Source organism: Eleutherodactylus coqui, chromosome 1 (assembly GCF_035609145.1).
Source record: "Eleutherodactylus coqui strain aEleCoq1 chromosome 1, aEleCoq1.hap1, whole genome shotgun sequence".
NCBI lineage: Eukaryota > Metazoa > Chordata > Amphibia > Anura > Eleutherodactylidae > Eleutherodactylus > Eleutherodactylus coqui.
The window spans coordinates 489855893-489927981 of record NC_089837.1 but is presented as its reverse complement, the minus strand read 5'-3'; the positions used below and the strand labels follow the sequence as shown (position 1 = coordinate 489927981).

The 72089-nt window shown below is 43.9% G+C and overlaps 1 protein-coding gene across 1 annotated transcript; it reads right to left on the bottom strand.

Annotated features, from left to right (window-relative positions):
• Positions 1 to 13588: 13588 nt before the first annotated feature.
• Positions 13589 to 54569, bottom strand: MMP20 (matrix metallopeptidase 20). Its single transcript, XM_066589011.1, has 13 exons — positions 54474 to 54569; positions 54188 to 54311; positions 53653 to 53766; positions 50846 to 50907; positions 42995 to 43239; positions 39086 to 39234; positions 35923 to 36048; positions 35681 to 35842; positions 35306 to 35432; positions 23190 to 23323; positions 18413 to 18569; positions 16817 to 16920; positions 13589 to 13689 (listed from the first exon to the last, which is right to left on the bottom strand). Exons 1-13 carry the CDS (start codon positions 54567 to 54569, stop codon positions 13589 to 13591), a joined length of 1701 nt encoding a protein of 566 aa, XP_066445108.1.
• Positions 54570 to 72089: the final 17520 nt, after the last annotated feature.

The window sequence follows — 72089 nt, the reverse complement described above, 5'->3', positions numbered from 1 at the left end:
AGCAGGGCGATCATCCTGATAAGAACGACCCCGCGCGGTAACCTCAGGGCTGACTATCCCGGACAGGACACCGGGATGATGAAGAGAAGACAGGACACACAGAACAGGACTGACTTACCAAGGAGAGGAAGACGATGCACAGACTGGGCAGAAATGGATAGAGATACACAAAGGCTAAAGCATAAAGCAATGGACAAGCAAAAATAAATGGATACAGGAGGGGGTAGAGGATGAAACAGATAAGAGAGATCTGAACCAGGTGACCTAGAAATGCAGAGTGTGAGAGACAAAACACACAACAATTCTGAGGCAAGGGTGGGGCATGCTCAACTATCTTAAATAGGAGGAGGTTGCCACTTAAGCAGCAGCTGAGCTAAAAGAGTAGTGTTAACTAGTGCATAGCTGGAAGAAGATAGAAACAAAGTGTATTCATACAGAAGCAGCAGAGCAATGCCCTTCTTTGCCCAGAATAGAAAAGAGTGGCAGACACAGGTAGTACTCTTATGGGCAGTCATGCGCACTCAAACCCCTCCAATGGTTTCACCTATATATAATAGACCACACGGGCACACGATAGCATAGACTACGAACGTAGATCTACATGTGTAGTGATCTCTTAATTTAAACTTTCTCCCTGTTCGTTAGTGGAAGAAGGTGTCACCACGTATGAGGTTGTTGCAGCTTGCACAATTCCCACATGGAGAATTACCAGACTTCATGGGGGCCAGAAGTGTTTGTCTCGATGTAGTTGGTGCTTTGCTATATGCATGCACCAACTTATTCTTCAAATTGGGAGATCTCCTAAAGGACATTAGGGGTGGTAATTGTAATTCATCAACCTGTGGACAACCCTTCGACAGTATGTACGAATAGTTTCTGATAATTTTGGAAACAGAGCCACTGTCTGGACAAAATGCAAAAATAAAAGGAATTCGCAACATTTTTTGTGGATGACTTTTCGGGGTCAGTAGCCCCATACAAGTAACCGCCCTCATCTTTGTAGCAGACCTTTTCACTATGTCATAAGGGTATCCCCTGTCTACAAAGTACTTACACATTTCATCCATCCTCATATTTAACCTATCCTCATTGGTTATACAACGGACTTGTAGAAGTTGGCTCCATAAAAGTGACTCTATCATTCTCTCTGGATGACAGCAATCAATTCTAAGGAGATTATTTTTGTCCGTTGGTTTGCAAAAAATATCAGTGCTCAAGTTCTGTCCATTGGTATTAATTAGTACATCCAGAAACTGGATAATATTATTTGACCCATTGAGTGTGAACTTGAGTACTGTATAAATGTTGTTGAGTTCACAGTGGAAGTCAATCAGTTCCTGTGGGGTACCTTTCCATAGCAAAAATATATCATCAATATACCTCCACCATCTTAAGACATGAATCCAGGATGGGGAGGTATACACAAATCTCTTCTCAACATGAGCCATGTATAAATTTGCAAATGTGGGAGCCACATTGGACCCCATGATGGTCCCACACAGTTGCTGAAAGAACCTCCCACCATGAATAAAAAAGTTGTTACATAGGACAAATTCTTATAGACTCAATGTAAACTGTATCTTATCATTAGCCCAATCGGAGATGAGAAGTTCTTCTTGTGTCACTTTCAATCCCCTGGAGTGGGATACCACATGAAGGGTCACCAGCTACGTCCTTTCTGGGATACTTAATGCATTCATTTCATTAATAAAATCGCTGGTGTACTTAAAGGGGTTGTCCCGAGAAAGCAAGTGGGGTTAAGCACTTCTGTATGGCCATATTAATGCACTTTGTAATATACATCGTGCATTAAATATGAGCCATACAGAAGTTATTCACTCACTTGTCTCCGTCCTCGTGCTGTCTCTGCGTCCCCGTCGCCATGGTGCCGTCTAATTTCTTCCTCAGCAGTCTGTTTTAGACGCGCTTGCGCAGACTGTCCTCTCCCCGCTGTGAACGAGCCGCTCCAGCGTGCCCGCGCGATACAGCTCGTCTGCGCATGCGCAGACGAGCTATCACTGCACGGGAGCGGCGTTTCATTCAGTACAAGTGCACGCCTCCACCGATGACATCAGTCACCTGCTCACGTGACCGGCGTCTCAGGAGCGCGTATGGAAGCCTCCTGGAAGCGCGGTGCACCGTGGAACACACCCTGAGACATCATAGGCGCTATCTTGGAAGAAGAACTTTATAAGTTATTCTTTCTTCAAAACGGTAAGTAGGAAAGCGGTTTATAACCGCTTTAAAGGGCTGCTTTATGCCGGGGGGTGACAGGGGGAATGGGCTAATACTAAATTTTGAGGTTTTGGCTCGGGACAACCCCTTTAATGTAGGAATCCACTCCTTGTGCAAAACCTCGTAGTGTTTGGTCTAAAAAGTGTGAGGGATTACTCAATAGAGACTCTCTACCAGAAATGATAGACATCCTGGGGGGGTTAGTGAGGCTCTTATGGATTGGGTGCCGTTTGTGACAAGTAAGTACATCCGTGTTACTCAAATGCGCAGTGTATGCTTGAGGATGCCGCTGCTCGGTCTGTATTCAGGACAAGGTGTGGATTGCTAGGTAATATGTATCGGACCCGGGATTGGCTGATGGAGTATGTGTGTTCTTTTTAGGTTGTGTTTTTAATGTTAGTGTGTGCTACTATGTGTTAGCTTGAGAAAGATCCTTATGTATAGGATCGAAATGTTGCTTTTGCGGATGTTATATGAAGAATAAAAGAAAGTCCCTGTTATAGGAATAACTCATATTCCAGAAGATTTCACTGGTTTGCTCCAGATTGGTTATAATGAGAAGCTTCATGCATGAATATATGTATTTGAACTCACTGATGTTATTCGTGAGCTCCCAATACTCTTCTGATTTATTCAAAGGAAGTATAACAATATGGTTATACTTAATATGACGCACCAATTACATGCACGCCTTCCCCCTCAACATCATAACAACTCATGATTGGCCTAGTATGTAATGACACTAATGATTAACATATGTTTATGCCCCAGGTGTATACCTAAGTAGCACAGACTTTATTAATATTCCAATCTGCTCCACAAGAACTTCTTATCTATAAAAAGTTCCTCCCCTTGATAGCTAGCTCTGGGAAGATGCGGAGGAGTTAGCTTCATCTTGTATTTGTACATTGCAGGGTATAATGTTGAACTCGTTAACCATTTAACTGCTAGCTATTTCCTATGAAGGTGGATATATATATATATATATATATATATATATATATATATATATATGTATATATATATATCTTTCTTTGCCTAGGCTGATTTAAGAGACAAATTTATATTATTATTACTACTACAGTCCCTATGGATTAAATTAACCCTGTGGATGCTGCTTTCTACTACATTTGGACATTGTGGAGGATAAGGATCCAACTCCTCTGTCTGGGCGTGCATCTCTACTGCTGTAAGCAGGTACATATCCTGGTGGGTGCTGCTGATATCTTCTATTAGGTACATATAAATAAAACTTAAAAAACATACAAGCAAGAAAACAAAGGATTCGTTAAATAATTGTAAACATAAATTTGCATATGCAAATTATGTTAGCTTAATTTCTTAAACCCATCACAAAAAGAAGAGATATAGAATTATCACCGCAAGCAGAATAGTTAGGCTGTTGGTGACATTAGATGCATGAACAAAAACTAAGATGTCTTATGCAAACATAATTAGATCAAAGAAATGTATTAAAAATTAAAGGGGTATTAAATGTATTAAAAATGGAGATGAGCGAGCATACTCGCTAAGGGCAATTGCACGATCAAGCGTTGCCCTTAGCGAGTACCTGTCCGCTCTGGAGCAAAGATTCGGCTGCCGGCGGCAGGGAAGAGCAGGGAGGAACGGAGGGGAGATCTCTCTCTCCCTCTCTCCCCCCCGCCACCCCTGCTCATGGCCGCAACTCACCTCTCACCCGCGCCGGCAGCCGAATCTTTTCTTCCGAGCGGGGAGATACTCGCTAAGGACAATGCTTGATCGAGTAATTGTCCTTAGCGAGTATGCTCGCTCATCTCTAATTAAAAACCAATATTACAAGTTATCCCCTATCTATTCGTGATCACTGCTCCATTCATTTCAAAGGGGTTGATGGAAATAGGTGAGCGGGTGTTGTTTGGGTATCTTAGCAGTCCAATAGGCAGTGAATGGAGCGCTGGTGCAAGAAATTGTTTGCATGCAACATATACAGAATTATACTGGTACAGTTGTTCGTTATTTGTTGTAGACAGTCATTACACCATATTCACAAGCTTTTGCAAAGCTTCCCTAATTTTTAAAAACAGCATAAATATAAAACATTTACATGCTGTAATTCCTAGATTACGTCTTTACTAGGGATGAGCGAGTATACTCGCTAAGGCACTACTCGCTCGAGTAATGTGCCTTAGCCGAGTATCTCCCTGCTCGTCCTGAAAGATTCGGGTGCCGGCGCGGGGCGGGGAGCTGCGGGGGAGAGCCGGGAGGAATGGAGGGGAGATCTCTCTCTCCCTCTCTCCCGCCCGCTCTGCCCCGCTCCCCGCCGCAACTCATCTGTCAGCTGCGGCGGCCCCCGAATCTTTATGGACGAGCGGGGAGATACTCAGCTAAGGCACATTACTCGAGCGAGTAGTGCCTTAGCGAGTATACTCGCTCATCTCTAGTCTTTACACAATTTCCGGAGTCGCATTTGTAATGTTTTCTACAAAATTGTACATTGCTTTGCTCTTTTCACAACAACCAAGCCAGGATCCAAGTTTCGCAAGGCTGACCAAATCTTATTTCCCTAAATCATATTTGCAAGCCTTTGGCCCTGAGAAGAAGTAAATGAACCCTAAAAAGAATAGAAATGACACAGACCCCATAACACTAAAGGACATATATTTTCGACCTCTGGTGGTGGAGTTTGTATGGAGCGGGCCTGTGAGCTGAGATGCTCCATACATAGCTGACTGTCTTTGACAGCTGACACTGACCCATAACAGTTACAATCAGAAATAATAAAATCAGTTACAGTGGCATTTAAATGGCTGGACAAATGGAGTGAACTGACATTGTGTCCCTAATGGCCCCCTGCAATGGGATCGCTGGGTGCCGTTCAGGTGTCATGGCAGCTTGGGGTCTTGTATTTCTGCATAATAACATGTGCCTGTGGCACGTCTTAATAGTATGTTTGCAGAAATAAAATGTACTGCAATATTGAAGTATTGCAATACATTGTACAAATAATCAGATGATTTCCAGTAAAAATAAGATGAATAAAGTTTTTTAATTGATACAAAAACTATTACAACTATCATAATTTTATATATATTGAAGATTAGATAGATAGATAAAAAGATGTAAAAACCATTAATTGGTACATAAAAATAAAACGTAAAAAAACATACAAGCAAGAAAACAAAGGAGTTGTATTTAAAAAATATATTTGCATATGCAAATTATGTTAGCTTAATTTCTTAAGCTCATTACAAAAAGAAAAGCAATGGAATTATCACCGCAAGCAGAATAGTTGGGCTGCTGGTGTCATTAGATGCATGAATGAAAACCAAGATGTCTTATGCAAACATAATTAGATAACCAACATTGCCCTATCTATAGGGTAGGGGAATACTTTGTGATCCGTGGGGGTTTTATTGCTGTGAGAGGTGAGTATTTATTTTTTTTTACGCATGCTAGGAATGATTTTCAGAGAAGGGCTTATATTTAAAGCCCTTCCCCGAAAATCACTGCGGGGTTGCCAGCAGCAGCGGCGGCCCCCATTGAAAGCAATGAGAGAACATGGCGATCCTCTGTCACAGCTGTGACATCTGTGGCAGGGAATTCTTTACTTCCGGCGAGGAGTTCCCTTGTCACTGATCACAGTGACAGTGCTGTCAGTGTTCAGTGACAAGGGGACTCCCCGCAGGGAATATTTACACACACCGGAGACCTATGATGCACACATGTCCTATGTTTTGCAGGCACGTGCGTTTGCAGATGGGCTTTGACTAAGTAGGTCGGGAACCCATATAAGGAGGTGAACGGAAGGGGTGGTAGGGTTAAGGCTGTATTCATTGTTTATCCTGTGGAAGTACCTGTGTTGGTGAGGCTAGGATACATTCTTCTATTGACCTGATCAGAAAGTATGTTCCTTAATAAGTTTCTTTGGGAAGTAGAGGATATTGTTGATGGTAAGCTAGATTCCCCTGGAAGGGTCAGGGATCAAGCAGTAGGATTTCATAGATGCATGGTAAAAGAATATTGGTACCAGGACGACCATGTTTTTCATATAATATTTCACGATCCATAAGGATAGCAGCCAACTTCTTGTTTACCATGATCCATGATAATTTTGTTTTCACATAATCAATACTAACCGCAGTTTTCCTCCAGGAGCGTGTAATTGCTATACGTGCGGCTAGAAAGCAATAGGAGAGCCATTTATGTGTATGTCCAAAAGAAATTACCCAGAGAAGCGTAAATGGCCTTTCAAGTCTCCTCACTCACCGTCTAGGTGCACTCCCTAAGGAGAAAAGATAGCGTTTCTGACCCCTGTATATGTCTAGGGATATTAGGAATTCGTTTACCCAATAGAGCTTCCCAGGGTGAATTGCACAATGACAGGTTTGTAATGGAGAATATCTGGGTGTATACCTGAATCCAGAACCTGCAGAGTCTAGGGCAATTTCACCAGATATGTATAAAGGTACCCTCACCTACATCTCCTGAAACTTAGTCCATATGTCCCAGGAAACATGCTAGAAATTCTAGGAACCAAGTACCAACGCATTAGGACTTTATGACCCACCTCCATAATTGCTTCATTCATAGAAAGTTTTGCAGTTGATATGGCGATTTTATGCCATTCCGAAATAGGCAATTTCTCACCCAGCTCCCCTTCCCATCTCCGCATATAGGGGAGTTTATTCGTAGGTGTTGTTAAGTTGGAGTACAATTTGACAATAATTCCAGGACCTCTAGCATTGGTATGGCAAAGACTTTCAAAAATAGTAAACTCTGCCAACTTTTGTCTGTTATCGGTAAGAGCTAATATGTAAGGCTTAAAGGGGTTCTGACATGAATAATGTTTTTATGCTTTAGCAGCCATTGTTCCCTGGTCTGCCTAATGGACCCAGGGAACCCACGGTTTAATGGCTGCTAAAGCATAAAAAGATAATACTTACCTGTTCTTCTGTTGTTGTTGACATCGGGGGGTCATCTCCCGGCAGGCGCTGTTCCTCCTCTTCTGTCTGCACGAGCCGCGCCACTCCGGGATCGCGCGCATGCGTAGTGGAGAGGTGCCCTCTGACAGGAGTCAGGACGGGCTGCGTCTCCACTGCGCATGCGCAGCACTCCGGAGTTCAGCAGGACGGACGGGCCGCCCACAGCAAGCACTGTGCGGTCCGTCCGTTCACCTCAGAAGTGCCTGACGGACGGACCAGAGCAGGAAGCGGTCTTTTTGACCGCTCCTGCTCTGCTTTAAAGGCACAGAAGAAGATGCCGGCTGGAGGGGACATCGGGCCAGGCCAGGCAAGGTGAGTACAAATTTTTTTTTTTGATGTCAGAACCCCTTTAATTTGTTGAAGAAGAACAATCTCGGAACTTGGCATAGAGTGGACCGCTCAGAAGAACTCAAATTGTTTGAAACCCAGTCTATCCACGAAATCAGCTATTCTGGTGAGATATCTGGCTATCCACCATCCAAAGCCGGATTTCTTCATACCAGGGGGAAAGACAGGGTTACCAAATATACTGGATATAGGAAGGTGTCTAGTTATCAGATTGTATCTTTAAGCAAGTCTGTCCCAAAGCGCCAGAGATGAAGACAGGGTAGGGCACATGATTGCTTTTTTATAATTCGTTCTATGCCAAGAGACATTTTCCAGAGACTGGGGGGTAACTGCCTGTGTGTCTATTGCTACCAATAGGGGTTTATCATGATGGGAGAAAATGGAGGTTAATTGTGCTAGTTGTGCTGCCTAATATTTTAGGATGTTGGGGACCCCCAGGCCTTCCACACTTCAAGGTGCATATAGGGTAGACTGTTGGATGCGTCTAGATTTGTTAGACCAGATGAAGGTCAACAGAAAAACATTATTATTATATTGTTTGAAAGGTGTACTTTTTGTAAACACAGGTGCGCTCCTTAAGGAAAGATGATAGATTCCCTTAATGACCCACATCATAGGCCTCTCTCTAGCAAGCCAGAAACCTACTGCACACTGATAAGGCATAAAACCCCCTGAAACAGCTGTCTGTGAATGGTTTTCTGGCTTTTCAATTAAAAGTCATTGTTATAAAGACTTCTATAAAGGGTCTGCCATTGACTTGCAGGAATGCTGCCTTCCAATAGGTGGCACTACATAGGTATTGTAACATCTTCCTTATCAACAGCATGACTTCACAGAAGTAGAGTCCGGATGCTGAACTGGCTGCCTGCAGTTCCGACCTTTCACCAATAGATAATATTTGGCGCATTATGATCCCTATGACTGTTGAGTAGCTAGAATCCTACATCAAACAAGAATGGGACAACAACATTCCTCTGCCAAAACTCCAGCAATTGGTCTCCTCACTTCGCAAACATTTACAGACTGTTGTATTAAGAAGAGGGGATGCTACACAATGATAGACACGGCCCCTCCCAACTTTTGTGAGATGTGTTGCTGCCATCAATTTCTAAATGAGTAAATTTTTTTGATCTGAAATTGAAAAATGTGTCCCTTCCTCTTTCTGATATGTGTTCTATGTTTATATGAGATTTCCAAGTCTTTCTTAACATTTATTTACATTTTACACAACATTCCAACTTTTGTGGAATTGGATAATAGGGTTATATTATCTTTATCTCCCTCTGTGAAGTTGCCAGGCTCTCGCGATATAATCCCAGAGAGCCCGGCCGGTTGCCATGGCAACAGGGCGCCAGATACCAGCGTCCTGTAATGCTATTGGCTGTGATCGCAGTAATAAGCGATAAGGCATTGCAGGGCAGTAGTCCTGCAATGGCTTATCACAGCGATCAGCAGTGCTGTGCTGTAAGTTCCCCAGAGGGACACAAATACTGTAAAAAAAAAAACAATAAAAATGTACAAAAAAGAAAAATGTCAAAAAAAAAATAAAAAAACAACTTTCTTGTGCTTTTTCTCATATTAGCATAAAAAGGTAAAAAAAATTAAAATTCCACATATTTGGTATCATCGCATCCGTAACAACGTGTACAATAAGTTGCACATGCTTTTTATTCTGCACAGAAAAAAGCGTTAAAACAACGTTAAAAAACTGAGGCAAAATACTAATTTTTTGCATTTTGCCTCCATAAAAACATAAGAAAAGAGTTTTAAAAAGCCGTATGTACCCCAAAATGGTACCAATATTGGTACCGAAATAGGCAAAAACTAAGCCTCCACAGTGCTCCGTCCATAGAAAAATAAAAAAGTTACAGGACTTTGAATGCAGTGATTTAGAAAAAAAAAGATTTCCAAAAAAAGGGTTTTTATTGCAGAAAAGTGAAAAAAACTAAAAAAAATATAACAATTTTGGTATCGTTGTAACCGTACTGACCCGCAGAAAAAATGGATTGTGTCATTTAAGCTGCATGATTAACGCTGTAAAAAATCTATGGCAGAATTGATACGTTTTCTCTCCCTGTGATCATAAAAAAAATCATAAAAGTTTTTACAATATAGTCTATGTACCCAAAAATAACACCAGCAAAAACTACAGTTCGCCACGCAAGAAACAAGCCGTTATATGGCTGCGACGATGAAAAAGTAAAAAAGTTATGGCGTTTGAAAAAATGGAGATGAAAATCCAGCAAAAATCGTTGCGTCCTTAAGGCCAAAACAGGCTGTGTCATTAAGGGGTTAATGTGTTCTTTTGTCTCTCTCACCTTTTGTACATGCTCATTTAAATTCTGATCTCCTAAAAGGACATCAAAAACGGAACCAATGGAAACCTCAACACTCTGTACCCATTGACTGTAATGTATAAAAAATGAAGTGTCCTCTCCCTTTGATTTCCATTTCTTTAAGGCTTTGCTATTATTTTTGTTTAAAATAGAAATCAAACAAAACAGATGCAAATGGAGCATAAATGCATTAAATCAATAGGACTTAAAGGGGGCTGTCCATCTGTAAACTATTGATGGACAAGTCACCAATAGTAAATCAGTGGGGGTCTGTCATTGAGTACCCCCTCAGATCAGCTGCTCACTGGACAGGTGCGCTCATATGCTGAGCTGATTTCTGCAGGAAGCAGACAGCTCAGTTCCCACTACAGTGGCCAGGCTTGGTATTACATGTACAGCTCCCATTCACTTAAGTGGAAACATTGCTTGTAATACCAAGCCTGGCCGCAACAGTGAGAATTGAGCTGCCTGCTTCCTGCAGAAATCAGCTCAGCACATGAGCGCATTGGCCCAGCAAACAACAGACCCATGCTAATCCGTTATTGATGGCCTATTCTACACATAAGTCATCAATAGTTTACAGCTAGACAACCCCTTTAAAATTGAAAGTTTTTTTTTTTTCCATTTTGCAGCTCCTTTGATGTAAATGCAAAATGAAAATCAAAAAATGTTGATGTGAATGAGCCCTAACTTATTTTCAGAAAGTTGTTGACAGCTCCCCTCCAACAGCAATGTTTAACCCCTTAGATGCTGCAGCCACCCAAGGGATATAAACAAAAGGATGGTGCTGCCTTTCAGTCATAATCTGTGAGTCCATCAATTTGATTGCAAGAAAGTCACAGTAAAATACAGTTGCAAGAAAAAGTAAATGAACTTTTTGGAATTGTGATGACAAGGAATGGGGATTACGTTTCAGGTGGCTGGCTTCTTGAACCTGTGACACATCTATCTGCAGATTTCATACATAATCTTTCCTTTATTTTTAAGGTGGTTTTCCAAGATACATTTTTTTTAACCCCTTCCCTCCCCATGACGTAAGGGTACGTCATGGGAGTGTGGTACTTCCCACAAAATGACGTACCCTTACGTCATAGGGATAGCGCAAGATCATAGCAGATCTTGTGCTATCCCGCAGCGGGAGGCGGCTGTCACTAGTAGCCGGCCTCCCGCTGCGACAGCGGGGGGCATCGGAGATGCGACCACCTACCGTTAACCCCTTCGCTGCCGCGATCTAAGTAGATCGCGGCAGGGAAAGGGTTCACAGAGGGAGCGTGCTCCCTCTGTGACTCCAGCCGGCTCTCGCGATGTTATCGTGACAGCCCGGCTGGTTGCTATGGCAACAGGACTCCAGATACCGGCGTCCTGTATTGCCATAGCCTGTGATCGCTATAGTAAGCGATAAGGCATGGCAGGAGAGAAGTCCTGCCATGCCTTATCATAGCGATCTGCAGTCCTGCAGTGTAAGTCCCTCAGAGGGACACAGATGGTGTAAAAAGAAGAGAAAAATAAAGTACAAAAAATAAAAATGTAAAAAAAAGTTAAAAAAAACTTTTTTTTTATGCTTTTTCTTATATTAGCATAAAATTTTTTTAAAATCCCACATATTTGGTATTGACGTGTCCGTAATGATGCATACAAAAAATTGAACGCGCTTTTTATCCTGCACGGCAAAAAGCTATAAAAAAACGTTAAAAAACTGAGGCAAAAAGCTAATTTTTAACATTTTGCCTCCCAAAAAACACAATAAAAGTGATTAAAAAAAAAGGTATGTACCCCAAAATGAAACCAATAAAAACCACAGCTTATCTTGCAAAAAATAAGCCCTCCTAGAGCTCTGTCCATGGCAAAATAAAAAAGTTACAGGACTTTAAATGCAGTGAATTTACAAAAAACTAGGAGTAAGCAGTTTTTCTTAAGCTTTTCAATCAACAAAGGTTATGGTTTAACCATACTTCAGCAATACGGAAGATATAGCAGGGTTGACGATGATGATGATGTGCTTGAAGACTACGTCGAAAGCAGTAAATTAGAAATAACATACACTTTCTTCCATGCTACCGTGTTTCCCCGATAGTAAGACACCCCCGATTGTAAGACGTATCGGGGGTTTCAGGGGGGTCGGCCAATGTAAGCCGTACCCCGAAAGTAAGACATATGTCTTACTTTCGGGGAAACACGGGGGTATTGCCGCCTCCCTCTCATCTACCGTAGCTGCACGCCGCCTCCTGCCCACTTCCGCGCCGCCCCCCCTCCATACGTCACCGCGTCTGCCGCCTTTGGCCTCATGTCCACGGGGAAAATCAGATCCGCTGCAGATTCTCCATGGAGAATCTGCAGCGGGTCCCTCCTGCCCCGCGGACATGAGCGCTGAAAATAGGAATAAATCAGAATTAACTTACCTCTCACACGCTCTGGATACTTCCTTCGCTGCGGCGTCATCTTCTCTCGTCGCGGCGGATGTGCATGATGACGTCAATGACGTGCCCCGCGCATGCGCCGGGCCGAAGCAAAATGATCCGACCGCGACTGAGAGAAGATGGCGCCGCGGCGAAGAGAAGAACCGGAGCGTGTGAGTACAATCTGATTTTTGTGTCCCGCGGATCCGGACGGCTTCCATAGGCTTCAATAGAAGCCCGCGGGAGCCGTCCCCGCGGGAGACCCGCATGAAAATGGAGCATGGTCCAGATTTTTTCATGCTCCATTTTCCAATATAAGACATACCCCGAAAGTAAGACATAGTGGGGCTTTTGGGGATAAAAAGAAAGTAAGACACTGTCTTACTTTCGGGGAAACACGGTATCTCTCTATGTTCCTATAGGTTACTCAGCAGTGATTTCCCACTGTCCTGGCAACCTAATTGGCTTACTGGAAGTGTGAAATGCAGATGTTGGGTTGGAAATTTAGAAGGCCTCTGAACTACTCCTGGCTTTGAGTTCACCGGGTTAGTTTAACTCACTGTTTAGTGGAACAATGACCTCCAAACTCCTTTCTTCTCACTGCTGGTAGAACTCGGGAGCGAAAAGGACCTTGCTTCCTTGAGGGCTTGCTCAATCACCGTACGCTCTGCTACACTTCTGACACATAATCTCCTCCTCCTCCGACTCGCTGGAGACTCTCCTCACGACTGACTCCTAACTCCTCCTTCACTTCCTCCTCTTCCCGCACTTTCTGCTCTCCTCCCCCTATACTCACTATCTTGTTTCCTGCTCTGGGCTCTCCCACCAATCAGTGGAAGCATGGCATATAGCTAATAGGAAGCCAGCTGAGGCCAGGCCCCAAGCTTCTCCTGGGAGCACATAGACAGGTGTGACTGGACCAATGAGTGTAACTATTCTGGAAGACCCTCTGGACCAATACAAAGGTGTATTCCATGAGCATGTGTCACTTATGAACAGAATAGGTGGATTGGTGAAGATTCAACTGCTTCAACATATCACCAATTAAAACCTTTCAGAGGCCCCAAAGACAAGATGAGCCATGCAAGAAATGGTTTGCTTATAATACTAAAGTTATAGTGGTACAGTTCCTCTTTATTTGCCATAGACGTTCATCACAACATAGTCAAAAACATTGAAAAATTTTTAGATAATTTTTTAACACATCACAGTTCTGTATTTACATGCTGCAGTTGCTATGTTACGTCATAACACAATCTCACAGCCGCATTTGTCATATTTTCTATAGAATTCCACTTTGTTTTTTATTTCCTCAACAACCAATCCAGGACCCTGATTTCACAACGCTGACCACATCTTCTTTCACTGGGTCGTATTTGTAAGCTTCTGGCCCAGAAAAAAAGTAAATGTACCCTACAAGCAATAAAAATGATACAGATATTAATAAATTCCTCAGTGTACCACATGCTAAAACATCAGTCAACGTAGATGTGTAGTAAAGCAACAGTTGCAGCACTGGAGCTAAGGCCGCTAGGGATGCAGCCAGGGTGCCGGTCAGGGGCAGCACAGGTGACAGGACACAGGTTGGGTACCAGGATGCCATCACCCAGCACTGCTCTGAATAAGGGAGCACTAGGGCTGCATTCAGAGGAGCAGCAGGAAGGAAAGCGTTTGTCCTGGACTGAATAACTGCAGCATTTGTGAGTGAAGGAGCCATTGCTGACCCGCGAGACCTTCACCTCACACACATGTCCACCTGGTTCAGAGAAACTCCAGTGACATAACCCTCCATTTTTTGGTAAATGTATATATATTAACATTTATGTCACTATCTCCCACTCATACACCCCAAGGCTCTATCCTAGGACCCCTACTCTTGTCCATCCAAACCTTTGACCTAGGACAGCTCATAGAATCTCACAGCTTTCAGCACCACCTTTATGTTGATGACACCACATCTATCTCTCTGGCCCAGATGTTATCGCTCTACTATCCACAATCCCAAAGTGTCTATCGCCAATTTCCTTTTTCTTCTCTTCCTGCTTTCTAAAACTCATCACCTATCCCATCTTACTTAACACCCCCACCAGAGTTATCATTCACAATTAATGGCCCTCCATACTTTCACCAGTCCCACAAGTTCTCTATCTCAGCGTAACATTTAACACTGCCCTTTCTTTCAAATCGCACATATAAGTCCTCACCATCTCCTGCCACCTCCAACTCAAAAACATCTCTTGAATACAACCTTTCCTCAAACCAGAGTTTAAAAAAATACTAGTGCTTGCTCTAATCTCCTCCCAATTAGACTATTGCAACATTCTCCTCTCTGGCCCCCCTATCCAACATTCTTGCACCCCTTAAATCCATCCTCAGCTCTGCTGCCTGGCTAATCCACCTCTAACCTTGTTACTGCACTGCCTCTCCCTTCTGCCAATCCCTTCACTGGCTGCCCATTTTCCAGAGAATCCAGTTCAAGGTATTATCAATGATATACTAGACTGTCCACAACCTATCCCCTCCATACATCTCTGTCCTCAACCTGTCCTCTCCATACATCTCTGTCCAAAACCTGTCCCCTCCATACATCTCTGTCCACAACCTGTCCCCTCCATACATCTCTGTCCACAACCTGTCCCCTCCATACATCTCTGTCCACAACCTGTCCCCTCCATACATCTCTGTCCACAACCTGTCCCCTCCATACATCTCTTTCCAAAACCTGTCCCCTCCATACATCTCTGTCCACAACCTGTCCCTCCATACATTTCTGTCCACAACCTGTCCCTCCATGCATCTCTGTCCACAAGCTGTTTCCTCCATACATCTCTGTCCACAACCTGTCCCCTCCATACATCTCTGTCCACAACCTGTCCCCTCCATACATCTCTGTCCACAACCTGTCCCCTCCATACATCTCTGTCCACAACCTGTCCCCTCCATACATCTCTTTCCAAAACCTGTCCCCTCCATACATCTCTGTCCACAACCTGTCCCTCCATACATTTCTGTCCACAACCTGTCCCTCCATGCATCTCTGTCCACAAGCTGTTTCCTCCATACATCTCTGTCCACAACCTGTCCCCTCCATACATCTCTGTCCACAACCTGTCCCCTCCATACATCTCTGTCCACAACCTGTCCCCTCCATACATCTCTGTCCACAACCTGTCCCCTCCATACATCTCTGTCCACAACCTGTCCCCTCCATACATCTCTGTCCACAACCTGTCCCCTCCATACATCTCTGTCCACAACCTGTCCCTCCATACAACTCTGTCCACAAGCTATCGCTTCCATACATCTCTGTCCACAAACTGTCCCTTCCATACATCTCTATCCACAACATGTCTCCTCCTTACATCTGTCACCTAATATCTTGGTGTCTACCCACACATAATCTCCGGTCCTCACAAGACCTCCTCCTTTACTCTCCTCTTATCTGCTTCTTACAAAACCTTCTCCAAGATTTTTCATTTGCATCACCGATATTCTGGAACTTGGTTCCTCAATGCATCCGCCATCTGGGAAAGCTTCAAAAGGAACCTGATAATCTATCTTCAGAAAAACCTACAACCTCCAGTAATATTCCCTAAGAAACTGGCAAAATGAATGGAGCGGCCATATGCAAATACTTTGTTTAGTTGAATATGAAGTTGATCCCTCATAACCTCAAAGCTTCATTAACCCAGGGATGGTCTTAAATTGGATGGTAGCCTGGTCTTTTTATAAGGCTTCTTTCCCATGAGCGTATATCAGCTGGCTGTTTTCACGGCCGGCCGATATGCACTGTGATCTGATGCATTGGATTCCATTGCATTAGATCACATGGGTGATTTGCGAGACATAAAGACTCCCGGACGGCCAATATAGCGCCGTGATTTTTTACGTTGGGCCCAAAAGATAGTTTTGGAAGTATGTTTGGGCCGGAATACGTCCAGCCACGGCACGTGCTCCTATGGGAGCCCATGGCAGCGGCCGTAGGTGGGAGGGAGATTAGCAGCGTGGTTGCTAAACTCCCTCCCTCTGTTTTCCCCCCCACCCGTGCAGGCTCACCTGTCTTCCTCCCCTCTCGTTCTGTGCGATAGGAGGGGGCGGGATGGGGTGGAGCTAAGTGCCGTTCCGCCCTACCTCCTCCCATTGATGGCTATAGACAAGGGCGGAGCTAAGTGCTCACCGTCCCCCTGCCCCTTGCCTATAGCCATCAATGGGAGGAGGCGGGGCAGACTGGTGCTTAGCTCCGCCCCCATCATGCCCCCTCCCATTGCGCAGACTGAGCTAGGAGGAAGACAGGTAAGCCTGCGATGGGGAGGGAGGGGAAATGGGAGATGGCCTGGTGAGGTCGGCGCATTTGTGCTGGCCTTACCAGGCCATATGAACGGGCGCACAAACATTTGATTTGTCACCCGTTCACCAGGTTTTTCGCCCCCAACGCAGCGTATATTGGCCGGCCCTGAAAGCGATGGGTCGATATGCACTCGTGTGAAAGAAGCCTATGACTAATATATTCCACTCCAGGTGCTGTTCACAGGACACTTACCATTTACTTCAACTGCTGCATCTACAATACCTTCGACCCCAGAAAACTCATCATCAATGCTTTTTGGGTATCCACTGTCCATGATTCGGTTTGCTTCATCATAGCTGTGGAGAGAATATATAGATAGCTTATTATGAATAGATTGTACCATTGCAACTATTACAATAAACTATTGGACAAAGGGTATAACCACGAGACTCATACCAAAGCCCCATACCACTGAGATCACCTTCAACACATGAAAGGCTTATGAGGATTCTGGTGGAAATTGCTTGAACCGCAGGCAGAGCTTAGATGGGGCTAGTCTATGTGCACCTGCCATCAGACAATTATCCTTTGTACTCTATAATGAAAAATTGGGTTGCCAAATTTAAAACTTCAACACCACCAACCTCTATTGCTGACTGTTCTAGAAGCCATAGATGCCATCCATGACATGTTTCTTTTTGCAAAGACGATAGCCGAAGCTCTGAACATACCCAGAGAAAGAGTTGGGTCTATAATTCATGATCATTTGGACATGAGGAAAGTGTCTACCAAGTGGGTCTTAAAATATTTGTCAGCAGATCAAAAGTGTGCTCAAGTGCAAGCTTCCCAATGACGGCTGCAGCATTTTTCTGTCTTGACTGGTGACGATGTATGAGACATGGATTATTATGTATGATCCTACATCAAAATAGCAGTCAAAAGGATGGAGACACAGTGGTTCCCCACATCCAAAGAAGTTCAGAGTGCAGAAATAGTCATGCAAGGTGATGGCATCTATCTTCAGGGATAAAGATGGGATACTGCTTGTAGACTACCTTCCAAAGAAGTCCACTTTCATGGCTGTGTGTTACACAACACTTTTGGATAAATTGATGGAGACATTGGGCCTCGTGTGACGTAGAGTGTTAAGACAACACAATGCAGTCCTATGCTCTCACTCATGATCTGAAGGTTGCGGGCTCAAACCCCACATGGTTCAGGTAGCTGGCTCAAGGTTGACTCAGCCTTCCATCCTTCTGAGCGCATGAGGCTTTATTATCCTAATATACCCTTATTTTCTACCCCCGTATTATCTCTAATTAGGGGTATTCCTGGCTGCTACTCTCCAAACCTATGGATTGTTTGCGGGATTGAAAGACCATACCATTAGAGCCTGCCGGACTTGAGGTGCTAGCGGGAGGTTCTGTTATCCTTTAGAAGAACCCCCTCTTGGCACCAGCTAAGTCCTACTTTGAAGTATTATATTTGATTGCTATTTATACCACCACGTTAAATCAAGGCGCTGTCCTCATCACACTGTAACCTCTTTATAGGAGGAAGAAGTTGCAACACTGCAGGCAGAGGTACATTGATATTTGGGGGGAATACGTAGAATAACTGTGAAATTCTATTGTTCTATGACAATTTTTTGTGGTTAAAGCCAAAAAGTTATCAACATCCCTCATGATTTCATGGCTTAGAAAATGTATCAATTAAAATAAAAACCACTTGGTGCTACAATGTAGGAAAAAAAGCAAATACAGATCATGAAACCTTTACAACATGAAGGAAAGGAACATAACCAGTATTTCTATGGACTGTATTTTTTATTTGTGGTGGAAAGACAACCTGTAGAAATCTTCCCCGACAAAGAACAGTGTCTTCCTAGGACCTTTCAGGTGGACAGCAGCATCAATCTTCTGCACAGTACTTGGAAATCCAAAGTCATAAATAAGACGGGGAGGTCCTAGACTCAGGAGACCTCTTGTTGCCCAATAATGGGGACCTGTAAAAAAGAACATCTTTACTTGGTAACTCAGAAGAGAAGATTGAAGGAAATTAAATCCTTATTCTGTTATCTCTTTTACAAACAACTAATGGTGAATAATGGATTATAATTAACAGGGTATTCCTTTTAAGTTCATGGGGTTGGTGGCCAGGAGTGCAGATGTGCAGAGAAACCTATTCAAAGTGCCCCAGCATCCCTTGAGGATGTGGCCATTTTTTCTTCATTTCATATTTCTCCTCCCCACTTTCAAAAACTCATAACTTTTTTTTCCCATTGATGTAGCTGTTTGAGGGTCTTGTTCCCTGCGGGACAAGCTGTATTTTTCAATGGTACCATTTAATGTACTGAAAAACTCTTAAAAATGTCCAAGTGGCTTAAAGAGGAAAAAAAATAATAATTTCACAATTTTTATTGGGGGAGGGTGGTCTTGTTTTTACAGTATACATTCTATGGTGAAAAAGACATAACTTTATTCTGTGGCTCAAAATAATGATACTAAATTTATACAATTTTTGTTGTTGTTGCAATATTTAAAAAAAAACAAAAAAAAAACAATTAAATAATTAAATAATCACCCATGAAGAGGACTTTGAACCACAGGCAGAGATTTAAAAAAGCATTACCCGATCTCATTAATAGATAACGCATATAAGAGAGCACGAGACGAGGAACTAAAAGAATAAGAAGCACAAAAAGGAACATAAAGAAAGAATATGATAAAGAAAAGGAGAAGAATATTAACAATACTAGTAATACTAATAAAGAAGACATGAAAGAAAAAAAAAACTAAACGATTTCACTGATGAAAAAAGTGCCTTCCTGACCAAAATAGTTCCAGTCATCTAAAAATAAAAAGGATCATAAAAAAGAACTGGGAAATATTAAAAAGACCCCTTTTTTTAAAAAAAACCCATTAAACCACAACCTAAAATAATTTTTAAGAGAAACAAAATGCTACTAAACATCTTGGCCCCATCTAATCCTAATAAAAAAAAAGAATCATTTCATTAAAGGGGTTGTCCCGCGCCGAAACGGGTTTTGTTTTTTTTCAATAGCCCCCCCGTTCGGCGCGAGACAAACCCAATGCAGGGGTTTAAAAAAAAAAAAACGGATAGTACTTACCCGAATCCCCGCGCTCCGGTGACTTCTAACTTACCTTGCGAAGATGGCCGCCGGGATCTTCACCCACGGTGGACCGCAGGTCTTCTCCCATGGTGCACCGTGGGCTCTGTGCGTGCCATTGCCGATTCCAGCCTCCTGATTGGCTGGAATCGGCACACGTGACAGGGCGGAGCTACGAGGAGCAGCTCTCCTGCACGAGCGGCCCCATTCAGAAGGGAGAAGACCGGACTGCGCAAGCGCGTCTAATCGGGAGATTAGACGCTGAAATTAGATGGCACCATGGAGACGAGGACGCTAGCAACGGAACAGGTAAGTGAATAACTTCTGTATGGCTCATAATTAATGCACGATGTACATTACAAAGTGCATTAATATGGCCATACAGAAGTGTATACCCCCACTTGCTTTCGCGGGACAACCCCTTTAAGCATCATCCACTAAGTGGTAACACCGGAGTTGGTTTACAGGCAGCGGGGTCGATTAAATGTAATAAAAAAAGATGTAAGTGTTGTCCCACGTTGATGCATAAAGGGCATGCCATCATAAATGGGGAAGAAACTATATCAATTTATCAGAGAATGACGTGTGACACCCAAAATGGGATATATATGTTGGAGTGTCCTTGTGGTACTAAATATGTGGGTCGCACTAGAAACAAACTACGCACCCGCATCAACCAGTATAGGATGAGCATCAAGAATCATTTCACAAAACACAGTGAATCAAGACATTTTGGTGAAACGCATAATTGTGATTTTAAGAAATTAAGTGTCACACCACTTGAATGCCTGACAACTAAATCCATATTAGACCTAAGACGGACAGAAATGTATTGGATCTCCTGTCTAAGAACAGTAGTACCCCATGGTTTTGATGAGGTCTTAGAAAAAATTTAGTTCCATGCATTTCTATTTTATAGAGGGTCAGTAATCAAGTATATTAGATATATTATAATTGTTATGTAATTACTGAGTAGCGTTTACAACATTTAGGACCATTTTATAAACATAAATATTTTTTAAATAGTATATATATTTATTTTTAAGTGTAAAAAATAGTTTATATGAATTTTTACCCCAACCCACTAATGTAAATTTTTTTAAAAGACTGACTGTATTTTCTATATATGATTGTATATATTATTTCTGATACATCACGCGAGTCTTAGGCCTCATGTCCACGGGAAAAATCAGGCTCACCGCGGATTCTCCATGCAGAATCCCACAGCGGGTCTCTCCTTTCCCGCAGACATAAGGCCTAAAAAGAAGAATTACTTACCTGTCCTGACACTGCGGATCTGCCCTACGTCCCGGACGGATCTTCTTTCTTCGGCCTGGCGAATGTGCTCGGCACGCCAGCAGTGTCGCATGCGCCGTGCACTCTATTTTTTTTTTAACTCCTGCTCCCCCTCGCCGGAGAGCAGAAATTCAGCTGCGGGTGTGCCGCGGATCCCGGCGGCTTCCATAGGCTTCGATAGAAGCCTGCGGGAGCCGTCCGCGCTGGAGACTTGCACTAAAATGGAGCATGCTGCGGGTGTTTTCCCGCACACGCAATCTGCGCCTCAAAGGAAAATGACATCAGCAGGTATTTAACTACCTGCGGGTGTCCAATGCATCCCTATAGGGCGCGGATCACGCATGCGGGAGAAACACTGCGGATTTTAAATGTTATTTTACAGTGGACATGAGGCCTAAGGAACAGTATTGCAAATGTTATGCTTTTTTATGAGTAAGTGTTTCATTCTAACAATTAACTTATTTGGCTGCGGCAGAGAAATGGTAATGTCTTTCACCCTGGGGGATGAATAAAGTTTGTTTTAATAATGGAACGCACGTTGTGCTCAATTTAACCGGTCATGTGACTAATCCACGTAGACAGAGGGGTAGCCTCTCCTTGCGAATGACCTGTGGTTTCTATGGAGACCGTTTGGGGACACATATGACTTTTTGATAGTTTTTATTGCCTTTTATCTTGGAGATGGGGTGACCAAAGAAATCCAATTCTAGTATTATGTATTTCTCTTTCTCTCAACGTTCACTGTGCAAAATAAATTTTGCATTATTTTAATAGATCAGACTTTTATGGATGCGACAACATCAAATATGTTTTTAAGATGGCTAAAGGTTTTTTCTAAAATGTTATTATTTTTTATTGTTTGTAATAACTGAAGAAAAACTTTATTTCACTTGTTTTTAATTTTTCCTTAGTATACCCCTAGTCGCAATTGTTTCATCATCACGTATTTCTTCAAGCATTCTAATAAGACATGCCACAGACAAAAATACTTGGCGGCCCTGGGGGTCTTTACAAAGCCCGAGGCTGACGTGACACTTAAATGGCCGCCCACGATCTTGTTCAGGACATTTAAATGCCGCTGTCAGAATTGAGAGTGGCACTTAAATGGTTATCTCAGATCATGGCTGCTGCAGTTGGCTGTTCACATGTTGATGGTTTCCACCTCACCAGGAGTACAAAGGGGTACATAAAGGCAGCGTAGCAAGAGCTTAAAAAAAATCAATAAAAATCTATTACTATAATTTTTATACAAAAACAATGGATGATACAATTAAAACATAATTTTTATTATGCTAATTAAAATAAGGGTACCACTGTAATTCAGTAAGTCAGGAGCACACATAAATACTTGGCCCAAAACACTAGCCAAATACCGCTGGGTGATGTCAAAAATTGCAGAAGGCTAAATAGTCTAATTACCAAAAAACAACATAAGTATGACTTGGCCAAACCAGAGAATAAAGTGTGGGAGTAAATGAACAATCTCACCGAGTCAAGATGCTTCTGGGTATGTTTTATTTCTCAAATATTCCAATCTCGTGATGGCTCCAATCATGGAATTTGTTGGTATATGAAGAAACAAGGGCAGAGGGGACTCAAACTCATCCTAACAACGAGGGTGATGAATGAGTGGAACAGGTTGCCACGGGAGGTGGTAAATTCTCCTTCAGTGGAAGTCTTCAAACAGAAGCTGGACAGACATCTGTCTGGGATGATTTAGTAAAACCAGCACTGAGCAGGGGGTTGGACCCGTTGATCCTGGAGGAACCTTCCAACCCTTCTGGGATTCATCCTGTTATTCTCTACTGTCTAGCACACCCTATCACCAAAGAGTGGGACTACTGCCCTGATAAGGACAACCCTGAGTTAAAGTCCTTATATAGGAGACCCTAGGATGTCCCTATAGTGGTAAAAGTCAGTTAATAAATATCTCAACTTGTTTCATCAGTATAGCAAACAAGAGGCTCATCAGGGGACTATTTAGATGGCAACAAATATTGTCAAAAGATCTGAGAAAATCACGAGCTGCTAGCATGGTGTGCGTATACCAACCATTCATGAGTTACATCTGCACTGGCAGCTAGATCAGGGTACAAGTGCATGGCACATACTGTCAGGAACTGCAGTCACTTACAGCCTCAACCCCCAACTGAACTTGTTGTATAATTTGTATATTTTAAATACAGTTTTCTGTCTTACCTTTAAAAAAATATGCCGTTCGTCTTTCAGCAATTTCATAAGCAGCATCCACATTTGACATAAGCTGCGGGAAGGAAGTTGCAATGGAGTGTGCTCTAAGACTGGAAAGTTGAGTCTGTCTTATCCAGAAAGATCTATAAAAAATACACAGACATTGCTTTATATAACATACCCATTGTGGCCCTAATCTTCTGTCCATATGCACAACGGGGCCCTAACCGAAAGGAGCAGCGGGAGGTTTTCAGAACAGACATTTTGCTTGAAGGCGTTTTAGGCCGCATTCTACACTTGTAGACCCCTTGAGCGGCCAAAATGATAGAGAATCCCCACAAATAACCCTATTTTAAAAACTAGACGCCTTAACAAATTCATCTAGGGGTGTATTGCGTATTTTGACCCCGCCGTTTTTGAATGAATCGAAGCAAAGCAGAAGGAAAAAATTACGATTTTTGTTTTTTTGTACAGCATACATAGTAATAAAGACTTTCACCCCAAAATGGATACCCCTCTTCATCCCGTGTTCAGAAACATACCCATTATAGCCCTAATCTTCTGCCTGGATGCACAACGGGCCCAAACTGAATAGAGCATCAAACTTTAACTGTCTTTTAACTTTTATGTGATCGCCATTATCCATTGTATAATGGCGAACACGTGCCCGAAGACGCTCACTGCGGCCCCCCGTGATATCTCTAAGCTCTCGTCTACCTTTAGTAGCCAGGAGCAAGGAGATTTTAAATTTCCTCTTGCCCTCCCCAGCTTTTGCACTTGCATCCGCCATTTTGACGAAGGGCGCATGCGCCAAAGCTGGGGAGAGGTCCACAGATAAGGATCCCATCAGGGTACATCGCCTGTGGCCTTGGTTAAGTAATTTCACCTCCCCTCACGGATCGGATGCCTGATGGGAGGTGAAAATTGAGCTTATTTTTACTTTTAAGTGATCGCCGTTATCCAATAGATAACGGCGATCACGTGACTGGTAAATGCGTACCATGCCCCCCCCCCCCATGAAATCTCCAGGCTCTTGGCTACATTTAGTAGCCAGATGCAAGAAGATTTTAAATTACCCGGCAATTTGCGGCTTTTGCGTCTGCGTCCGCCATTTTGGCGGCAGACACGTGCACAGAAACCAGGGTAAAGTCTGCGGATTAATCTGGGGACTTTAGGTACCTAATTTCATCTCCTCTCATGGATATGGTCCATGAGGGGAGATGAAACAAACTTTTTTTCTTTAAAAAAAAAAACTTTTAAAACTTTTTAAAACTTTTACATTGGATAGCAGCGATCATGTGACTGGGAACGCACACAGCGGCTACCGGTGAAAGCTCCCTGCTCTCGGCTACTCATACTAGCTGGGAGCAGGGAGTTTTTATATTTCCCGGGCCTCCCGGCTCTCGGCGCATGGCCGTGACGTAATGCATCTGGTGCGCATGCGCCGGTGGCAGGGCTGGGCAGAATGAAAAAGACGCCGGACAGCACAGAGGACGGGGGGTGAATATTCTCCGCTCCCCTTATGGATCTGATCTGAAACGGATACGGAGCTGAAACTTTAACTTTTTTTAGCTTTTCACTGACTTTACCACGATTGCCAGTATCCGGTGGATACCAGCGATCATGTGAACGGGAGTGGGGTACCGTGGACCGGGATGACAGCTCCATGCTGTCGGCTACCTCCGGTAACCAGCAGCATGGAGCTGTCGTGTCCAGGGCCTGTAGGGCTGTCATTACCAGAGGATGCATGTTTTTACGTCCTCTGTGAATTAAGCCCAACAGGCCAAGACGTAAAAAGGCAATGGGCTGGTCACTAAGGGGTTAAATGACATCAATTGGCCCAGCTTCCCTTTTTTGACAGGCACGCAAAACAGATTGTAGTCAGATGACAATCGCTTGTTAAAAACCCAAAAAGGCAAGAACATCTGCTGTAAAACGCACATACACTCGCAGTGAAATCGGTCACTTTTTCACTGACTGAAATCGCACTCGGCCATCGCACTGTGAATAAGGCTAAAGGGAATTTTGAATTATGTATGAGAAAAACAGAGCGCCGATCCCTATTAGAATTCAGGACCTATACAGAGTAAAGGGGTTATCCTCCAAAAGAAAAGCTATTCTCTATAGACAAGATACGGGACAACTAGACTATTGGAGGGAGAGCGGCTGTTGGGACTCCCTGAACCCTGATCAAGAGAATGGGGGTCCTGAAGGTCCTCAAATGAATGCAATGGTAGTTGAGCACGCACTTCGCTGTTTCATTCATTTCAATAGAACTGCAGGCGATACCAGAGTTCAAACAATTGGCTATTTCCGGCAATTTCATTGATATGAATGGAGGACTAGTGCACATGCCTAACCGCCCTTCCATTCATTCGGGAACCTTCTGGTGCATCCATCTGTGGATAATCATCTGTGGATAGGAGATAACTTTGTTCTGTGGGAGAACCCGTTTAAGTACAATAAATTCTAGGTTCATGGTCCTTTCATAGATGATCACCATTAACCTTCTTGCCAGGTAGCCGGTTCAAGGTTGACTCAGCCTCCCATCATTTCGAGATCAGTAAAATGAGTACCCAGTTTGATAGGGGGTAAAGATGACTGGGGAAGGCAATGGCAAAGAAACCACCCTGCAAAAACAGTCTGCCAAGAAAACGTCACAATTAGAGATGAGCAAGTATACTCGCTAAAGGCAATTGCTCGAGCGAGCATTGCCTTTAGCGAGTACCTGCCTGCTCGAGACAAAGGGTTTGGGTGCCGGCGGCGGGCAGGGAGCTGCGGGGGAGAGCGGGGCGGAACGGAGGGGAGATCTCTCTCTCCCTCTCTCCCCCCCGCTCCCTCCTGCTGACTGCTGCTACTCACCGCTCCCCCGCGCCGGCACCCGAACCTTTCATCTCGAGCGGGGAGATACTCGCTAAAGGCAATGCTCGCTCGAGCAATTGCCTTTAGCGAGTATACTCGCTCATCTCTAGTCACAATGTGACGTCACCCTAGCAGTCAGTCATGACTCGGTGCTTACACCGGGGTATTTACCTTTACAACCTTCTTGCCATTCTAAATATAAACTATATAGTTAGATTGTTATATAGTATTGAGTGTTAACCACTAAACCACCAGGGATATTAAGGATTAACCTATGCCCATCCTAGACCACCATAGATAAATGATATCAGTATTAACTATTTTATCACCCTAAGTCACCAATGATACTAGTTATGTTTATAATGTGTAATAATCTATAATGTAATACACTAATGTAAAAGGGATGCATAAGGTGTAAAACCCCTTTTCATGTGCCTGCCTGTATATGGGTAGACTTCTGTATTTTTAAGGACATTCAGAGACAGAAATCACATGATTATCATATTTTTCGCTTTATGATGATAAGACACACCCAGGTTTTAGAGGAGGAAAATAAGAAAACAATATTTTGAACTCACCCAGGGACTTAAGGTGACAGTGCAGGGGATAGTACAGGGTGACAGAGGGCCACTTTAATTCCTTTCCTTTCTCTTCCACAGCAGGAACAGCGGCGCTCATGTAGGCAGGAGGAAGCTGATTAGTGGAGATGGGGGAGCAGCAGCTTTTCCCGCTGGTGCTCACCACCAATCAGTGGTGGTGGTGAGTGCTAGTGGGAGGGGAGAGGAGAAAGAGAACTGCTCTTCTCTCCTGCCATGGAGCGGACCTGGCCAGATGTGTGGCCGAACGAACACGCGACCAGGCAAATGTGTAGTAGAGCGAATATGTGGCTGTGCGAATGTGCTAACCAGCTTGAATTTTCACAAATTCGCTTTATAGGGCGCACTGACTCCCCCCCCCCCCCATTTTATTTACTATGATGCTGCAGCTGTGAACTGAAAAGATTTTTGGCTCTGACCCCCAGAAAAGTCTTAAAAACTCACTAGGACTGCCTTTGTGCTGGAACATCCCCAGGGGGGATGTCACAGTGGCTATCTAGACCATATAAGTTATTACAGTTGTATCACGAGAGGACATGAAGCAGCAGTATGTAAGAGTCTGCAGAGTGTGTGTGAGCAGCAGCAATGAAGAGAGGGGAGCAGCCTTAGCAGTAGCAGTGATTGAGGCCTACTAGTGATGTGGCAGCAGCCAGAGACTAACAACCGAAGATAAGAGCTACTAGTGAAAGGGCCCTGATGACCTGGGGTCAGAAAATGACATCATGCCACATGGAAGGAGACGTAGTCTCCCTTCCTGCAGAGGACTCGGTCCCTGAAGTAGCAGAGATCGCCATGAACTTGGTTTCAATGACAGTACCATGGAGCAAGATGCAACAAAGTTGCTGGATTGGTAAAACTGGTCCAAAGACTGTTTAATGTGCGCACACTGGGAACTATGATGGATGAGTATGGACGGGGGGAGTACCTCCCTGAGGGGACTGTAGTTATTGGGAAGTGTGATGTTTTAGGAGTTTGATGTTTATTGATGTGATGGGTGGATGTAAAATACTGTAATGGGAGAACAAGGCACTCTGGGGTAGTGGCGCTATGAGCCAGTAAAAGATGCTGGGAGGCCACCTAGCATAAGATTAAAGTTCAAGAGAAGGTGAAATAGCAGTGCAGTCCTGAATGAAAGAGATGTCTACAATGTCAAGCATTCCTTGTGAAAGGACGCAGCCAATAAGAGGCAGATTCGGGTCAGGACTGTCCCTTTAAGAAGGACAAAATAGCATGCATGGTCATGTCATGAAACATTTAAGTAGCCAGTACCCTAATGTTTGTGACATTTCCAGTTCTCATGTCTATCTAGTGTCGTGTTACCATAGAAAGCTTTACTGTTCCACATATCCAAATATAATACATGGATGATGTGATATTTACAGCATATGTACATAATTGTCACTATTGCTAACTCATAGGACAGGAAGTAGAATTCAATGTATTCAGCAATTAGGATCCATACAAGGACTTCATGTTAACACCTAGAGTTGCCACTCCGGTAAGTTAAAAGGACGGTGGTGGTATTTATTTTTTACCACTCAGCGCCTGCATTCCTACATGCCTTGTATGTATTGCAAAGTCTGTGTGTACAGCAGCGGTGGCCAGACGGTAGAGAAATGGGTGAAATGTTTAATGATGTGGGGTTGCTGTCTGGCCTGAGGCTCAGGGTGGCGAAGTCACGAAGATGGGGCCATATTACTACTGGGGCCACTAAGGGGGATACTATTACTATTGGAGCAACTAAAGTCAGCACCTTTACCATTGGGTCCACTATTACTATTGTCTAAAAACATTTCCTAAGAAGCCATGTCAATAACCTCACCCCAGACCACTTTTACCTTAGCCAGAATTTTTTGTGACCAAGGTTGCAACTCTACTGGCACCACACTAGGGTTGCACCAGGCTGGTAGATTACCAATCGGGACAGCTAGAAAGTTGGTGCTAATAAAGGCTCTGCAGTGTAAATAGAGCAAATACTGTATAGGTTATGTGCTAAAACATATACATTACGTATGCATTTAGCATAGCTGTCCAGGTGGACGATATGGTATGATTACACATCGTGGATTAAATCCGCACTAAAATCCGATAGGTAATAACTAGAGATGAGCGAACGTGTTCGTCCGAGCTTGATATTCGTGCGAATATTAGTGTGTTCGGGATGTTCGTTATTCGTAACGAACACCATGCGGTATTCGGGTTACTTTCACTTCCTTCCCTGAGACGTTAGCGCGCTTTTCTGGCCAATTGAAAGACAGGGAAGGCATTACAACTTCCCCCTGTGACGTTCCAGCCCTATACCACCCCCCTGCAGTGAGTGGCTGGGAAGATCAGATGTCACCCGAATATAAAAGTCGGCCCCTCCCGCGGCTCGCCTCAGATGCCTTGTGAGTTAGATGAGGGACAGTGCTGCTGGTACCGGAGCTGCTGTAGGGAGAGAAATAGCAGTTAGTGTAGGCTTCAAGAACCCCAAAGGTCCTTATTAGGGCCACTGATAGCTGTGTGTTGGCTGCTGTTAGCAGTGCCTTTTTTTTTTTCCTCAAAATCGCCTCTGCAGAGCGTTGCACCCGGCATTAGGGACAGAAGTGCTGCATAGGCAGGGAGAGTGTTAGGAGTGAGTGTAGCCTTCAAGAACCTCAACGGTCCTTTCTAGGGCCATATTTAACCGTGTGCAGTACTGTCCAGGCTGCTGTTAGCTGTGCTGCATATTTTTTTTCTTCTCAAAATCGCCTCTGCAGAGCATTGCACCCTCCATTGATACTACAGGGAAAGAATTGTGTAGGCAGGGCCACAACACAGTTATTATTCATTGAATATACGCAGTGGGTCCTTTTGGTGTAAAAAAAGGGAAACAAAATCTATTTGTCCTGCCTCTGTCCATCCTAAGGGCTGTGGACACGTGTGAGCTGCGTGTACAACGTTAAAAAATCAGACGCACCCAGCTACGGTTTACTGCTGGCTTTGCCATTTGCTTTCCTTAATTGGGAAAAAAATACCTGCTCTGCCAGAGTTAATAACTCTGCTACCCTCAAGTTCTGTGACACATTAGCAGGGACACAGCACAGTTATTAAACTTAGATTATTCATTGAATATACGCAGTGGGTCCTTTCGTTTTCAAAAAAGGGAAAAAATTATATTTGGCCTGCAGTCTTGCGCCAATTTATTTCCTGCCTGTGAAATCAAATCACTGGTAATACAGCATGCTGAGGGGTAGGGGTAGGCCTAGAGGACGTGGACGCGGCCGAGGACGCGGAGGGCCAAGTCAGGGTGTGGGCACAGGCCGAGCTCCTGATCCAGGTGTGTCGCAGCCGACTGCTGCGCGATTAGGAGAGAGGCACGTTTCTGGCGTCCCCACATTCATCGCCCAATTAATGGGTCCACGCGGGAGACGGTTATTAGAAAATGAGCAGTGTGAGCAGGTCCTGTCCTGGATGGCAGAAAGTGCTTCGAGCAACCTATTGTCCACCCGCAGTTCTGCGCCGTCCACTGCTGCAAATCCGAATCCTCTGTCTGCTGCTCCTCCTTCCTCCCAGCCTCCTCACTCCACTACAATGACACCTGCTCAGGAGCGGGAACACTCCCAGGAACTGTTCTCGGGCCCCTGCTTAGATTGGGCAGGAGTGGTTCCTCTCCCACCAGAGGAGTTTATCGTCACTGATGCCCAACCATTCGAAAGTTCCCGGGGTCCGGGGGAAGAGGCTGGGGACTTCCGCCAACTGTCTCAAGAACTTTCTGTGTGTGAGGAGGACGATGACGATGAGACACAGTTGTCTTGCAGTGAGGTAGTAGTAAGGGCAGTAAGTCCGAGGGAGCAGCGCACAGAGGATTCGGAGGAAGAGCAGCAGGACGATGAGGTGACTGACCCCACCTGGTGTGCAACGCCTACACAGGACAGGTCTTCAGAGGGGGAGGCACGGGCAGCAGCAGGGTAGGTTGCAAGAGGCAGTGCGGTGGCCAGGGGTAGAGGCAGGGCCAGACCGAATAATCCACCAACTGTTTCCCGAAGCGCACCCTCACGCCATGCCACCCTGCGGAGGCCGAGGTGCTCTAAGGTCTGGCAGTTTTTCACAGAGACGCCTGACGACCGACGAACAGTGGTGTGCAACCTTTGTCGCGCAAAGCTCAGCCGGGGAGCCAACACCAACAGCCTCACCACCACCACCATGCGCAGACATATGATGGCCAAGCACCCCACAAGGTGGGACGAAGGCCGTTCACCGCCTCCGGTTTGCACCCCTGCCTCTCCCCCTGTGCCCCAACCTGCCACTGAGATGCAACCCCCCTCTCAGAACACAGGCACTACCGTCTCCTGGCCTGCACCCACACCCTCACCTCCGCTGTCCTCGGCCCCATCCACCAGTGTAGTTCAGCGCACCGTCCAGCTGTCGCTTGCGCAACTGTTGGAGCGCAAGCGCAAGTACGCCGCCACGCACCCGCACGCTCAAACGTTAACCGTCCGCATAGCAAAATTCATCAGCCTTGAGATGCTGCCGTATAGGGTTGTGGAAACGGAGTCCTTCAAAAGTATCATGGAGGCGGCGGCCCCGCGCTACTCAGTTCCCAGTCGCCACTACTTTTCCCGATGTGCCGTCCCAGCCCTGCACGACCACGTCTCCCGCAACATTGTACGCGCCCTCACCAACGCGGTTACTGCCACGGTCCACTTAACAACGGACACGTGGACAAGCACAGGCGGGCAGGGCCACTACATCTCCCTGACGGCACATTGGGTGAATTCAGTGGAGGCTGGGACAGAGTCAGAGCCCGGGACCGCTCACGTCCTACCCACCCCCAGAATTGCGGTCCCCAGCTCGGTGGTGGTATCTGCGGAGGTGTATGCTTCCTCCACTAAAGCACCCTCCTCCTCCTCCTCCTCCTCTGTCTCGCAATCAAGATGTGTTAGCAGCAGCATGTCGCCAGCAGTCGGTGTCGCGCGGTGTGGCAGCACAGCGGTGGGCAAGCGTCAGCAGGCCGTGCTGAAACTACTCAGCTTAGGAGATAAGAGGCACACGGTCCACGAACTGCTGCAGGGTCTGACACAGCAGACCGACCGCTGGCTTGCGCCGCTGAGCCTCCAACCGGGCATGGTCGTGTGTGACAACGGCCGTAACCTGGTGGCGGCTCTGCAGCTCGGCAGCCTCACGCACATGCCATGCCTGGCCCACGTCTTTAATTTGGTGGTTCAGCGCTTTCTGAAAAGCTACCGACGCTTGTCAGACCTGCTCGTAAAGGCTCGCCGGCTCTGCGCACATTTCCGCAAGTCAGACACGGACGCTGCCACCCTGCGCACCCTGCAACATCGCTTTAATCTGCCAGTGCACCGACTGCTGTGCGACGTGCCCACACGGTGGAACTCTACGCTCCACATGTTGGCCAGGCTCTATGAACAGCGTAGAGCTATAGTCGAATTCCAACTCCAACATGGGCGGCACAGTGGGAGTCAGCCTCCTCAATTCTTTTCAGAAGAGTGGGCCTGGTTGGCAGACATCTGCCATGTCCTTGGTAATTTTGAGGAGTCTACCCAGGTGGTGAGCGGCGATGCTGCAATCATTAGCGTCACCATTCCTCTGCTATGCATCTTGAGAAATTCCCTGCAAAGCATAAAGGCAGCTGCTTTGCGCTCGGAAACAGAGCCGGGGGAGGACAGTATGTCGCTGGATAGTCAGAGCACCCTCCTGTCTATTTCTCAGCGCGTACAGGAGGAGGAGGAGGAGCATGAGGAGGATGAGGAGGAGGCGGAAGAGACACCTTGGCCCGCTGCTGACGGTACACCGGCTGATTGCCTGTCATCCTTTCAGCGTGTATGGCCTGAGGAGGAGGAGGAGGAGGAGGAGGAGGATCCTGAAAGTGATCTTCCTAGTGAAGACAGCCATGTGTTGCGTACAGGTACCCTGGCACACATGGCTGACTTCATGTTAGGATGCCTTTCTCGTGACCCTCGCGTTGCACGCATTCTGGCCACAACGGATTACTGGGTGTACACACTGCTCGACCCACGCTATAAGGAGAACCTGCCCACTCTGATTCCCGAAGAGGAAAGGGGTTCGAGAGTGTTGCTATACCACAGGACCCTTGCGGACAAGCTGATGGTAAAATTCCCAGCCGACAGCGCTAGTGGCAGAAGGCGCAGTACCGAGGGCAAGGTAGCAGGGGAGGTGCGGAGATCGAGCAGCATGTACATCCCAGGCAGTGCAACAGTCTTTAAGGGCCTGGACAGCTTTATGGCTCCCCACCAAGACTGTGTCACCGCTCCCCAGTCAAGGCTGAGTCGGCGGGAGCACTGTAAAAGGATGGTGAGGGAGTACATAGCCGATCGCACGACCGTCCTCCGTGACGCCTCTGCCACCTACAACTACTGGGTGTCGAAGCTGGACACGTGGCCTGAACTAGCGCTGTATGCCCTGGAGGTGCTTGCTTGTCCTGCGGCTAGCGTCTTGTCGGAGAGGGTGTTTAGTGCGGCTGGGGGAATCATCACAGATAAGCGTAGCCGCTTGTCAACCGACAGTGCCGACAGGCTAACACTCATCAAGATGAACAAAGCCTGGATTTCCCCAGACTTCTCTGCTCCACCAGCGGACAGCAGCGATACGTAAGCAATACGTAGGCTGCACCCGCGGATGGAAGCTACGTTCTCTCTCACCATCCAAAACGGGGACATTTCTGCTTCATCAATCTGTGTCTAATATTCCTCCTCCTCCTCCTGCTCCTCCTCCTGAAACCTCACGTAATCACGCTGAACGGGCAATTTTTCTTAGGGCCACAAGGCTCACTCATATAATTTTTCTAAACAATTTTTATATGTTTCAATGCTCTTAAAAGCGTTGAAACTTTAACTTGAACCAATTTTTCGTTAAACTGGGCTGCCTCCAGGCCTAGTTACCACTTAAGCCACATTAACCAAAGCGATTAATGGGTTTCACCTGCCATCTTGGTTGGGCATGGCCAATGTTTACTGAGGTACATTAGTACTGTTGGTACACCAATTTTTTGGGGCCCTCACCTACAGTGTAATCATAGCAATTTGTATGTTCTTCGCCTGCACTCATGGTACAGAAAGGTGTGTGGGGTTGGCCTACACTTTAGCTACATAAATGTAACTTGGGCCTTGGCTATACTAAGGCTACTGAAATGGAACTAAGACTGCGCTCCCACTATACTGCTGCTTCAGAATTGTTACTGGGGCCTGTCTTGAGTGCTACTATTGCTGACATGGAACGAAGACTGCGCTCCCGCTATACTGCTGCTTCGGAATTGTTACTGGGGCCTGTCTTGAGTGCTACTATTGCTGACATGGAACGAAGACTGCGCTCCCGCTATACTGCTGCTTCGGAATTGTTACTGGGGCCTGTCTTGAGTGCTACTATTGCTGACATGGAACGAAGACTGCACTCCTCCTATAATGCTGCTAGTGATATGTTAGTGGGGCCTGTCCTAATGCTACGGCTGAAATGTTACGAATTATGGGCTCTGCCTATACCGCTGCTAATGGTATGTCTCTGGGGTGTGGAAACAGAGGCTTCACAAAGACATGATGGCGGCGAGGCCATTTCCCACCAACGCGGTTACTGTTAAGGTGCATATAACCACGGACACGTGGAGAGGACACGTAGTGCCTCAAAAACATCCCCCTCCTCCTCCAACAGGGAAAACATTCTTGGCAAATGCCTTTGCATTGGTTCGTCTGGTGGCAGTCCAAGAATTTCACCTTTACCGACACTACAAGAGAGCCCCCCCACCATCCCCCCGCCACGGCCCACTTAATCCTGGCCACATTCCGAAAACCAACAAAATAAAACCGCGCTACTAGGTCCGCAGTCACCACCACATTACCACCAACGCAGTTACTGTTAAGGTACATATTACCAGTCTGACTGGGGCATGCAGACACCTTGACAGAATGAATAGTGTGTGGCACATAGGTTCCCCATTGCTATGCCCACGTGTGCAGCTCCTGATGGCGGTGGCACAGGATTATATTTCTCATTGCTTCTGTACAGCATTGTGGGCTATCGCCCCGCCCCTTTTAAAGAGGGTCGCTGCCTAGCCGTGCCAACCCTCTGCAGTGTGTGCCTGCGGTCCCTCCTCATGGCAGACGCACTTCTAAATAGACATGAGGGTGGTGTGGCATGAGGGCAGCTGAAGGCTGCGCAGGGACACTTTGGTGTGCGCTGTGGGGGGGAGGGGGGGCGGTTGGTCAGCATGTAACCCAGGAGAAGTGTCAGTGGAGTGTCATGCAGGCAGTGATTGTGCTTTGTTGTAGCTAGTGTGGTGCTTAGCTAAGGTATGCCATGCTAATGAGGGCTTTTCAGAAGTAAAAGTTGTTGGGAGGGGGGGGGGGGCACTCTTGCCGGTATTGTGGCTTAATAGTGGGACCTGTGAACTTGAGATGCAGCCCAACATGTAGCCCCTCGCCTGCCCTATCCGTTGCTGTGTCGTTCCCATCACTTTGTTGAATTGCCCAGATTTTCACACATGAAAACCTTAGCGAGCATCGGCGAAATACAAAAATGCTCTGGTCGCCCATTGACTTCAATGGGGTTCGTTATTCGAAACGAACCCTCGAACATCGCGGGAAGTTCGTTTCGAATAACGAACACCCGAGCATTTTGGTGTTCGCTCATCTCTAGTAATAACTTTATAACTTGGCACAGATAAATTATATTCACCTGTCTTTGAAAAATAGGAGTTCATTCCCTATAGCTGTAACAGCATCAAAAGAAAGATTTGGATCACAATGACTTGGATTCGGTGCCTGAGGTATTACAGGAGTTTTTTGCCCCGACTGTTTGGTCCCTGAAACAAACAGAAAATGTAAAGAATAAAATTGATCATTCTTGGCAATATGGTGCCTGGGCATACTTAGAAATCATAGGGTCCTCTATCAAATAGAAGAACAAGCTTATGTACTGTACATAGGTTCCAACAATGTTGAGCTATCAGAATTTTTATTCAGAGGCGAAACTTGAAACCACAAGGCCCCTATAATGGGACCTCCAATTAGGGGTATAATCTCATGTACTATAAACTAACTGTTACTGTACCATATAGTGATTGTATCCCTTTTACATCATCCTTGGGTAGGTTGAATCCTATCGGATGCTGATATTTGTATGTTGGATACATCAAAGCTGATGGGTCACTGGAATGTCCAAGTCCTAAGGCATGCCCAAATTCATGAGCAGCTACCGTGAAGAGGTTAAATCCTAAAAGAAGACGAAAGCTTACCTTACTAATATCTAGTACACAACATTTAGTGATATTCAATTGCAAGTCATATCATTACCATTTGATCCTGTTGTCCACCTTTCAGCATTGTCAAAGTGGGTATCTCCTCCTAGACCTTCACCTGGTGCAAATGCATGAGCCAAAGTACCCCGAGGTCCATCAAACGGATACGAGTCTCCATGATCTGAATAAAGCAATATTACAATTAATCAGTAGTTTAAGACGGCAGAATCCTATCCACTGTGGTATTGGTTCCATAGAACATAATGAACTACAGTCAACATCTTAAAAGTTTAAGACATTAATCTGAATATTAAGAATGTTGTCTTAAAGGTCTTGTACCAGGTCTTGTGTTGAGACCCCCCCGCCCAACTGATCTTGAGAATGGGGGTCTTGAGTCTCCCTCTTCTCATCGCTGTGGGGATGTTTCTCCCACCTGCAGTGACTTCACATTGAATGGAGCGCTGGCCAAGCATGTGTGGTTGGCACTCCATTCATTTCAATGAGGCTGATGGAAATATTCAATCAGTTAAAGCTCGGCTATCTCCGTCAGTCACATGAAAATTAAATGAAGTGCCAATGCTCTTGTCTGACCTTCGCTCCACTTGTTCTCCTTCTCACTGTGGGAGTGCAGTAAGCCCACAGTGAGGAGAACCCCGCCTGCTGAAAGAGCTGTATCTGATTGGCTGAGCGCTCAGCCAACCACAGGCAGCGCTCGGCCATGCATTGAATTCAATGAATGGGCGAGCACTGCCTGTGATTGGCTGAGTGCTGTGACCAATCACAGGCAGAGCTTAGCTGTCATTCATTAAATGGCTGAGTGCTGCCTGTGATTCGCTGAGTGCTCAGCCAATCAGATACGCTCTTTCAGCCTGATTAAAGAACTTCAGAGCAGTGCAAGGAGAAGACCCGGGTGCACGCGGCCGAGCCCCGGCAGCGGCGGAGAGTTGAGTATATATATATTTTTATTTTTTACACTTGATAGGGATGATCTCCAGGGAGGGGCTTATATTTAAAGCCCTTCCTCGAAAAGCACTGCGGGGCCGCTCCGTGCAGAGTATGCAGAACACAGCTGGACTGCTGTCTTCTTCATACTCCGACTGTGTTCTCTGAGTGGGATACCAGCTGAAACAATAGTATTAGCTGTATCCCGCTGAGAACTCAGCAGGAAGTCCTGATAAGACTGGTCTTTTTCTTTCAGCTTGCTGAAAGAGAACGATTCTCGCTCAAAAGACAGCTTTGAGCGATTTTTGAGCGAGAATTGTTGGGTCTAAATGGGCCTTAAAACTTTGTGACGGGTGAAGAATTTAGCTTCAGATCACAATTGCAATGGGATATGAATACTACGTGTACTATTGCATGCTGAGGACAATGATTAGCTGCATCTGTCATGTGTGTACGGTATATGGGCACGTCATTGCTGCTGTCATGTAAACAGGGCCCAAAGGGGAGGATAGGAGTAGTGGTGCTGCAGTGACGGAGGATCAAACCAGTGAGTACACCTTTTTATTTTATAACGTATGCTACCTTTAGAAATGAAAAAAACTTGTCGCAGGCAATGACTTTAAGAACTATGGACACCTTTGGGGGTCTGACAATTAGTTTTGCAATACGGTTTAATAAAATAATTTGCAGTGTTTGTCTCTTGCAGCTTCTATATATCACTGTATAGAGAAACTGCAGTCTAAATCTCAATAGGAGATCTGTCAGTGAGGCTGGACTGATGGCTTAGGGCCAGGAACGAGCATCGCTCAGTGAATGGAAGTGGAACAGGCCAGGAATTGTTCCGACTCACCCGCCTCCACTCATAGTAAACAGGGAGTTGTTCATAAGTGAATGACTGCCTGTTTACGCAGGTCAATCCCTTGTTCAGTTTTCTGCATCCGAACACTGAATGACAAACGAGGAGCGAATAAATTGTCATTTGTCATTCAACCGGGGTATTTACACTAAATGCTATTTGTTTAGATTCCCTTTAAGGCCCTTTTACACGCAATAATTGTTGCTCAAAATTTATTCAAACGTCCGAAAATGAGTGATAATTAGAGATGAGCGAACGTACTCGGATAGGCACTACTCGTCCGAGTAATGTGCCTTATCCGAGTACCTCCCCGCTCGTGCTGAAAGGTTCGGGTGGCGGCACGGAGCGGGGAGCTGCAGGGGAGAGCGGGGAGGAAAGGAGGGGAGATCTTTCTCTCCTTCTCTCCCGCCCGCTCTGCCCCGCTCCCCGCTGCGACTCACCTGTCAGCAGCGGCAGCTCCCGAACCTTTCAGCACGAGCGGGGAGGTACTCGGATAAGGCACATTACTCGGACGAGTAGTGCCTATCCGAGTACATTCGCTCATCTCTAGTGATAATCGTTACATGTAAAAGCGGTCATTGTGCACTTTTTGTTTGAACAATGATTTTCAGTTAACTTAAAATCCATCATTCAGCCACTAAAAGATAAAGCAAACACATTTATCTTTCAATAGACTGCACAATGTTCTCCCCATGGCATGTTTACACTAGCCAGGAGGAGAACAATGCAATCTTCCGGCAGCCATGAGGAGAACAAAGGACTGTGCTGGCAGCTGTTTGCACTGCTTGGTGTGTGTTTAAACACATGCTGGGCTCTGCAAACAACTCTTGTAGGCCCTTTTTACATGTAATTGAAGATGATTAAGTGTTACTGGCCATTAACACTTTATGCAAATAGATTGCTAAATCTTTCAATCTTTCAGTCGTTTGAAAGATTATCTTTGTGTGTAAAAGAGCCCTTAACTTTCAGCTCTTAGCTCTTTCTTTTGCACTTTTTATCAGCTAATGTATGTCCCCAACAAAGAAACATTGTCATGGTCATAAATAAGCTGATAGGAAGGTTTCAGAGAAGAGAGAGCAGACGGAAACTAAGCCATCAGTCCTGCTTCACTGACTGATCTATTGAGATTTAGACTGCAGTGTCTATATACAGGGATACATAGAGGCTGCAGAAAACAAACAGTGTAAAAGTTTTAATCAAACCGATTAAAAAATGATCTTCAGCTCAAAATACATGTATTTAGGTGAAAAAAATTACTCCCTAAGATATCCATAGCTTTAAAATTTGATCTCAATTCGACATTGTACTGTGTAACTTTTATTTTGGCCTCCATGTAATTTGTTGTGGACAATTATAAAATGTTCAGACATTGTTACAACCAATCAGCACACAACATGTGGAACCATAATATCTGCAATACCTCCGGACTCAAAGGAAATCATAATGTCCGCTTCTCCTTGGTTTGTTTTCACAAAGGTTAAAGGTGCAGCATCGCCCCAAGCTTTTAGACCCATATCTATGGCTCTGTCCACTTCTAGCTTGTTCATGCTGGTTGTATACTTCTCAATCCTAAGAAAAAACTAGTATTTAATACTCAGCAAACCCAACGGATGGTCAGCCCTCATTTTAAACAAAACAGGCTTAGTATGTTTTAGAGAAATTTCCTCACGGTACAGTTTGCTCTGTTGATTCCTGTATTTCATATAGAAACATATTTCCACAGAAAATCAGTTCCTTTTTGCGGGTTATGTTTAAGAACTATGTGCACAAACTGATCAGTTGCAAAATGCCAATTGCAGCCATTGCAAGATCATTTTTGCACAAATTCTTGTTTACAAATATGAGTCTAAACTGTCAGTAGATGTACAGTAAACAGAAGTCTCCTAGAGACATGGAGGCTTACAACCAATTGGGATTAGTCGGAAAAATATATCATAGAATGGTTGAGTTGGAAGGGAGCTCCAGGGTCATCGGGTCCAAACCCCCGCTCAGGGCAGGATTCACTAAATCATCCCAGACAGATGTTTGTCCAGCCTTTGTTTGAACATTTCCATTGATGGAGAACTCACCACCTCCCGTGGTAACCTGTTCCACTCATTGATCACCCTCACTGTCAGAAAGTTTTTTCTAATATCTAATTTGTATCTCCTCCCTTTCAGTTTCATCCTATTGCTTCTGGTCTTTCCTTGTGCAAATGAGAATAGGGCTGATCCCTCTGCACTGTGACAGCCCTTCAGATATTTGTAGACAGCTATTAAAGGGGTTGTCCGGCCATAAACATTAGGTCTCATTACTTTTGTTTGCCCAATACAATGCACTTTGTAATATACATTGTGCATTGTAAATTAGGCAAACAGAAGTTATTCACTTACCTCTTGGCTGCCCCCCCCCCCGTGTTGCTCCTCGGTTGCCATGGGTTCCGACAAGTCTCTTGTCCTCTTCTTGTCGGGACGACGGGGACAAGCTTCTCCAGCACAGCCCTGCGCATGTGCAGAAGAACTTCAGCCGCTGGGAAGCTCAGGGGAGGCGTGGCTGCTGGCTCTTCATCTCCAAGGTAAGAATGAGTGGAGGGGCGGGCTCTCGCGGGGGGGTGTGTGCAGAGGGAGAGATGGATGGATGGATGTGTGCAGGGGGGGGGGTGCAGTGATGTGTGTGTGTGTTCATGGTGTCTGGAGACCGGCTGTCAGAAGTCCCGGGGGAAGGGGGGTGTGTGGAGAGGGAGAGATGGATGGATGTGTGCAGGGGGGGGGGGGGTGCAGTGATGTGTGTGTGTGTTCGTGGTGTCTGGAGACCGGCTGTCAGAAGTCCCGGGGGAAGGGGGGGGGGTGGAGAGGGAGAGATGGATGGATGGATGTGTGCAAGGGGGGGGGGGTGCAGTGATGTGTGTATGTTTGCAGGGACCCGGCTGACAGAAGTAGGGGGGGGTCATTGTGAGAGGGGCACTATGAGGGCATGTGTGTGTGGGGAAATGTTTTACTTTACTTTAGCAGGGGGCGGGGCCTGGGCGGGGAGAGACTGCAGAGCAGTTCAATAGAGGTGGGTGTGTCGTGGGCGGGGCTAGGACGTGAGCTGAGGGAAATCCTGCCTTTTCATGCCTCTTACTACCATCGGGCGCTCGCACACAGAAGAGGGAGAGCGCAGAGCATTGTGGGAAGGCAGCACAGAGGCGCCATCTTTGAAAGCTGCAGTGAAGATCAGAATCTAAGGTAAGAAACTGACATTGCAGTTGATCTGCCTGCCGGTTTGAGCCCCTGTATGCTGTCTGTTACTATCCTTACTGAAAGGAAAGCAGCAGCGTTATAAAAATTTTTACCCTGTGTGGCCGGACAACCCCTTTAAGTCTCCCCTCACCCTTCTTTTTTTTACAAGCTAAACATTCCCAGATCCTTTAAGTGTTCCTTATAGGACATGATTTGCAGACCGTTCACCATCTTGGTAACTCATTTTCTGAACATGCTCCAGTTTGTCTATGTCTTTTTTAAAGTGGGGTGCCCAGAACTGGACACAGTATTCCAGATGAAGTCTGACTAAGGAAGAATAGAGGGGATAATTACCTCTCGTGGTCTAGACTCTATGTTTCTCGTAATACATCCCAGAATTGTGTTTGCCTTTTTGGCTGCTGCATCACATTGCTGACTCATGTTCAGTCTATGATTTATTAGTATACCCAAGTCTTTTTCACATGTGCTGCTGCTCAACCCAATTCCTCGCATTCTGTATGTGCTTTTTTCATTTTTCTTGCCCAGATTTAGGACCTTACATTTCTCCTTGTTAAATACCATTCTGTTAGTCACCGCCCACTGTGCAAGCTTTTCTAGATCTTTTTGAATACTCTCTTTCTCTTCCCAAATGTTAGCTATCCCTCCTAGCTTTGTGTTGTCAGCAAATTTGATCAGTTTCCCATCAATTCCGCCCTCCAGATCATTTATAAAAATGTTGAACATTTTAACAACTTTGTGTGTCTGTTGGCTGCCAGTGTTGCTTGGAGTTTCACCCTGGACCACCAGATGACTACAGAATCCTACTATGGCCCAAAGTTCTGCAACAACATAATGACCATAACAAGGAGCACAGAGTACCAGCCTATAGTATTACACATTCTGGGTGTAGGCATGGGTTTGGTATGACATCACAACATCAGCGTTGAACCATGTGATGTGCCTGCCGGTACATGAGCGATTTCATTCGGTGCTGGACACCAAAGGAGAAACATATCCCTTCTGTCTTTGAGCTAATTGGCTGACTTGATGTTTTTCATCCCAGTCAGCCTATCAGTAATTTGCCTCAGGTATTTATTCTGGCTCATCTGAGCAGAGAATGTCAGTGATGCTCTTGTATTTGAGTCTAAGTGAGGCTTTGGTTACACTTGTGCTTTACATTTGTATACTGGTTCCTGCTCTGGGTTCAGCTGCAATTTTGCCATAGAACTTCAAAGTACTACTGAGTGCCTTCTGTTCTTCATTTTGGGATTTCAGACTTCTATTGTCAGTTTGCCTAAGTAACTATTTCTCTTTCTTGCACACTCTGTCCTTGGTTTGTTTACTAACATAGTAACATAATATGTAAAGCCAAAGAAATACATATGTCCATCCAGTTTAGCCTATTTCCCCCAAGTGTTGATCCAGAGGAAGACAAAAAACCCCAATAAGGTAGAAACCAATTTTCCCCATGCTAGTTTTTCTCTCTTTCACCCTTTATGTATACCTCTGTACTCCCCCATATAACATCAAAGGACAGTTAAAGAATCTAGCTATGTTTCAGCTGTGGGGTTGCCTTTTTCGGGGCGGGTGCTACACTTTATAAGTAGAACCAGTTAGGGCAGATATAGGGGATTGCTAGGCCTTGTTTCTGATACTGTCTATTATATCATTTCTCACCCTTTGCATCTCTGTTATTCCCTGAGTTTTATGTATCATTTAGTCTGTCCCTGTACTCGACCTCCATATCTGTTTTTCAGCTTTGCTCATAGTATTGAAAGTACATGACACTCCCATAGACAGGCTAGAGTTGTTGATAGGCAGGAGAGATGGATGTACTATTTTTCCTGCCTAGACAGTGTATCATGCTATGATTTGCTGATGGTGGAACTTGGATTGTATCGGCAGCAGGTATTTGGACGTAAGTGTTGGTGTTTATGGATTTGCCCAAAGGATGAAACTAACATCTGCAGATTATTTAAAGCCTAGTTTAAGAACTCATGTCACAGAATTTTTAAGGAACCGAACCAAGATTTTATAAGTTAATCATGTTACAATAAATGACCATGGATATTGAACTGCATTGTCCAGTATGAACAGTTTTCAAGTTTGCACTCACTTAAAATAGTCACCTGTAAGTTAATATAGACTTTTTCCACTTTGGTTCTCCTGGGAAGACATGGTAATTGGCCACATCTGGCATGCCACAGCGTGGTTTATTCATCAGAGCCATGGTCGAATAATCAAGTTTTCCAGTAACCTTTAGACCAAAGAACTCTTGCATTTTCTTTATTTTCCGTGCATATGACGTATCACCTGTCACCATTTCAGCCATATTCGACCGTCCTTCACTAGTGTAATATTTGTCAAGATATTCCTACAATTAACAAGAGGATAAAAAGATTATTTCCTATAAATTGTAGAATAATTGATTATAATGTAGATGTGATCAAATTGTTGCACTCAAATTTTATAGCCAACACTCACAAATGGACTGGTATAGTAAAAAGAATAGTCAGTCCATGATCTTCATAGACCTCTTCTACAAAGATGACTTGTGGTGTCTACATTAAAGCGACCCCTAAAATTCTGTCCCATTGAAGCACAAGTGGGAAGGAGCATGAGATGTGGGATCTCAGGGCATTGTGAAAGTGTACAAATGGATGTCAGCTGGCAAACTCACAGTCACAGGGGTTACCTACATGTGGAACGTATAGAGGAGAGGTGATAGGTCTTGACCCCATTATGCCTAATTCAATGCTTGCAAACTCAACTTTAATAAATGAAAGTTACTTGCATAACGTAAGATGCCAGCAGAGAGTGAAGCAGAGCTGCATGAATGCATAGTCTGTTTCTAGAATCCAACAGCGCCCCCTGGCCAGCGAAGCTGTATAGCAGGATAGCCAACACTCTCCTACCAACAGATTTATGCATCGAGTCTCTCTCTGTCCAATGTTTTGGACAGAAGATCTGTGAACCTCCAAGGCTCTCTAGCACTGTGCACGCAGGCCCGTGAAAAACTCACTTTTTTATTTCCTTCCCTCGGGTCTTGTGAGAATCATGAGCAGACATAGCACAGCACTGCTTTACGTTCACCAGATTTAAAGCAATACTACCATCTCTTTTACAGAACTCAATACAACAATAGTGAAACTTTACATTATAAATGGGTAGTGTAGTGATACCCCGCTAGACCAGGACCAGAGGACAGTTGTTCTTCTCTGCCACCTTCCATAGTTCCAGGCAAGGGCGTAACTGTAGAGGGTGCAGGGGATGCGGTTGCACCTGGGCCCAAGAGCCTTGGGGGGCCCATAAGGCCTCTCTTCTCCATATAGGGAGCCCAGTACTATGAATAAAGCATTATAGTTGGGGGCCCTGTTGCAGGTTTTGCATGGGGGCCCAGAAGCTTCAAGTTACGCCTCTGGTTCCAGGCCCCATTTTTGGCCATCTAAGATTGTTGCAGTAGTTTTCTAACTACCTAATGCATACTGTGTTCTGCTCTTGGTAGTCTAACACTATTAATGCACTGTGGGGATTGTTTAGTCTGAAGATTGTGTTGGCCATCTTGGATCGCCAAAAAAGGGACCCAGAACCAGTGAATCCAAGGGACAGCAGAGAAGAACAACGGCAGGTAATATGTCCCCACCGCTCTTGGGACGGAAACTGTAAGGTTGATTAAATCTACTGTCCTTCGAAATCTGTGACTTACTGAATTGATATGTTGGCAAAAAGTTGCAGAGTCATAGAAGTCAATAGAAATTGTCTTGTAACATCTGAACAATGCAGTAGCATTGATTTCTAGAGGGAAGGAAAAAAGTCCCATGACTCATATAGTCAAAAGGATGCATTGTGTGACTCAGCCACACCACATGTTTGTATCGGTTCGCTTTGAGAAGTTGACTTCCTGCTATATGCTGCAGTCTTTGTAATATAAATTTATAATATTTTTATGTTATTTCTTTATTTTGCAGATATGCAGAACATTCATCTATGTTTTCAACTTCTAATGTGAACATCCAATTTTCTTTGAAATTACTCTCCATTCTTGGGACAAAATCCTGTCCCTGGTTAGGGGGTGTATTACTTACAATTATTCTTCCCAGCCATCTATTCAATCCACTGGCCAATGCAATCCTCAGACTACGTAATCCTCCTAGTGCATTGGAAGTGTTAGGTTACCAATGCACTATACCTGTTCTCTGACTGGCCAGTGTTGCTCACATGATCAGCGACGGTCAATCAGAAATAAGTGCACAGTGTGCATTAGCTAGATAGAAAGGTTGAAGCAGCCATCTTGCACAGCCAAAAACAAGGACCAGAATTGGCAGATCGTATGTACAGCAGAGAAAAACAAGCGCAGGTAATAATATCCTTTCCCTCCAGTCTTGGGACAGAACCAGAGGGTTTTTTTTAAAGTTCCCAGTATTTTATCCTCCCATACTTGATTCTGCCACTACTAAGATTGGCTCCAAAGAACAGTTCTTGATGAGGTGTAGCATAAGTGCTCTGGAGTCAGCAATACAGACCTACTGCCCTGGACAGCTCTGCAGTGCAGAAAGCAAGTTATGGTTTGACGTTGGATGCAAACTATTCCTTCAGGTGTCTCAACTTTTGTAGATTACTTTCAAACCTCCTGATTCTATATAACCAGTGTTCAACAGACTGCATTATAACACCCTCTAGCGTAGGATTTGGATAGTTTTCCTCTACAGGGCAGAACACATTGCTATCATAAAGGCAAGAAAAAGGCAATTAACCAAAGATAGACAAACCTATAAGTGTAGGTCTGTCCTACAGAGAAATTGCCAAGATGGCAGTCAGTACAGTTCGCTATACCATCAAAAGGTACTTGGTCACTGGAGGATACTCTTACAGGAAGAGATCTGGCAGACCAAAAGCTACTAAATAATTTTTTAGAGTCAACAGTTTATGTGATCAGGACTAATGCATCAAAACGTGACACGTTTAGTGCATCACACAGGGTTTTTGTACGCCATTGATAGGGTGAAAGTATAGTTCCCGAGTGAGTGACACTGACTGTTAAAAATGAAGGAGGATTTGGGATTGTCTGGGGCTCTTTTGCTGGATCCAGACTTGGCAACTTGCACAAGTTGACTGGCACACTGGACAAAGAGGGCTACTACATTATTTTGATATGCCACACAATACCCTCTGGTGTACACCTACTTGGTCAGGGGTTCATATTACAGCAATACAATGATTCAAACCATACTTCTAGGTTATGTCAGAACTACCAAAGAAGACAAGAAGAAGCCGGTAGGCCTCAAAGAATTGAATGACTTGCTCAGTCTCCAGACTTAAACCCTATTGAGCTTGTTTGGGAGGAACTGTACAGAAGGCCGAAAGCAAAGCAACCTACAAGTGCAGCACATTTTTGGAAACTTCTACAACAATGTAAGGAAGACATTTCTGAACAATATCTGAATGCAATTGTAGAACGAATGCCTCGAATGTGTAAAACTGTTATATTAGATGGAGGAGGCTACTTTGAGGAATCAAAAATCTAGATATAATTTGGTGAAACAAAGTTAACCCATTATTTTTATTTATCTTAACTTATTTGGGACATTAAACTGTAAATATCAATAAGAATTGGAAAAATTAAGGTGTTCAAAAACTTTTGACCGGAAGTTTACATAGGAACAGGAAGATACAACTTTCTTCTTGTGGCAGAAGAGGCAGGAGTGGGGCATGTGGAATTCAATGCACATTTTATTTGTGTGTGTGTGTGTGTGTGTATATATATATATATATATATATATATATATATATATATATATATATATATATATTTGTGTACATGTTGAATGCACCCTGTGTCCTGGCCATTTGCACACAGCAAGGTATTTAAGAGGACGCTCCTGCTCCCATGAATGTCTGAGAAAGTGAGAGGCCTATACAGAATGGAGTATGAAACAGGGCTCCATGAGAGAGGCCTAGCGGAAAGATGATAAGTGCCCCTGCATTCAGGCATTCAGAGAAGAGAGAGACATTCTGTGGCCAGGTGTATGCATAATAAGGGTCCCCACAGGGTCTGTGAGAGGTCAGCTGTAGAAGGAGAGATGGCTGAGTGAGAGAGGAGAGAAAAACCATGAGATGAGTGACTGCTATGAATACTGCATTAAAGTGCCTGTCAGAATATACCTCGCGGCCGCCAAAGAAGGGAGAACTGCAAAAAAAAGTGTGATCAATACTGAAGTAGACTTTATTTGCAAGAAGCCATCCCACATGTTTCCACAATTACCCTATGATGGGGGGGTTCCACACAAAGTATCCAGCTCTAAAGCTGAGAATGGGGCAACTGAATCTGCACAGGCCAGAATGGCCACAGGGGCAGAGTCATCCCAATGCCAAGTTCTGAGAGGCTGTTCCTCATCATTGTACATCATGGATCCCCTCACTAGCCTCAAGGAAGACCCATCCATAGTTCTGTTGTAACCAATCCCTCCACCGATACCAAGATAAAGACTATAATCCAATGTCATTGTGGTACCGCAACACTTGTTTACAAAAATATCAATGTTGCATTGACTAGGGGAGCAGGAATCACCATGATTTGGCTGGAGATACGCCTGAAGCACAAGTTTGAGAAGACTTGGTTGAATTAGACTATTGTATTGGGTATACAGATTTTCACATGCTGCTTATATAGGTCTTTAAAACACAAAACTTTGTATGTTAGTGCAAAATAAATTGAAATCCGTTAGAAGTCACACATTAACAGGGTCAAGAAAGGCATGAATCAATTTCCTTCAACCCATCTAACGCTCTGATGATCTCATGTCTATCGATGAAATCATCATAAGACAAAAGTCTGTGTTACTAAGAATAGGTTTTATGTAATAAAACTAATAGCGTAGCGGTGTAAATATAGTTGCAGACGCCTACGTACATGGCTTCCGAACAATGAATAAGGAAGGAAGTCAACGTTTTGACTTCTGCTTTAGCTGCCTCAGATGAATACAGCATCTTCCTCCACCCCAAAGGTTACCTTATATAGTTTGATCAAAGGGATTGTATCAGACTAGATGAAAAAGGATTAGCTATTTCTTTTTACCAGAAATGGCTACGCTCCTGTCCGTGGGATGTGATTGGTAATGCAGCGTAGCCCTTTTCAAGTGAATATTGTGTAAGGTGCAGGTCAATGATGACAGTCAGACACAGACTGGAAAATTTCATTTTCTCTCACTTCACTTAAGAAACTTTGGGATATAGCTCAAACTGTGGAAATTGTACCAGGCTCTGAAGGCAATTTCTAAATGCAAATGAAGTACAACACTAGATCAGTCTCTCTGCCTTTCTACAACATTAAGAACAATCCTTCTTTTGTAATTCAGCTTTGACATACACCAGGTACCCTTTTCTGGGGGTGTCTGCTACAGGTTGGTGATTTGTCTGTCTCTCCCAATGGTACTGCTGTTGATTGTCTGTCTCAGACCTCCTTTATTCTCTACTTGTGGCCAGGGGCTCCTACACTCCCCGGACGATACTACGCACCGTAACCACAAGGCTGTGTTTTCTTTTTCCGTGCTTTTAATTCTGCACCCTGGATGCTTCAGTAATTCTTCTCTGGCTCTGATAGGCCTGCTTGTACTGTCACTGTTCACAAGTGTACGGACTTCCATTTCTCTGCACTTCCCCTTCCTCTCCAGGCCGAATATCCTTGCTTTTTTTTTTTAAACTACATTGCTGAGAAGGTTGGAGATCAGGTTATAGCCTAGATTATAATTGAACATAGCGCTTATAAAAAAAAAAAAAGTTGCACAGAGCGAGATCGGGTGACTACGGATGGTGAGGCGAAGGTGTCATGCAGTTTTTCTGTCAAACATTGCTTATCACTCAGTGCTGTATGGGCAAACAGATGACTGGTTCTTCCATCATGACAATGCACCTGCTCACACAGTGATGAGCGTTAAGCATTTTAAACATATTCACCCTATCTCGCTATGTGCAACTTTTTTTCTACGAGTGCCTTGAGCACATCTGTACGTTGCCCATATAGATCAGCCATCATAAAATAAGTTAAAAACTGAGCAACTGGAGCCAAATATGTTTGTCAACAACATCAGCTGGCATACCGCCTCAGAAGGGGTCCGCAGACATTCACATAGTAACAGAAGTCTATACTAGTAACACCCCGTCCACCAGAAGAAGATTCCTGTTTCTTTTGTATACCCACTCGTATGTCAAACTGTTTATACCTCAATCACCAAAAGTATAACTTAAAAACTCCTGGACCCCAAAGCAAAATCTGTAACAGGGCACCCTATCTACCGTGTGTCATTTATAAGACTGGCATCTTCTTATGTTAATGAGGGGTTGCAGAATGCAACCTTTTTAGCACAAATGCAGAACATTATGCAATGAGCAAAAATGAACACAGCACAACAACACCAAAAACCTCATCCCAACTGTGAAGGTGCCGCAGGGTCTGGATGCCTTACTAATCATTGAGGGGACAATGAATTCCAGCTGTCCATGACGTCAAGCTGAAGAGATGTTGAGTGATGTAACAAGACCATGACCCAAAGCACATAAGTACCGTGAATCAACTAAAGTAAAAGAAGATGAATTGTTTTTCGGAATGGCCAAGTTAAAGGCCTAAGCATAACACATTATGTGTGTAAGGCTAAAAAAAGACTTGATCCAGAGGACAGCAAAAATAACCCATGAAGCAAAAGCCAATTTTCCTCATTTTAGGGGGAAAAAATTCTTCTCAACTGGCAATTTGAATACATCCCCGGATCACTGACCCTTCTGAAGTAAACAGTGATATGACATGTAATATTGTTGTACTCAGGAAAGGCGTCCAGGCCCCTCTTGTTTTCTTTTAGTGAGTTCTCCACCATGACCTTCAGCCGTCTTTTTTCTAAACTGAATAACCCTAATTTTGATAACCTTTCTGGGTATTGTAGTCCGCCAATTCTATTTATTAACTAGTTGCCCGCCTTTCAATCTGCTCAAGCTCTAATATGTCCTTCATGAGTACCGGTCCCCAAAACTGCCCACAATATTCCATGTGTGGTCTGACCAGTGACTTGTAAAGAGGAAAAACAATGTCCTCATCATGTGCCCCAAGACCTCTTTTGATTCACCCCATGATCCTATTTGGCTTGGCAACAGCTGCCTGACACTGGTTGCAGTTAAGTTTATAGTTAACTAAAACCCCCAGCCCTTTTCCATGTCAGTATTCCTCAGTGGTTTCCCATTTAGTGTTAAATGGTGACATGTCTTTCCCTTTCCCCGTGCATAATATTACATTTATCAGTGGTAATTAAACCTTATTTGCCATTATCTGCCCCTAACTTATCCAGATCCATTTGCAACCGTATACTGGCCTCTCTTCTGTTTATTATTTTACATAACCCTATTAGGGTGGGGTACAAGGCATCCCAGAAATATTGCTGAATGGGAACACCTTTGAAGGGAGGAATGGTTCATAATCCTTCCCCAACATTTTGTAAATCCTATATGCAGCTTTACAGCTATAGGAAACATCTGGTGGACATCATTGCTATAAAAAAAGAGGGATTAGGGGTTATTAAATTCAAGGCTTCACTTTCTCTCTGCACATGTTTATTCAATGTGCTCAATAAAAGACATGAATGGCACAACTGTTGTGTGTTATTAGCTTAGTTAGATGATTTGTCTGTAATTGGCACTTGGATAGCAACCAGATCACATTGTATTAGTAATCAATGTAAAAATCCAAGTAGTTCCAAGACATATATATATATATATATATATATATATATATATATATATATATATGTCGATATTTATGCAAAAACTTCACTAGAAGCATTTTATTTGCAAAGTCCTAAATACAGATGTGCTGTAGCTATGATAACTGGACTACAATGTACTACAATGGTGTAAATCAAGTTATCAAGATGCTGTCATGTTAATGATTGCTACGTATGTACCTACTTAGATATACAGCATAAATCTACACAACAGACCTTTGCCGTGTGCACTTCCCTCCAGTTCCTTGTCCTATGTAAAGCATATAGAGTCGGAGCGGCTGATGAACATTTCCATAAAATAATCCAACAACACAACATCCAGAAATGCGCAGAGCCCTCCATATCTGCTCCGGGAAAAAATATACCCCAAAAACTCCACTGGACTCTTAGATGTAGAAGTGAAAAAAAACTAACGGCATCTTTTATAGTGCAGACATGTTTATGAAGATGCAGCCAAGATGATTCATGTCTGATAACACGGTGTAATTATTGGACTGTGATTGTGAGGGAAATACAAAAACAGTAATTGCAGCAGGTAAAATGATAACATGTTCTTAAGCGCAATTCCAGTCTCAATGAACATTAAAGACAACCTGTTATAACTAGGCCCCATAAGAGGTAAACATATGGGACAATATAGGTCCTCCAATGCTATAGTGCAACAATTACAGCAGCAGCAAGGTCAGACTGGACAACCTTGAGTCCACCATAGTAGATGTGACTGGGAACCCATAGAGCAGCTATACAGAAATGTGTATGTCCCTTAATTGCATCATAAACTCTACTGGACCTCATGGGCTCAGTTGTAGATGGGCCCTTTATCATGTCAGGGCATAAGCCCTGGACCCCCAGGACAGAAGGTCATGGTCCTCTGTGCCCTTTTCATGAAGGCCAATTTTTGACATCGCACCTTGCTCCAATGTTCATACAGATCTTGCGATTGTAAACTTAATTGCTGGAACCCATGTTTTTCTTCTGCAACCCCCAAATGAGGTTTGCATTTTGCTACAGGGTCGTATCTGATCTATGGACCATAGTGAAAGGTTAGGCATCCAGGCTCTTTGGAACATAGCAATGGTAACCAATGGTAAACCAAAGATGTAGCCAAAGACTAATCGACAGTCGAACTAAAGTGACAAACTGGAATCATTAACCAAGAAGTTGAGCAGAAGTTGGGATAACAGTACATCAGGGGAAATGGTGAATCCCCTGTTGGGCCGTGAGCCAGGGTGGGCCCACAGCTACTCAAACCCCCCAGATTAGTTGCACACATGATCTTCCCATATTGAGTGAATGGGAGTCTACCAATTCCTGCTTGCTGCATTCTCCATATACTTCAATGAAACCAGGGCCACACACAAATGCCGCCACCTTTCTATGGAAGTATATAGAGAACACAATGGTGAGGAATTTGTGAATGGGTATCAGGTAATATTTGCATGTAGTTGTATAGTGGACCATCAGAATGAATTAAACTGGTGGGCCCTGGACACCCCAGTCTGACATTGAGTACAAGCAGTACACTGAAGTTCAGGTGAGGAATGACCATATATAAACTGCTAACAAAACTTGTCATTTAACTTGGTAATATGCATGCAGATGGTGTTGAAGCATGGGATAGTGATGGACATGGCGTCCGACAACAGGTGGTGACTTGGAGCATTAGTTTATATGGGGGACAGAAATTGTTTCATTGTGCATTCGTTAATGTTCATTTACTTTTCTTATGTTATGATGGAGAGAATGTATCAGAATTTTACAGTAATGCAGGTGACTGCTGGTGGCATGGGACAATGACCGGGTTGATGACTCAAATAGGGCATGCCCTGGTAAGGGGTGAGTATTGGAGCTGGCATCTGATATATTAGATAGAGGTCCAGTGGTATAATGTGGCCTGGAAGGCGAAGCACCAGTGGGTTGTGATGCTGTCAGTCACTGGAAGACTGAAAGAGGGAGCTAGCATAGTAACATAGTATATAAGGCTAAAAAAAGACATATGTCCATCCACACCCCCAATGTTGATCCAGAAGAAGGCATTTAGGGGAAAAATTCCTTTCTGACTCCAATCTGGCAATTGGAATAATCCCCGGATCACCGACCCTTCCGAAGTTATTAATGATTATAACATATAATATTGTATCGCTCAAGAAAGATGTCCGGGCCCCTATTGTACTCTTTTATCAAATTTGCTATCACCACGTCCTCAGGCAGAGAGTTCCATAGTCTCACTGCTCTTACAGTGAAGAACTTCCTTCTATGTCAGTGTAGAAACCTTTTCTCTAGACATAGAGGGCACCCCCTTATTACAATCACAGTCCTGGGTACAAATAGATGATAGGAGAGATCTCTGATTTTATATATATATATATATATAGTGACAGTGCAGTACCAAGAGTGGCCTGTAGGGGGCCTCTGAGCACAGTCACTGTGTTTGGTTTAGTTAACCTGCACCTGCAAGGTTGCGGCTACACAGTTGAGGTGAATTCACCTTCCTGGAAGGAAGCGATTTGCGTTGCTGTGTGCACTGTGACAGACAACAGTGTGAAGTTGTATATGATATGCTAGACTGTATGTGTATGCTGAAAACCCTGCTATGCTTAAATAAACACTGGAGGAACCGACACTTGGACCTTACCTTGTGTTTCTGGACATCATTGCGGTGCTGCCACTCCTAGGCAGGGGAAAGTAAGCAGGAGATCCTGGGCAAGTAACCCCAACCTGCCACAATATATATATATAATTAGGTTGCCCCTCAGCCGTTTTTTTTTCTAAACTAAATAATCCCAATTTTGATAACCTCTCTGGGTATTGTAGTCCAGCCATTCTGTTTATTGCTTTAGTAGCCCGTCTTTGTACCCGCTCAAGTTCTGATATGTCCTTCTTGAGTACGGGTACCTAAAACTGTACACAATATTCCATGTGTGGTTTGACTAGTGACTTGCACCCCATGATCCTATTTGCCTTGGCAGCAGCTGCCTGACACTCGTAAAATGTATTTCCTCTGCCCATGTGCAGAACCTTACTTTTATCAGTGTTAAACCTCATTCGCCTCTTTTCTGTCCCCAACTTATCCATATCCTCTGGCAACTGCCTTGTATCCTCTCTTGTGTTAATTTCTTTACATAGTTTTGTATCATCTGCAAATATTCATATTTTACCGCGCAATCCTTCTACCAGGTCATTAATAAATATATGAAAAAGAATAGAGCCCAATACTGCCCCCTGTGGTACCCCTCTAGTAATGGTGACCCAATCAGAGTATGTACTATTTATAACCACCCTCTGCTTCCTGTCACTGACCAGTTACTTTCCACTTACACACATTCTCCCCCAGACCAAGCATTCTTATTTTATATGCCAGTCTTTTATGCGGCACAGTATCAAATACTTTGGAAAAGTCCAGATACACAAGATCCAGTGACTCTCCCCGGTCCAGTCTAGGTTGGTTTGACAGGAGCGATCTCTCATAAACCCATGCTGATATGGAGTTATACAGATATTTTCCTTCAGGTGCTCCAGACTAGCATCTCTTAGAAACCCTTCAAACCTTTTACCCACAACAGAAGTAAGACTTCATGTTAGGCCTGTAATTTTCAGGTTCAATTTCTGACCGCATTTTGAATATCGTCATCACATTGGCTATGCGCCAATCCAGTGGAACAGACCCAATTGCTATAGAGTTCTTAAATATAAGAAACAAGAGTCTGTGTATCACATTACTTATTTTCCTTAAAACCCGGCGGTGTATGCCATCGGGACCCAGCGATTTGTCTATTTTAATCTTTTTAAGGCACTAGGGCACTTCTTCCTGCGTTAAACTAGTGACATTGAGTGGAGAGTTTACTTTATCACTCTGCATCTCATCTGACATTTTAATTTCCTTTGTGAATACAGTGAAGAAAAAGCTATTTAGTAGATTTGCTTTCTCCTCATCACCCATCTAGAATTTCTCCTACATTCTTTATTAAAGGGCCAACACTTTCAGTATTAATTTTGTTAATATTTATATAGTTGAAGAACAGTTTAGGGTGAGTTTTACTCTCTTTGGCAATGAGTCTCTCTGTCTCCATCTTTGCTGTTTTTATCTGCTTTCTACATAATTTATTTTTTCTTATAGGTTTTTAGTGCTTCTTCGCTGCCTTCTTTTACTAGTAGTGTACACGCTTTCTTTTTGCTGTTTATTGCCCTGTTTACATCTTTATAGAGCCATATTGGTTTTAACTAGAGTTGAGCGAGCACGCTTGGATACAGCAGTTACTCGAGTGAGCATCGCTCATCTCGAGTAACTGCTTACTGGTTCGAGCGTGCTCAGGAGGGCAGCAAGGGTCAGGGGTGAGTGGCTGGCAGCGGGAGATAGTGGGGGTGAGGGTGAGAGAGATCTCTCTCCCACCCGCTACCCCGCACCACCCGCCGCTCACCCCTGCCGACCCCCCGAGCACGCTCAGGCCAGTAAGCAGTTACTCAAAAGAGCGATGCTCGCTTGAGTAACTGCTGTATCCGAGCATGCTTGCTCATCTCTAGTTTTAACCTATTACTAACATTTTTATTCCTGTATGGTGTGACCCTCTTATAGTACGTTATTAGGATTTGTACTCTTATTTTTGAAGATACTATCCCAGTCAATTAGGTTAAGGGTATCACTAAGCTGAATAAACTTGGCCTTCCTAAAGTTTTGTATGTTTGTAGATCTCCTATAAAACTCTCTCTTGAAGGATAAGTTGAAATGTACTATAGTATGGTCACTATTTCCCATGTGTCCCCCAAACTTTCCCTCTCTGTTATTCTGTCAAGTCTGTTGGTGAATATTAAATCCAAAATGGCCGTCCCTCTAGTCAAGTCCTGTACAAATTGGGTAAAGTAATTATCTCTTTAGTAATTGACAGAAAGTTGTTACCTTTTATGAGAGCTGCAGGTTTCAGCCTCATAGTTTATATCCGGATAGTTAAAGACCCCATGATAATTACCTCATTGTGATTTGCTGCTTCATCTATTTGCCTCAGTAATAGATTTTCAGTAGCTTCTGTTATATTTGGTGTCTATAGTAAACCCCTATGCTGATTTTATTGTTGTTTTTCCCTCCATAGAGTCTCCACATGTTAATCTCCCTCCCATATATCATCCTGTAGTGTGGGGATTTAAATAGTATTTTACATAAAGACAAACCCCTCCCCCTTTCTGTTTTTTATGATCCCTTGTGAATAGACTATATCCTTGTAAGTTCACTGACCAGTCACTGCTTACATCCAACCAGGTTTCCGGTTTTCCCACTATATCGTAGTTTTTCTCAGACATTATTACTTCTAGTCCATCTACTTTTTTGGTCAGATTTTTAGCATTAGTCACCATACAAGTTAGAAGGTTGTGGTTATTTTGTATATTATGTTTATCCCTACTAACTGTTTTGTCAGTTCTAACTGTACTAACCCCTCCCACCATTCCGCCCCCTATTTCAATTACTTAGTCCCAGGTCTACACTATCTTCTCCTCTATCTCCCTGGTTCCGCTCCATCCTCAGTCCCTAGTTTAAACACTCCTCCAACCTTTTAGCCATTTTCTCCCCCAGCACAGCTGCACTCTCCCCATTGAGATGCAGCCTATCCCTACTGTAGAGCAATAGGGAGCTCAACTAAAACAGAGAATGACCGAAACTAGAACAGTGTGCAAAGTAACCAACCAGTATCCCAGACACCGCAGTTGTAATTCCATCTGTGTCTGTGTGAGATACAAAAATGTAAGAGCCATTGCACCCTTTTGAACCCTCGCCACCTGACTGTAACTTGGCGACATTCGTAAGTCAGAGACTTTCTGGTTTATGTTATTTGCAGTAAAGATGATTCGTTCTTGCAAGAACATGGTGATTCCTATCATTTCTTACCATCTCTAAGAATGGTTCACCAGCCTTGTGATTGACTCAGTTTGGGGCCAGCAGTCAGTGGAGGGATAATATCACAAGTTTCAAATCTCTCCCAAGGGCTTGGAACTTGCCTAGAATGGGCATGTTGTCCAACCCTACCAGTTAGTTAGGCCAATTGCACATGATTGTATTACGGGCACAATTATGCACCCATAATATGGATGAGTGACCTCGCTCAACGGTGGGTCTACTCACTAGAACTCATAGGAGTGTATGGTGCTGTGATTTTGAATCAGTAGTCCCGCAGTCAGGTCTAGACACTCATCCATATTATGGGTGCATTTGCTTGAGTGAAACCGGGGTTGTTCTTGCAACAAGCGTATGAATTTCTGCCATCCCCATTCAGATGAATTAGACAGCTGCAGCAACAAAACCGCTACGTATCAATTCATCCTTAGGATTTGTTTTCTTATAGAACTCAGAAATGAGTCCTGGCAGTACAGATGATAAGAAATGTCCTTATTTTCCATGTCACCATGTGCACCATGACGTAACTATGGACCACAATTTGCAGTGCAGCCCCATTAATTGAAGCCCACTGCAATCTAGTTTAGTAAGCAGGTCCTGGTTATAATGGTCCTCACTATCCTATTTTCCCTTATTCTGCCTCCATACTCAAATATCTCTCCCTCCATCATACACAACCATCGCAAACTCCTTTTAATAGTGGATGCATAAACTAGAATTCCAAAACTGTGCTGCGCCCGCTATACGCGGCATTACCTCGTCAGTCACACATAGGCACCTACGTATGCAGGAGTTCTAAAATTCATTGTTTGCAGCTCCTATTATTTTCAGGCTCTACCTAAATATTAAAATGGACTTTAATTATAAAGCGTGGTACAAATAAGTGTATAGCAGCGCATGATAACATGGCTGAAATAGCTGATGTTACAAGTGTAAAACGCTGTAATTATACCAGTGGACTTGCTATAGCACATTGCAGCTACTCCCTCCTAGACTTGTAATATACAGTATGCTATGGCTGATTTATTGTGTGTTTATATGGTATATATTATCTGGCCAAGAAGTGTGGGGCCGTCCCTGTATCACCTCTATATTTACAGATGTAGCCATGGTTTACTTGGCTGGTGCATGGTGATAACTCATTACTATAACGCAACATACAGCATTGTAGTTAAGATATCACAATGTGTTAAATTAATGTTCGCTACGTTTTTACCATGGCCATGGGCATTATTATAGAGTTGGTTCCTCACTTGCTTCTATAACTACATCTACTAGGTTTACCAGTAGGTTCTTCAACATGGTCATCCATTCAACCCCAAGAGCATGAATAAGGTTGGCACTAATGTAGGGTATCCAATCCATCGCAAAGATTTCTGATGAATTGGAACTTATGTCTAGGTGATAGTAGTGTTCCTCTGTGCCGCTCACTGGCGTAACTATAGGGGATGTGGTTGCACCCGGGCCCAGGTGCCTCAGGGGGCCCATAAGGCCTCCCTTCTCTATATAGGGAGTCCAGTACTATGATTATGCATTATAGTTTGGCCCCTGTTACAGGTTTTGCATTGGGGCTCAGAAGCTTCAAGTTCCACCTCTGCGTTAAGGGGTTAAGAGAAGTTGGACGGCTCCAAGATAAACTCTTGCACCCCGGCCCATGAGCCTTTAGCTACGCCACTGGTGCCGCTGTATTATCTACATGTGTACTAGGCGAAACTGATCTCTGCAGTTACAAAGGGCACATCAGTCAACGTGGCGAAAACAAGGTCTTCTTGCATGACCTGGCAACCTTGGCACGTGTCCATCATGATATAAAAGTATTATTTAGGCAGGGTTCAAGGCTTTTTTCATACCCAGCGCACAGGTATTAAAAGGCGCCCCTTGACTGTTGCTTCGCGCCCTTCATTTTCAAACTTTTTGTGAGACAAGCATAATCAACACTAATACTCATCTAATCCAACAGACTGCACTCCTCCCGGCGGCTTGCCCATGGTTTCTGTTCACTTCCTTTGCCAGCAGACACATGCCCATAAGCCCAATGGTCAATCACCCACCTCAACAAGTACTGAGACTAGTAATTTGCCACAGCAATCATGTGCTCACATAGGCACATGACCATTGAACCCAGAAGTGAGCAGATATCGTGGGGACCAGAGCGTCTGTGTACTGTGGACTTGGAGACAGTTGAAATAGGTTCCAGGGGGCCCAATGCAGATGCACCATTCGCCTTATGGCTAACGCAGTCCTGGCAGGGTTACTACATATCTTTATATGTTTTATTAGATTACTTTATGTGTTGAGCTGTTATGTGTTTACTGTATGTTGGTATTATTTCAGCAGTGTATGGTGATATTTTCGTATTCATTGTGTGGTGCTGCTACTGTACTTAGGTATTGTGTAGTACTGCAGTGCATGGTTGTGGACTATTTAGCTCTGTTATTTATATAACAGTTTAGAAAATGTATTTAGTCAACATAAGGCACTGGTATTACTGCCCCATACTGCATGGCACTTATAATAATGTACTATACTGTATGTATATTTTTATGACAGAGCACCATATTGGGGAGGACACCAAGAGGACGTACTATACAGGGAGTATTACTTTTGTTATACCTTTTGTCTTGTTTCACTAGTTTAGGCCATTATTAGTTTTATTCCACTAGATGGCACTGATGCATTGAGGTCCGTTTGAAAAACTTCCAGTCAATGAACTTATAGGGAGGACTTTGCTAAGACCGGCCTTTGAAATGCCAGCTCTAGGGCTTATTCACATGACAGTATTAGTCATCAGTATTTTGTGAGCCAAAACGAGGAGTTCAGAGAAAGTATAATTGAACGATCACAATTTTTCCGTATTTTGGACCCACTCCTAGTTTTGGTTCACAAAATACTGTCATGTGAATAAGCCCTTAATATGATTCACGCAGGCGAAAGACGCGCCTAAGGGCTTCTTCAGACGAGAGTATACACAGTGAACGAGGTTGATTTGCTTGTGTCTTTACACATAGAACTCTACATTTTTGCGCACGCAGGGCATGGTCATATGTGCGCCGATGCACCCCTCTTCTGATTTGAAAGGCTATTTAGCCTAATGAGGTCCCATAGACTTCTATGGGACCTTTGCTGCGCAAATACACAGAAAGATAGAGCAGGTCCTATTTTTTTCTGCATGCACGAAATGCACGCAAAAAGTTTGTTCATCTGAAACAACTCATTGACATCAAAGGGTTCTATTCTATGTGTATTGCGTATGTAAAACATACGCAGAGACCAGAACCCATTGATACACACGCAACTACGTTCATCTGAAGAAACCCTAATGTATGAAGAAGCACACTCAGCGTGGTCGGATATATGCATATATCGGATAAGTGTTGGAAAATGACGTGGTCAGGTGACACGGATACGAATGTTTAGTGAGGAACGTGATATAAGGTGCTGATGTCGTACAAGAAACGTATAAGTTTAGTCCGTATGTGGCGAGATTTATTATAGAAAGTGGTATAGTGTTAAAAGCTTATACAGAAGTGCGAGGGCCAATGGGGTTTGGGTAAACATTTTGCTCCTTATCACTGAGCTATCTTTTTCACTTTTTTCATTATATTGAAAAAGCCAAAACGTTTCTAATTTTCCCATTGACACAGCACATGTTTTTTGTGGGACAATTAGTATTTTTTGTTGGCATCGTTTTGGGGTCCATATAATGTATTGTCTAAGTTTTATTAATTAGGGAGGATTGGGAGAAAAAGAATTCTGACATTGTTTTTTCATTTCATTTTTATGGCGCTCAGTATGCAGAATAAACAATATAATCACTTTATTCTGCGGCTCTGCACAATTCTGCCGATACTAAGATTAAACAGCGTTCACCGTGCGGTATAATGAATATGTTACATGAATTGTGCGTTCAGTTTACGCTTACATCGATGCAAAATGTGTGTAGTTTCTTTTTATCAGTTTGCTACTTTTTCCCACTTTTTTTCTTTTAAATTATGTTGTTTTTTTTATCGCCGGATTCAAAGACCCCAAACAACAGTCAACGGTGCTGCTTTTTTTTTTATTGTTGCAGGATGAGTTGCGCTGTTTTGTAATGGCACCATTTGCTGATCCATATGACTTTTTGATCACTATCTATTCTGCTGTTTTGTAATGCAAGATTTGCAAAATTAGCTATTTTTGCTATGTTTTTCGTATCTTTTTTTACGGCTTGCACTGTGCAGGTTTAATAATAAAGAAACTTTTTTTATGTAAGTTATTACGAACGCAGCAGTATCAAATTTGGGAGGGGGGGTATTCATAGTAAAGGGGGAAAGGTGAGGGTTTGGGCATTTTTTTTTTTTTTTAGATATTTTTAAAAAAATTTTTTTAAACTTTTTATTTTTGTCCCACCATGGGACTGGAATGTCATCACGTTTGATTGTTCGTATACTGCACAATACTTCAGTATTGCAGAGTATTATGTTGCCTATGAGGCTCAGCCAGAGGTTCAGCCTCATAAGCCACTGTGGATGACGGACCCAGAGGCCATTTTCAATCTTTCAGGTGCCATAGCAACTAGAGATGAGCGAGCATACTCGATAAGGCAAACTACTCGAGTGAGTAGTGCCTTATTCGAGTAGCTGCCCGCTTGTCTGTAAAGATTCAGCTGCCGGCGCGGGTGACAGGTGAGTTGCGGCAGGGGGGAGGGGGGGGAGAGTGAGATCTCTCCGCTCTCCCCTGCCACTCCCCGCCCCCCACTGGCACCCGAATCTTTAGAGACGAGCGGGCAGGTACTTAAATAAGGCACTACTCGCTCGAGTAATGTGCCTTAGCAAGTACGCTCGCTCATCTCTAATAGCAACCCATTGGGACTCTGAGATGTTTGTACTGTTCTTTGTCCCCTTACCTCTCACATAGGGAGGGGGTGGAGGGGTTTTAAATTGAGTTATGTGGAGTTTTAAATTTGTATGTAATGGTTTTTAACTAAGGATGAGCAAGTATACTCACTAAGGCACTACTCGTCCGAGTAATGTGCCTTAGCCGAGTATCTCCCTGCTCGTCTCTAAAGACTCAGGGACCGATGCGGCTGACAGGTGAGTCGCGGCGGGGAGCGGGGCAGAGCGGGTGGGAGAGAGAGAGAGATCTCCCCTCCGTTACTTCCCGCTCTCCCCCGCAGCTCCCCGCCCCGCGGCGGCCCCCGAATCTTTAAGGACGAGCAGGGAGATACTCGGCTAAGGCACATTACTCGGACGAGTAGTGCCTTAGCGAGTATACTCCCTCATCCTTATTTTTAACATTTTTGTTAAACTGTATTAGACTTTTTATATTCACGGCCTATGAGGGGACTTGGATTTCCTTCACTTGGATCGATTATAGAATACATGGCATTACTTCAGGACTTAATAAACCACCATAGATTGCTGACCTGGAGGCCATTATAGTTAGGACTCCAGGAGACATAGCGAGTGCTGATGAATGACAGGGTGAGATCCCCCTCTGTCTGGCATTTAGATGCTGTAGTCACATTGGAAGTGGCATCCAAAGGGTTATATGGCTGAGATCGGAGCTAACTCATCGGGCAGCCAAGCTCTTTTGCCCCTCAGCACAGGATACCCATGATGGGCTTTTGATGCAGTACCATAAAAAGTCACTTGCTTCGTAAGAAAGCTTGTTAGTGGCTGCCATAAAAAGGTGTATGGGCGGTCACTAACGGGGTAAAAGAAGTTGCCTGCTCAGGGCAATACTTATCTATATGCCCTATTAAATGTACAAGTGCTGGTAACTACCCCAGGTCATATCAGCCAACCCCCAGGGGAGTTAGAAGCTGAGCCCCAATGATTATGTGAATAGGTGTGAATACGGTACATTAGTGAGCAATCAGAATTTGTTAGTACTGCCTGAACTATGTCAGGGACACAACCAATGGAGAAGGGGAATGGCAACACAGAATTGTGAATTTATTCACATAGTCCCAAGAAGAATAACAGAGGATCTATACAATGCTGAGTTCTAGGAAAATATTTTCCAGTATTGTACAGTGTATCCAACTATTTTCTACAATAGACATGTTAGGGCTGACTAGTCCTCTATACAAAAAAATGTTTTAGCCATTCTGAAACTTTGCACTAGGTGGCAGTACTGCACAATTTACTTTTTATTCAGCTGAACAAGAGATTTAAAAAGAGCCAGAAAATAAATACTTAGCCGCAGATGGAAATAGATATATTACACAGCAACATACCGTTTGTGATTTTTTTTTAGCAATGTGTACATTTCAATTTAGTTAACTATGGATGAAAAAAATGATTTGCAATGATCACAAAAAATTCCAACAGTATTGGATATTTGCGATTGAGAAATTGCTGGTGCATGATGTCACATGCAGTATCAAGCACCCTTGTATACTTAGGGGTGATATTGCATTTCCATTGAGAGATTATTGTAAACAATGGGGCAGATTTATCAAAGTTTTTTTGGCATAAACAAAAGTTGCAAACTTTAGCACAAACTTTTGCAACTTTTTTTACAGCTATATCATTTTCCCAAAACATGTGCGTAACCTTTGGGGTGGCCAACCCAGACCAACGCATTTATGTATAATAATACCCCGAAAACTACGCCAGCTTGTACATTTCTGTGTGGGCGCACAGAGGTGCCGGGATGTGCCTGATTTATGAAGACGCCCGTTCATGTATTAGCTGCATCGTGTATGACTAGTGTATCAAGAGCCAGTCTTAATGAATCTCCCTCATTATGTCTTCGCAATCAGTACTGGCTTTGGGTTGAAGACGTTGTCCGGGTGTGGATGAATTTTTTAGAGTGGCTGCAAACAGCTGCATTCACCCAGTCGTTCCCCTGATTCTACAACGCTGCAACTCCTGCGGTCCTCTTAGCCCTGGTTTAAGAACAGCCGACTGCTGCAGCCAATCAGAAGCTGCAGTAGCCAAGTACTGTTCTCCTGGCATCACAGCTCAGATGCTGGGAGCCATGCCATGATACCAGGAGGATGGTACATGGCCACAATGGCCTCTGATTGGCTGCAGCAGAGTTCAAATGGTAGCTAAAACTGTCCACAACTGAACAACCCCTTTAAATAGTAACCTGTGCAAACTTTATTTTGGTGTCCCTCACTTGAAAAGAACAGCTGATTATATGATCTAGAGTAGTTTTGTCTAAGGCACAATCAGCAAATGTGACTACCGCTCACAGTGGCGCACTGTGTATTGCTGCTGGCGGACAGAGCTTCAGAGATTCGGCATTGATCCAGATCCGAGGACAGAGCGCCGCCAGAGGTGCAGTCAATAGAGTACATGACTGGGGGAAAGAGAAGTCACAAGTACCAGGGGACATTGCCGAAAGGTTACCGCCATAGTCTGGGACCCATAAGACTATATACTTGAGGGTGATAAGCCCATGTGTTAAGAGACAGGCAGGTGCTAGGTCTGTTCTAGTTTTTCGGAACTATGTTTGCAACAGTACAACCAGAGTGCCCGCTTATGGAGCGGAAGCATGTATGATGATACAGAAATAAAGGTTTTTGCTTTGCTGCACCGCATTCCCTTTGCCTGCTTACTGCCGCGCCATTTATAACACCACCCATGCATTGCAGGAAAAATGGAAGATTGGAAGGATAATGTATAGAAACTCATGTTCCTTCTGATTGATAACGCCTAAGGCAACACCTTAAACACCTTACGGAACGTAGGTTGCAAAATTACAACTTTCCCATTTTTTCGGCAACAGTATTTTGGCCCTATTACTGAAGAGCAGATGGTTTCTAACCGTCACAGAGCCAAAAATATTGTCCCAAAACTGAGTGGAAATGTTTAATTTTGTAATCTAAGTTTCATAATAGACAAACAACTAGTCCCTCAACATACAATATTAAGTAGTTCCAGGATGACCATTCTAAGTTAAAGGAGTTTCCCAGAAAAAATACTATTGATGACCTATCCTCAGGGACCATGACCGATTAGCCCACTGACAGCACCTGTATACACTGGGATTGGAGCGGAAGCAGATACTCCAGCCCCTGTGTAGTGGCCGATACTGGTAACTGTAGGCTGAAGTCTCATTGCAATTGATAGGAGTCATGCCTGCAGTTACAAGCACCGGCCACTACACAGGGGTGGGTGCATCAGCTTTTGCTCCAACCCCTGTGTATACAGGCGCTGTCAGAGGGCACACAATCAGCTGAGCGGCGGACCCCAGACGAGCTACTATTGATGACCTATCCTGAGGATTCGTCATCAATAGTATTTTCCCTGGAAAACCCCTTTAAATATACTGTATTTTGAAACCATAACTCTATAGATAACTGGTGATTGATTCTGAAGCCCCCATAATGTCATCCAAAGGTAATAGAAAATGAAGATAAAAGAAAATGAGGCAGATAACTAATAGAGGTAAAACAAGTCCTTACATGTAACAGCCAGAAGGAGCTGCTGGAAGCTGTAAATCACTTTCTATGTGAGGACAGGAGCTTCAACAGGGTCCTGTACAGAATATACAAGTACCATAGATGTAACATGGAGCCGTCCTCACCAGGTGTCCAAAGGAGCTGCTCATCTTGGTACCGACAGAGGGAAGTACAGAACATGTAGTGCCACACTGTACTGTAGAGAGGTGCTAGACCGCCAGTCAGTGCATACACTTCAATAATACAAGGTTTACCAATCAAATGACTGTAAAGGGGTCAGAAAATGTAACTACAAGGTGGGTAAATTATGTTTAATGGGGTCTAGTTAGTTAGAATGTATAGAGTATTAGGGTGGCTTTACATTGGCCAACTATCATGTAAATGTGGAGCCCGGTAATGAATTGAGTGAGGCATTGCTCAGCAGTCACTAGTCGGTTTGTTTCAGTGTAAACAGGCAGCCGTTCATCTTTAAACAACTGCCTGTTCAATATGAGTGGAGGCGGACAGCTGGAAGAGATCTCTGGCGCACTCCACCTCCATTCAGTCAATGACAAGCATTCTTGAGTGAACACACAGATATGATAGTCGTTGGTATGACTATCTAAGCCACTATAGCTACTGATAGGAAAATGTAATAATTTAAGTGTTTGTTCAGGGAAACGCAAGTAATGCTGCTAATTAGATGAAGTAATGTTGTAAATGCTGGAATGTTTACCCAGAAACTATATATGTGTAGAATTAGCTATACAGGATTGATACATGCTAGTTGAGTATAGATATACATGTACCTGAAGATCGTTATAATCACTAGTGAGTTATAATTACTAGTGAGTATTAGAAGAGGTTCCTTTATACATAGAGTTTATTATGTAGATGTTATATCATAATAGGATAGATCCTGCATTGATAGGTAAGCAATGCCTATCTGCAGAGTTAACTACCCCTCCAGGCTCCACTGTTGTCCCTGTAGCAGGAAGGCTGAGACTGGAACGGACAGTCATCCTCCCTCTGTTACGCAGACTACTCCCCATGGTCCACCCCTCCCACACAGACTGCTCCTTCTGTCCTCCTCTCAGACTGCTCTCCCTCTCCACACAGACTGCTCCCTATGCCCCTCTTACGCACAATCTTCCATGATCCCTACAAGGAAGCTTGTAAATTGCTAATTACCCCTAGTAATTAGTATAATTACTAACGTTTCCCTGTTCAGTGCTCTGCTTGATCAGTTAGTAGACATTATCTGAGCAGGGAGGGTGATTTAGCTGTGCTACAGGCAATATTGCTATTGGCCTTTTAGGAATGGGGGCCCTGGGTAACTGCTCAGTTGGCCCCCCACTAACCTTGGCTCTAAGACCTAGTAAGGTATCTTGACCCTAACCATACTCCTAGAAAAGAGGGCTGCTATGGGAGGAATAGTAGTAACATCTGGTTTGTCCTTCCCTAAATATCACGGTTAATAGACTGGTACAGAATCATGGTAAATCAAAGAACATAGTTCAGACAGGCATGAATGGCGAAAAAACAGCATTTCTGCCAGCATTTTTTGCAATTTAACTTTCGCAGAGCGGTATAACATTCTACCTCTATATGTATAGTTTTTAGGTGTTTTGCTAATTTTGCACAATAATAGCACATTTAATGAAAAAAAGTTTATATTGCTGCTTTCCAAGAGCCCCTATAATTTTCTGTCAATGTAGTTTATGTGAGATAGTTTTTTTGTGAAATGAGTCATATTTTTTAATGGAATCACAAAAAATGAAAAGAAAAAACCAACTGCTGTGCCATTTTCTTGGGGTTTTCTATGTTCATTATGTGAAAAATAACATACTAGATTTATGATATGTTCATTATGATTGTGGTGATACCATATATGTGTATTTAAGCACTTTGGTAACATTAAACCACTGATCTGGGAAATATGTTTTTTTGGTTCCTCTTTATTAAACTTTTTAAATCATTAGCTTTAATTATTTTTTTGCCCTCTTGGACTTCACAGTGCAATCTGCTGATCACTTACAAAGCGCTCATGTACCTAAGCATGATTGCCTGCGAGGGGCCAATGGGTTGGCAGAGAGCACACCCTTCTACCGTCTAACTGCGTAGATGCCGAGGTCACTATTTACCACAACACCTTAGGGGTTATATATGTGGGATCTGGATTATCTTTGATCCCAGCTATTGCAGTTTAATGTCAGTTGTTTATTACAGCTGATGGCACAACTACTATGCCAATGTCATCCACTGGACGTAACTGTAAGAACACCGCAACATGGGCCGACATTTACAGACGTAGCCATCGTTAACATGACTAAAGCATTATAATAACTCTGTTTGCAGTATTATACTACATTGTAATTATCATAATGTGTTAAATCTCAACTTAACGTTTGCTACATCTGTAGGTTATCTGGCTCATCTGCTTTCCAGAGTGTATTTTTGTTAGAGGGGTTCCCCAGAAATAAGCTTATCATAGGTTGCCCTGGTACTGGGACCCCAACTAATCAGCTGTAATCTAGGGGAAGAGTCGCAAATTGTGTTCAATATCCCTGTAGCGCCACTACAAGGGAAAGAAAGCATTACACAGTGTCCTTTCAAATCCATGTGCTGTCTGCATAATTCATAGACATGTTGGACCCTCCAGAGTGAGAAATGTTCTTCATAGTTTCTATCTGATTTGGTTAACCCGTTCCAATCCACTGTCTGACGTCTGAAGACATTCAGATTGAAGGCTGTACAGCTTTGATGTCGGAAGACGCCCAGCAGGGTATTCTTACTGTATATTACTAGCTGCTCTGTTCTTGGGGGCCTCTCCAGCATGTCCCATACAGCAGTACTGACTCTAGCCAGCAGATGGCACCATTGTTTCATGGCAGAAAAAGAAAACCCCCTAGGAAACCCTGATTCCAAAATTGGATTGCAAAGGGTTAATAGATGAGGGTCCAGAACCGGGCCCCCCCTTATTTATTCAAAATTCTGCAACTACATGCTGTACGTGACTGTAGTAAATCAGAAAGTCCCTTTGTGACAGATGATTCACATAGGAAGTAGGCTTGGCGGTCATTACAGATACCATGCTTTGCTCTGTACACATTATAAATGGGTGAATTATCTTGCATATTATTTGCTGAGCATGGTTATGCACAAATCCATAAATCTTTCCAGAGAAGCTCTGTCACTTATCGGATGTGATAAAGTCCACGTTTTATTACAGTATTTCCGCTACATATCACATCCAGACATTTAACCTCAGTTCACAAGCTGAGATTAGAGCCGTAAAAGTTCATTGCCAGCTGTGTATGCATTTGCAAACAGACTCTACATCCGACCATTGTGCAACCCATTGGCAGTCTTATTGGCAACCCATTACATTCATGCGGAGGCATGCAGAGTCCTTACATCTCCATACTACTAACTCCTAGGTTCTGCCATATGGTGGTTCTCTATGTACCATAATACAGTGGTCTTCTTCCCTAGAAGCATTGAACCAATGGCAACCAAGGAAGCATGCTATACTCTTTATCGAATTCACACAGAATCTTCATATTCCTCCATATGAAATTGCAGTACTGTAGGGGTCCACAGACTTTGATTAGTGCCATATTATGTCTCTGAGGGAAAAAGACTAGGCATGGCACCAATACAGAGGAAAACGTGTGGACCAACAGTAAGGCTTTGCTATGCCATCATTTTGAAAAAGGTCAAGTATTCTGAATGACCAAGAATCATGTGAGACTGAAGTACTAGTAGAAAGGCTTGCAAAAAGAACAGCAGCTCTGGAGCGACCTGTTGGCAGGTGATCATATGAGAAGGAATGAAGCCAATGATATGGAAACACTGTATTTAGAACCAGTAGGTAACACTTTTCAAGGCACACAGACCTCTTCATCAGACAGCTGGACAGAGCACTAAAATAACCATTATGAAAATCTATTAATTCTTCATGGTTCGATGTGTATAAACACCCCTGAGCTTAATAAGGTAACATAAGATAGCATCTTATCTATCGTACAATTCTGTCTCCCTGCAGCCACTCCTAAACTGAAATTAGGAATTTACTACATATTATTAAAGGGTTTGTATCATGATACAACCCTTTTAAAGGGGTTATCCAGTTGTAAACTATTGATGGCCTGACCTTAAAATAGATCATCAATAGAAGATTGGTGGGGGTCTGCTGCATAGGATCCCCGCTGATTAGCTGTTTGCCAGGCTAGTGTGCTCATGCATGGGGCTGATTTTTTTTCAGGAAGCAGACAGCTCTGTTCTCACTGCAGTGGTCAGGCATAGTATTGCAGGCAAAGCTCCCATTGAAGTGAATGGCTTGTCATACCAAACCGAGCCACTGCAGTGAGAATGGAGCTGTCTGCCTCCTGCAGAAATCAGCTCAGTGCAGTAGCGCACCAGCCTGGTAAACAGCTGATCAGTGAGCTTCCTGGGCAGCAAACTCCTACTGATCTTCTACTAATGGCCTATTCCTAGGATAGGCCATCAATAGATTACAACTGGCAACTCTTAAATTTAATGTATACAATGTATGTAGTAAGCTCCTAAACTTCCTCTAATAGTGGCTGCAGGCATCCAATATTTTATCACGCAAAAGGTTTGTCTCACTAAGACCATCCGTATCCATATTCCCTATGGATGTCATAGAGGGGCATTATAGAATAAATCATATGAGCCAAAGCATAGAGCTGCTAACAAATAGTGCTTTTGGAGGACTCAAGCATCTGTAGGGAACATGTATAGCAAACGGCAACTTCTCCTCCAAAATCAGTCAACTGCTGATTCGTCATTTCAAGCTGAATCTGAACTTCATTCCTACTCTGTATATTACAGAGGGGCTGTCGGAAACAGTAACTTCCTCATTTCCAGCAACCTTGATGTTTGAACACGCTTAGAAATTGTTGAGAACTCATATAGCCTCATGTTTTGGAAGAAATGTGACTCAGGTAGAACTCATGACCTTGGCAATGGTAGGTGTTCAGTACGAACATAACGAGTTCTGGCCCATATTTTCCGAGAAGATAATCCATTACCAACTGGATGATCATTATTTAATGGAGAATTAGTGCTGACATGTAATACCGTTAATCATAGCTGCCCTGTTTGCTTTACCTTATCAATATTTATTTGCAGATTATAGAATATACAGTAAAGCGGTGACTGCGTGATCTGTGTTTAATAACAAGGAGGATATGGAGAATGCTTGGCTAGACAAATTGTGTCGTCAACAACCCATGAGTTTACTCACTTCCTTCTTCCATCTATGTATACTGCTACAGTATAGCAAAACTCAATTGTAATCCTTTAATCTATGGAGATTAAATTGCACAATACTATTCCAAAATTTCAGGATGATTAGACTGATAGTAATCATTCTACCCTCCCAAAAGAATCATAAAGCGATGATGCCAAAGTAGAGAGGAGCTATCGAGGTTTTAATGGAAAACCCCAGTAGAAGATAAAACTAACTGGAAAGTTATCAGTCCCAACAACTGTTACCGATCATAGGTCCTACTATTCTACTAGGGGTAGCATGGCATTTGTTGATAATGGTAGGCTTTCATGCAACATTGTTAGCAGCCTTTTCCTACACTTACAGATTCTCTACCTACTATTGACTTGTACTGAAGGACGCCATAACCGGACAGGCAAATATGATCTATGATCTAATACTGAGCTACCTCCACAACCAATCTGGTTAGTTAAATCTAGGTAGTCGATTTGCCTTCCAGAATGTCATCTAGGCTATAAGCGGGCAAAGCTCCAACTATTTAAAGCACCCTGATTTTGCCTTTTTCTTTTAATTTGCAGGGTTAAGGGGTGAAGCAAAGAGGTGGGTAACATGCTTCTCCATGCACCCATGTATCCCACTCAGAGGGTGTTCCCCTGTGCATGCTTAATTACCTTTGCAGTATCGCACTGGGGTACATTGTAACTACTAGAAATGAGTGAACGTACTCGTCCGAGCTTGATGCTCGTTCGAGTATTAGGGTACTCGAGATGCTCGTTACTCGAGACGAGCACCACGCGGTGTTCGAGTCACTTCCATTTGCTTCCCAGAAAATTTTGCGCCGTTTTCTGGCCAATAGAAACACAGGGAAGGCATTACAACTTCCTCCTGTGAAGTTCCAGCCCTATCCCACCCCCCTGCAGTGAGTGGCTGGGGAGATCAGGTGACACCTGAGTATATAAACTGGGGCCACCCGCGGCTCGCGACAGATGCACGCTGAGAGACATTAGGGAAAGTGCCGTCCTGCTGTAGCTGCTATAGGGAGAGTGTTAGGCTGTTATCTTCATCTTCAAGAACCCCAACGGTCCTTCTTAGGGCCACATCTGACCGTGTGCAGTACTGTTGAGGCTGCTTTTAGCAGTTTTGCTTATTTTTTTTTTTTGTATATCGGCCGTGCAGACCATAGCGTCCTCAAGTAAGTTCCATAGAAGGGGAGGCACTGATGTGAGAAACTTGCTGCTTTATTGTTTAAAAATTGTGCATATTCACAGAAAAACAAGGACCGGTTTCAACTCTGTCAAGAGCTAGAAGCCGTCTAAGGTGGGATAAAAGTCTTTTTTTCTAAACATAGCGTCCTCAGTCTGCAGTCATTTTACAGAGTATAGGGGCAGTACTGGTGAGGCAGGGACAGTGGTACAGGGAAAGAGATATACTGGCTATATAGGCAGTGGGCTTTTTCAAAAAAATTGGAAAAAAAAATCTTTGGGCTGCCTGTGACCGTGTTCAGTTTACTGCGTGTCTGCTGGGGGTAGCAGTCGCTCATTGTTACCCAGCTAAGCCTGTGACCGTCTACAGTTTACTGCGTGTCTGCTGGGGGTAGTAGTCGCTCATTAATACCCAGCCTTGCGCATAATTTTTTCTGGCTGCACTGTGCTCTCAATAACCACAGTCATCCTCCAACAGGGAAATCCATATACAGGCTATATAGGCAGTGGGCTTTTTCCCAAAAATTGGAAAAAAATACAATATTTGGGCTGCCTATGACCGTCTTCAGTTTACTGCGTGTCTGCTGGGGGTAGTAGTCACTCATTATTACCCAGCTAAGCGTTACAGCAGGCTTGCGCATAATTGTTTCCTGGCTCTGCTGTGTCCGTTACATGATCGCCGTCATCCCGCCAGAGGGAAACAGTATACATATATACGCTGCATACGGTGTCTGTCTGGTTTT

Coding starts and splice junctions, on each gene's coding strand:
- MMP20 (XM_066589011.1), bottom strand. CDS start 54,569: ATGGGTGATGAGGAGAAAGCAAATCTACTAAATAGCTTTTTCTTCACT. Junction 53,767..54,187: donor CATGAAGTCTTACTTCTGTT/GTGGGTAAAAGG, acceptor GAATATTTGCAG/ATGATACAAAACTATGTAAA. Junction 50,908..53,652: donor GAGGTTTAACACTGATAAAA/GTAAGGTTCTGC, acceptor AATGTTCATCAG/CCGCTCCGACTCTATATGCT.